The sequence below is a fragment of the Prionailurus bengalensis genome, chromosome D1 (assembly GCF_016509475.1).
Source record: "Prionailurus bengalensis isolate Pbe53 chromosome D1, Fcat_Pben_1.1_paternal_pri, whole genome shotgun sequence".
NCBI classification, from domain to species: Eukaryota; Metazoa; Chordata; class Mammalia; order Carnivora; family Felidae; genus Prionailurus; species Prionailurus bengalensis.
Window position 1 is genome coordinate 102,294,656 of NC_057346.1, and position 72,089 is coordinate 102,366,744.

The 72,089-nt window shown below is 40.0% G+C and overlaps 1 protein-coding gene across 2 annotated transcripts; it reads right to left on the reverse strand.

Moving 5' to 3' along the window:
• Positions 1–15,316: 15,316 nt before the first annotated feature.
• On the reverse strand, positions 15,317–45,056 carry LOC122483765 (fatty acid desaturase 2-like protein FADS2B). Of its 2 annotated transcripts, none has more exons than XM_043581133.1 (12): positions 44,498–45,056; positions 35,815–35,925; positions 34,025–34,222; positions 32,431–32,532; positions 27,871–27,996; positions 25,048–25,108; positions 22,299–22,375; positions 22,006–22,103; positions 20,929–21,025; positions 18,566–18,645; positions 17,114–17,248; positions 15,317–15,920 (listed from the first exon to the last, which is right to left on the reverse strand). In XM_043581133.1, exons 1-12 carry the CDS (start codon positions 44,822–44,824, stop codon positions 15,839–15,841), a joined length of 1,494 nt encoding a protein of 497 aa, XP_043437068.1. In that variant the 5' UTR covers positions 44,825–45,056; the 3' UTR covers positions 15,317–15,838. The 2 variants fall into 2 exon arrangements, with proteins under 2 accessions (XP_043437068.1, XP_043437069.1); XM_043581134.1 differs by having other exon boundaries at positions 17,114–17,239; positions 44,498–45,055.
• Positions 45,057–72,089: the final 27,033 nt, after the last annotated feature.

Below are 72,089 nucleotides of genomic sequence, written 5' to 3' on the forward strand. Positions count from 1 at the left end.
GGCTTTTAAGGTTTGTTTCCCTGTCTCTTTTTCCCTCTCTAATGTTCATCTGTGTGTTTTTTTCTTAAATTCCACACATGAATGAAATTATGTGCTGTATTTCTCTGACTGACTTATTTTGCTGAGTATTACACTCTCTAGCTCCATCCATGTTATTGCAAACTGCAAGATTGCGTCCCTGTTGATGGCCGAGTAATATTCCATTGTATATATATACCCCTTCTTCTTTATCCACTCATTAGTTAATGGATATTTGAGCTCTCTCCATAGTTTGGCTTTAGTTGATAATAAAGCTATAAAATCAGGATGCAGGTGCTGCTTTGAATCTGTATTTTAGTATCCTTTGGATAAATACCTAGTAGTACAATTGCTGGATCATAAGGTAGTTCTATTTTTAATGTTTTGAGGAACCTCTGCCCTGTTTTCTAGAGTGGCTATACCACTTTGCATTCCCATCAACAGTGCAAGAGGGTTCCCCTTTCTCCACGTCTCTGCCAACCCTGGTTGTTTCTTGTGTTGTTCATATTAGCCATTCTGACAGATGTGAGGCGGTATCTCATCATGGATTTGATTTGCAGTTCCATGACGATGGATGATATTGAGCCTATTTTCATGTGTCCTGTAGCCATCTGGATGTCTCCTTTGGAAAATTGTCTATTCACGCCTTCTGCCCCTTTCTTCACTGGATTATTTGTTTCTTGGGTGTTGAATTTGCTAAGTTCTTTATACATTTTGGATATTAACCTTTTATTAAGTACGTCATTTGCAAATATCTTCTCCCATTCCATAGGCCGCCTTTTGGTTTTGTTGATTGTTTCCTTCACCGTGCAGAAGCTTTTTATCTTGCTTAAGTCCCAATAGTTCATTTTTGCCTTTGTTTCCCTTGCCTCCAGTGATATGTCTAGTAGAAGTTGCTCTGGTCAAGGTCAGAGTGGTTGCTACCTCTGTTCTCTAGGATTTTGATGGTCCTATCTTACATCTAGGTCTTTCATCCATTTTGAATTTAGTTTTGTGTATGGTGTAAGAAAGTGCTCAGTTCCATTCTTTTGCATGTCACTATCCAGTTTTCCCAACATCATTTGTTGAAGAGATTGGCTTTTTCCATTCCATTTCTTTCCTGCTTTGTCAAAGATTGGTTGACGATATAGTTATAGGTCCATTTATGGATTTTCTATTCTGTTCCATTGATCTATGTGTCTGTTTTTGTGCCAGTTACCATACTGTCTTCATGACTACAGCTTTGTAATACAGACTGAAGTCCGGAATTGCGAGGCTTCCCGCTTTGCTTTTCTTTTTCAGGATTGCTTTGGCTATTCGGGGTCTTTTGTGGTTCCATAAAAATTTTAGAATTGTTTCTTCTAGCTCTGCAAAAAATGCTGCTGGTATTTTGATAGGGATTGCATTAAATGTGTAGATTACTTTGGGTACCCTAGATATTTTAGCAATGTTTGTTCTTCCAATTTGTGAGCATGGAATTTTTTTCCCATTTCTTCACCTCCTCGTCGGTTTCTTTTATAAGTGTTCTATAGTTGTCAGAGTACATATCTTTTACCTCTTTGGTTAGGTTTATTTTTAAGTATCTTACTGTTTTGGTGCAATTGTAAATTGGGTCAATTCATTGATTTCTTTTTCTGCTTCTTCATTATTGGTGGATAGCAATGGAACCAATTTCTTAATGTTGATTTTATATCCTGCAACTTTGCTTAATTCATGTATTAGTTCTAGCAATTTTTTGGTGGTCTTTTGGGTTTTCTACATAAAGTGTCATGTTGTCTGCAAATAATGAAAGTTTGACTTCTTCTTTGTCAATTTGGATGTGTTTTATTTCTTTTTGTTGTCTGATTGATTAGGCTAAGACTTCCAGTACTGTGTTAAATCGTAACAGTGGGAGTGGACATCCCTGTCTTGTTCCTGACCATAGGGGAAAAGTTTTTCATTTTTTTCCCATTGAGGATGCTATTAGTTGTGGGCCTTTCATATATGGCCTTTATGATGGTGAGGTATGTTTCTTCTGTCCCTAATTTGTTGAGGGTTTTTATCAAGAACAGATGCTGTATTTTGTCAAATGCTTTTTCTGTATCTATTGACAGGATCATATGGCTCTTATTCTTTATTTTATTAATGTGGCACATGACACTGATTGATTTGTAAATATTGAACCAGCCCTATAGCCGAGGAATAACCCCCACTTGATTGTAGTGGCAATTCTTTTAAGAATTTGGAAGTTTTCGGGGCGCCTGGGTGGCACAGTCGGTTAAGCGTCCGACCTCAGCCAGGTCACGATCTCGCGGTCCGTGAGTTCGAGCCCCGCGTCAGGCTCTGGGCTGATGGCTCAGAGCCTGGAGCCTGTTTCCGATTCTGTGTCTCCCTCTCTCTCTGCCCCTCCCCCGTTCATGCTCTGTCTCTCTCTGTCCCAAAAATAAATAAATGTTGAAAAAAAATTTAAAAAAAGAATTTGGAAGTTTTCCTTTAATTTCTTTCTTTTTTTTTTTTTGGAACAATTTGAGAAAATTAGGTATTAACTCTTCTTTAAATGTCTGGTAGCAAATCCTGGGAAGGCGTCTGGCCCTGCCTTGTGTTTTTGACAGATTCTTGATTACTGATTCAATTTCTTTGCTGATTAGAGGTCTGATCAAATTTTATATTTCTTCCTGTTTCAGTTTTGATTGTTTGTATGTTTCTGGGAACTTTTCCATTTCTTCAAGATTGCCCAGTTTGTTGACATACAATTTTTTCATAGTATTCTCTTATAATTGTTTTTCTGCAGTGTTGTTTGTGATCTCTCCTCTTTCATTTGTAATTTTTTTTTAATTTGGGTCCTTTCTTTTTTCTTTTTGGTAAGTATGGATGGGGGGTCTATCAATTGTATTAATTCTTTCAAAGAAACAGATCTTACTTTCACTGATCTCTTCTACAGTTTTTGTTTGTTTGTTTGTATATCCTCTATTTATGCTCTAATCTTTATTATTTCCCTTCTGCTGCCTTCACTGTTCCTATTTTAGCTCTTTTAGGTATAAGTTGTGGTTGTGTATTTGAGACTTTTCTTGATTCTTGATGTAGGCCTGTATTGCAGTACACCTCCCTCTTGGGAGTGGCTTTGTTGCATCCCTAGAAGCTACAAAAAAAATAAAAATAAATAATAAATAATAAAAGAATTTAAAAAAATGAAAATGGAAGCTAGATCCTATTTTCCGTTGAGCTGAAGCTTTTGACACTGGATGATCAGTATATGCGGTGCATGCAAGGGTTCTATGCTGGTCTTCTGGGGGTTTATGCTGCCCTGTTGCGTTGAATCTCAGGCCAACTTGCCCTAGTGGAGATACACCTGCAGGGCGCAGGGGGTTTGGGGCTTGGTGTAAGTAGCTCCTGTCTCCACTTGGTGGCACTCTTCAACTCACTGAGGTTGGTCCGTGCTCATGCTTGTGGGGAGAGGGGAATGGCATTGCCCAACTCTCTCATCCCTGGAGCAGAGAGTTCACACCCTCCACTCTTCAGGAAGCCCTCACAGAAAATAAACAATCACCCTTCCTGTGTCCTCAGATTTCTTCAGATTCGTGTCTTCACCCTGTCTACATCTGAGCTGTCCACCTGCCAGGAAGCATAATATTCCTGTTTGTTTTTGATTTTGTTTTTGTTTTTGTAATCTCAGGCATGAGGCTGGATTTCAAAACCAAAATTTAGGGATTTGCACATCACAGACCCACACTGATCCTCTGTGGCAAGGTTCCCCGCCCTTTTGCCATTTGCTCAGTTGCCCCAGGAAAGTGCATGACCATGCAGCTGTTGTCCCCATTCCTATGCTTTGGAATAGTGTGGCATGTTGATGCCAATTCTGTCCCCAGAGAGGCAATGCCACAACTCCCAAATGCACTCCAAGCAGGGGAAATGTTTCTCCCCATGGGACCCTGGGGATCATCAGACCATAGGACCCACTCCTGTGTCTCTACTCTTCTTCCCCACCAGAGCACTACTAAACTGGCAAGGCATGAACCAAGCAATGGTGCAGACTTCTAAAACCAGATTTTGCACTCTGCTGCTTATAATAATTTGCAGTAGTCTCCATAAGCATGTTCCTTCCCCTCCACAGCACCTGCGTTTCTTATCTCCTCCAAATCAAATCTCCGCAACTACTACTTTCCACAAGGTGGTCGTTTATCCTCTTGTAGATATACAGTTTTGTTCTCTCAGTCCTCAGATGGATTTATTGGGTGTAGAGAATGATTCGATGTTTATCTAGCTGTGTTTGAGGGAGGAGGCAAGCTTTAGGTTCCCCTGTTCCCCTACCATCTTAACTCCCTTTAACATGTTTTTAAATTGTGCCCTCCCATTCAGTATATTGCATGACCATTTTGTGGTTTTGTTTGTTTGGTCGGTTGGTTGGTTTTGTTTGTTTTGTATTTTTGCAAAACGGAAGTTGTCATGCATGCTTTGTAATACAAAAATTGTATAATGTTATAAATCTCATTCTTTTAATTTTATTCGGCATGATCTTTCTAAGATATGACTATTTTTAATTTTTCAACTGCTTTGCATCCCTCCCTGATTCTCTTTGGCCCTTGTGTTTCCATGGCTTATCAAAGTAAAGTGCAGTTGCTCCCTTCTCTGGGAAGACTTACTTCCTTCTACCAATGTTAGTCTCCCTCTTCTGGACTCCCATAGTATTTCAAAACTTCTGTTGCAGTAACTAGGATTTCATTTTGCAATTCAAAGAATCTTCTTATCTGTTTGTGTTGAGATGCTCCACAGAGAAGACCGACATATACATTTGTGCAATTCTAGCAGCTAGCGTAGCTTTTACAACATATATTGTCAACAAATGTCCGTTCGGTGAATGAATGATCAATCTAATGGCTAACGTTTACTGAGTGTGAACTACGTGTTAGACACTGTACCGAGTGTTTCATGTCTATTGAACTAATTCTATCCTCACAACAGCCTATGATTTCGGAACTACTAGGGACTATTATTAACATTATTTTACTATTTATTAACATTATAATAGAGAGAAAAACTGAGACATAGAATGTTCAAGTAACTTTGAAATTCATGTAACTTATTGGAGTGCCTGGGTGGCTCAGTCGGTTAAGCAACCGACTTCGGCCTGGGTCATGATCTTTTGGTTTGTGAGTTCGAGCCCCGTGTCGGGCTTTGTGCTGACAGCTCAGAGCCTGGAGCCTGCTTCTGATTCTGTGTCTCCCTCTCTTTCTGCCCCTCCCCTGTTCATGCTCTGTCTCTTAATAATAAATAAACGTTAAAAAAATTAAACAAAAAAAGAAATTCATGTAACTTGTAAAATTTAAATTTATAATTTGAACTTCTTAACCTTCAGGGTTGAGTCAAAGTGGGGACTCCTCCTAAGGCATGGACCCCCTGCTTTTCAGCAACTGAAGCCACTTACCCAAGATGGTCATGCTGGGGCTTATGGAAGAACATTATGAACTGGTGAAAAGATTGTTTAAAACAGCTAATGACCCCAAATGATCTCTTGAGAGTCCATGAGGTTCATAAGTTTTCACCCACTAGCTGTTTTAGGGTATTTGCATGGAATTTGTTCCTCTTCTCATAGTCCAGGCTGCTTAATATGAATGTATATATATATCTAAACTAAGAGTGCAGTCTCTGGAATTGAAATTAAAACCCCGGTTCCATCACTTAGTTACGTGGCTTGAATAAACCTGTTCAAAACTTCTCTGAGTCACATAACATGAAAATAGATATTACTGGTTTTTCATAATTTGAAAATGGGGATTATTCTGTTAAAGGTCAATGAGATAATGTATTCCAGTTAGAAAGCTGTCCATATTATTATATTTTATCACCATTTATTCATTAATATTTATAGAATACCTACTGTCTAAGGCTCTATAACAGATGTTGAAAGGTCATAGAAATGCACTGTAGTTTAGCTACCTTATAAAAGATAGTGAGCATCTTAGAGGTAAGTAAATAATTTAGATAGGAAGTGGTAAATAGTATAAAATATTTATTGCTACAAATAAAGCCCTGTGGGTATTCAGTGGAAAAAAGGAATTACCTCCAGGGGTAGAAGTTGGCAGTAAACATGTGCTAAACTGGGAAAACTTCAGGGAGAGACTGACTCTTAAAGTAGCAGTGTGATTTGGGCATAAAAAGATACGTTGTTTCATATGGTATATGTAATATGTTATATATACTGATTAACTGTATATGGCTTCTTGGCTTTGAAGAAGTTACTGCCATGTTATGAGAGGAATTGTGGAGAAGGCCACACAGAAAAGACTGTGGGTAGCCTTTAAAAGCTGGAAGCAACCTCTGGCTGATGGCCAAGAGGAAGGCAGGAATCTCAGTCTTAATACTGCAAGGAGATGAGATCTGCCAATAACATTGGGGAGCTTAGATGTGATCCATCCCTAGCTGAGTCTCCAGATGACACAACAGGTTCTGGGCCAGGTAGTAGGGCTGATGGGGATGCCATTCTCCAGCAGGAACTCACCCAAGTACACGTCTGCACTCCGGGTAGAAAGACACGTCCTCAAATGGGAAGGTCGTGAATCGTGAATCGTAGATGCGCAGTAAGAAGGAAGCGGATTCACTGCCGCTGCATCATTTGCCTCCAGCTTTTCCAACTCCTTTTCTCAATTGAGGTGCCTCCCGCGCGAGGCCCATACCCCTGAACCCCTCCTTGTCGGTTCCCCATTGCCCCTCTCCCGCCAACGCCCCACTTTTTCTCCCAAATCTCTCACCCCACCCCCCACTCTGCGACTTCCCCAGCCACTTTCCTCATGCTGCTGTTACCCATCCTCCTTTTCCCCAACTCCCCAACCCCCCCATCATCCCATATGACTCCCCCTCCTGCATCCTGACTGGGGCAGCTCCTGCATAGGGGCCCAGTGGCACCCACCTTGCTCCCACCATTTTTGACAGCCCTGGACCATCTTAATTTTATCTTTTATATTAGTCTCGTCTTCTTTATGAAATTGTCAACTCACTGGGGGCAGAACAATGGCATGCCCATATTCCATGTGACCTCAGCACCTGGTAACTACAGTACCGGCTGTCCACAGTTAGGTGTTGGATTGGATTCAGTTATCTCTGAAGTGGGCATCAGACATCCTTCTCCAAATATTACTCCACTGGATACCGCTGAAGGCTTTGACCTCGGAAATTCCAGCCAGACCCAGACCACGCACCCTCTGCAGGACCACTGTGTGATGTGGTGGGTGGCTTCAAGAGGAAAAAAGCAGTCCTTCAAGAAAAGTATTTATCCAGCACCAGCTCTGGGTGCGAGAGATAGAACAGTGGACAAGTCTGTCAAAAATCTGCTCTCAAGGACCCGGTGTCATTTTCCCATTCTCCTTCCACTTTGTAAATGACAAAGACATACTTAAATGCACTCATTGCTTTGGGAAGCACTCTTCCAGCCTTCTGTATTAAAACTTATTTTCCAGTGAGATGAGATGACCAGTAAATAAGATAATTTCAGATGGTGTAAAGATTATGAAGGAAAGAAAACAGGTTACCGGTTAGGGAATCTAGGCAATGGTGGCGGGGTGGGAGGGTGGGGGGGAAGGCACATGGATTCTGTGCCTAAATTGGAGTGGATAGAAGGTGACCAGAATGATGAATAGGTACCTTTAGTGCAAACATCTGGGAGATTCCCGGTAGGTAGGACATCAAGTTCAAAGGTGCTAATGAGAGAAAAAGAAGAGGAAGCAAGGAGAACAGTCAGGAAGCTAATGCAGTGACTCCTGAGAGCTGACCGGTGCCAGGCCTGGTTCTGATCATTTTAACATGCATTGTATTTTTAAAACCTCAAATACATTCATCCTTTATCAATAAAGGAGATTCTCTCTAGGAAGAGGCAAGCTCATGATCACATGTTGGTTAGTAGCTGTGTAACTTTTAAGAACCCTAGTTTGGGACTCTGGTGACTGCACCCCTCTGGCTAGAAGCCTCCCCGCCCCCCACTGTGGCTTAGGGCGGCCTCCCTCCTTCCCTCCTCAGCTCTGCCTGGTCATGCCCCCATTAAATCATGTGTCGGAACACTAATTCTTTAGTGTAAGCCAATGTTTGCATTTGTCCCCATGAGAAAGGGACCCAAATTGTTCTTGTGCAACTTTTTCCAACTCCTTGAGCAGAGTTCCAAATTACAGGCTTTAATAATTCCAGCTAGTTAAGCATTTTTTGGTCCTCATACTGAACAAAAAGCACGAGTATGACAGTTGGATTCTGAGCAGCAATTATTAAGAATGTTTATAATGCTTGTCATGAGCAACAGTAAGATCATTTACGGTTTTTCATTATTGGGTAGCAACATTTTGTGACTTTGGTCGTTGTGCTTAATTGGGAAATTTTGTTGGTAATGTTGAAATATTCAAGCTCAAATTATCCAAAGGTTGGAGTTTACATTTTATTTTGGATAGGACATTTGTCTTTTGCAAATAAACTACTTACTTAGTACATTGGAGAGACCTTAAAAGGTATGGAAAATTACTACCCACCACCCCACTCACCCACCTCCATTTTGGGCCAAATGAGGGGTGTGTGTCCTGGGAGAAGGGGTGGGGACCAAGGAGAGGGAGTTGGTAGGAGTTAGGTAGAGAGTAGTGGCTATTTACCAACTGACATGGCAGTGTCTCGATCTTTTAATAAATGATACAGCTAAAGGGGCTGTTTCCCATTTCTGTCTGCAAGAATAGCAATGAAATCCAGACTTGTCCCTTGAGGTGGTATAGACCAGGACTTTCCAGCTCATGTGTTCCAGCCCATATGAGGTCATCCTCATATGCCAATATATTGATCCCCTCACCTCTCAGTTCAGCTGCCTGGGGCCCAGAGAACAGAGTCCAGGGTGGGCCCTCTTGGGCAGTGAGCATCCTATCCATTTACCCTGGTGTTTTAGATGAACATTTTAATTTTGTGTCTGTGCCATTGCAGAAAAAACTTTGGGTGGTATGCAAATAGTAAATCCTTATGTCTACTTTTTATAAGTGTTGACAAACTTGGAAACATTAGCAAAATCTTTCTTTTAGAATAAGGGAAACATGTTCAGGGCACATTCTTCAGCTTGGATATATCGTTTCTTCTTGAGATGAGCCAAACTCAACTTTGCAAACTGAACAAAATTCCACAAAATGAAACAGGCTTTCTTCTCTGATGCCTTCTCTCGGTATTGAACTTGTTTCCTAGCTGCTCCCCTAACCTTTCTTCTTTCCCACCTTCTGCCTCTGACATTCCCTTGTATTTCTCACGAGGACCCAGTGTACGTCTTTTTTTTTTTTTTTTTTTTGCAGGGGGGTGGGGTTCTGGCCTGTATTTGTCCCCACAGCTCAGCTGAAAATATCCTTAAGACTCTCTGCCAAATCAAGTCTCTCCCTCTACTCTTTTTTCTCAGAGACTTCTCTGAAGACCATGTCCAAGTTGGCATCTTTTGCCCTTATGTCCCTTCCAAGGTCCAAAGGGTGTTCTCTACAATTACCTGCTAGCCATTCACACTTAGATTTTCCTTCAGTAGCATAAACTCAAGATGTTTAAAGCAGTCCTTCACTTTTGCTTCTCTTCTACTTGTCAGCCCTTGGCTAATGTCACCACCTGCAACGTGAACTTTTGGTTGTCTAGATTCCCTAATGTTTAATTATGTGACATGTCCCATCGATCCAGCCTCTACAATGTGTCCCATTCATTCCTTTCCATTTCATTATTTATCCCACCAGCTGAATACACATTCTATCTCCCACCCAGGTTTTTGAATTAGTCACCTCACTGGTCTCCCTTCCTCCATGCCACTCATCTTCCAATCTTCCCTTTGTGTGGTTCCAGAAGGGTCTTTCCAGCTCATAGTTTCCCTGTGGACCCACGTAGTCTACTAAACCAAGCATATATTTTCCAGCCTGGCATTTTAGATTTTGTTTCAATGTGAACTCAGTTTAATTTCACAGGCATACCTACCATAGCTCTAATTAATTATTCATGAAAAGATTTACTAGCACCCACTCAATGCCAAACAATGGGCGGGTCAGTAATAAAATGATGAGTGTAGTGGGTGTACAGGCAGGAATAAGTTGTATCCATAAGGTGCACAGGGGATCAGAACTTATCAAGAGAGACTTAACCCGGTCAATTAAGTCTGGGAAAATGTCCCAGAGAGAACCATGCCTGTACAAATAACAGGAAATTATTTTTGAATGCTGTAGAAAAGCCAAGACAAACTAGACCCATTAAAAGTGAAGTTGAAGTGTAAGTGAGGGAAAAAGCTGGTGCACTAGTTCAGACTCACACACCTCTTCTCTGTTTTTTAAACAGTAGCTCGCTCCTACCTCAGGGATTTTGCACTTGCTTCTAATGATTTTGCTCATCAGAATCTCATGGCAGGCTTCTTCATGTTCTTCTCAAATTCACCTGCCCCTGACCGCCTTATCTAAACTAGTCCCCTATTTATCGTTCTCTCTTACAACACCCTGTTTATGTACTTTGTGGGTAATCATCTTGCTTTTTCTTCATTTTACTTGTTTATTGACTGTCTTCTCCAGTAGGAATGTAAAATTCAAAAGACCAGTCTACCCACTCTTGATCACATCACCTCTCCAACGCCTGACACATGGTAGGTGCTCAATAAGTATTGCTAAATGAAAGCGAGTGATGAAAATAAATGTATATGAATAAGTGAAAAACAAAGAAAAATAAATGTGTGCATGGTGTTTATTGTTTTGAGTTAATAATTTTGCAGAAAGTTACATGCATTATATTCCCTTATAGGAAAATTCCCTTAAAATCCCTTCAATGGTGAAGCTGTTCCACAATGGTCACCGATTCTTTACTGAAGAAGAGGAATGTACTTTGTGGTTTGCATAATCTGAAGCTTATTTTTCGAAGTAAATTCCTGGAAATTTCCTTTGAAGCACATGCAAAAATCAGATGGACTAATAGACAGATAGGTAGACGATAGGAATGAAATGAGGTGAGTTTTATAAAATGTTAATGTTGATAGATACTCAGATGTTCACTGTAAGATTCTCTCCAACATCTCTATTTGTAAAATTCCATAAACACTGTTGGGAAAGAAAAAGTACCTGAATATATTCCTGCCATCATGAGGTTTTATATTCGATCTTTTATACTTTCTGCATCTTTAAAGTTGATGATTAGCATGGAAATAGTCAAGAGAGTCCTTTATAATGTCCTGATGAAACAACAAATGGTATACTTATATCTGGTATGATTTTCCTTTTTTTAAAGTTTATATATCTATTTATTTATTTATTTATTGTGAGAGAGAGCACACATGTATGGGTGCACACGTGAGTGAGTGAGTGAGTGAGTGAATCCCAGGAGGCACCACACTGTCAGCACAGAGCCCAACACAAGGGTCGATCTCACAACCATAAGATCATGACCTGAGCCAAAATGAAGAGTCAGACGCTTAACTGACTGAGCCACTGAGGCGCCCCTGGTAGGATTTTCAACAGTGAGGCTTGTGCTGTCACCCAGTTAATCAGAGGTTGGCATAAGTAGAACCTCTGGCTCTCTGCTATCCCTCCAGCCTGAGATCTGGCAATTTTGGCTGGTCCCAGGGGATTTAACAGCCAAATGTGGAAAGTGCCTCAAGGGTGTTACTTATCGCAACAGGAGAAATCATTTTCTGTCTTGTGACTCATAAGCTTCTCACTTGGTGAAAGGTGCCACTGTCATTATAAAAATGATTAAGTGTCTGTCCATCTTGTGTTTCTGTGTGACTCTATGGGCCTCTTGCTTCTAGTGGGTCTGGGATTGGAGGAACCTCATTATAACATAATAGCAATAATAAGCATCAGAGTGGGTGTTCTCAGCTTATGAAACTATTCCGTTTGCCTTACTCCTTTGTCCCAGTCACGCTATGATATGGACGGGCCAGCTAATACCAGGCACACCTGTTACACAGATTGAGGTAGGAGGGTATAAATGACCTGGCCAATTTCGCTGTAGGGTGTTAAGGAGCTGAAATTAGGGTCTGGGTTCTGACTTCTATTCCAGTCACCCTTAATGCCCAACTGACAGTGCGTGCAAGTTCTCACTGCCTCATTTTACCAAGAAGAATGGTGCTTTTGAGGAAATAGGGTTTCAGGGAAGACCATATGAAGACAGCCACAGGGAAGACGAATTTTCCTTTGGCTGAATTCATGTTAAATCACCACAGAATCTCAAATCCGTTTCTTCATCCTGTTCCTCTACAGCTGATGCAGTGTCTATCATTTCTGAAAGCTTACATCTCAGCTTGCCCACTCCCAAGTGAAATTTTTTATGAGCAGGATACTCTTTTAGGACTGGTGAGTAGAAGTGAGCCAATAGGAATCTTTCTTCCTTCCTTCCTTCTTCCTTCCTTCCTTCCTTCCTTCCTTCGTTTCTTTTTCTCTCTTTCTGTATATTTTACTTTCTTTCTTCAATGTTTATTTATTTTTGAGAGAGAGAGAGAGAGTGAGAGAGAGAGTGTGAGCAGGGGAGGGGCATAGAGAGAGGGAGACACAGCAGGTTCCAGACTCTGAGCTGTCAGCACAGAGCCCGATGTGGGGCTCAGACTCACAAACTGTGACATCATGACCTGAGCCAAAGTTGGATGCTTAACCGACTGAGCCACCCAGGCACCTTACCAGGAATCCTTTCTGAGTTGGTGCTGTGCCTGTCATATGCTCCTCTGGCCTTCCCTTCCCTGGGGCACCTGTTCCTGCTGAGGTGAAAAGATAACTATCTTAATGCTTATTCCATCACCTCCTGGGAAGTGATTGAAATTATTCCAGAAATGTCCACTGTCGGTATCTACTAATGTCACTTAATTCCCCTTTGCTTTGAATTCCTTGACTTGGAAATTAATGAAGGTTGACTATGGAGTCAGGCATCGCTGGGTCTGAAACTACTCCAGCCACGTCCTATCTATAACATCAGGCAAGTTGTTTGGCCTGCCTAAGCCCCAAGTTTTTCTTCTATAAAGTGAGATTAATTATAGGACTTGCCCCAAGGGGCTATTATGAAGATTAAATGGAATAATGTCTACAAAGGGGGTAGCTCAGTACTTACTGCTTAGTAGATGTTCTTATGTTTTGATGATAATTTTAATAATTCAGAGTTAGAATATAGAAATGCTTTTCATATATATGACATTTTTTTCCTTTCTATCAAATTAGAAAGAATTACATTCACATACTTGTCTTCCTCCTTTGCCTCCCTCTCTTCCTCCCTCCCTCCCTTCCTTCCACACATCTTTCTTATGCGTCTCCAACAGATCAGACACTCCCTACTCTCATGGATATTGCAGGCTGGGGTAGAAGACAAACAAATTAATGAATCACACAAACGAATGTACAATTTTACCTGTAGTAATTGTTACAGAGTGTATAACAATAGGCCTTGACTTACAATAGGCCTTTAGTATGGAGGCTGCCCTGAGATCAGCAGGTGAGTGGCAGGTAACCAGGAGAGAAGAAGTGAGGGCAGGGAGGGTGACAGAGGGGTTCAGACACTGGGCTTAGGGGCAAAGACCCTGTAGCAGAGCAAGTGTCATGACTGGAAGAAGCCACTGGGGCCGAAGCAGAGGGAACAAGGGCCAGTCTGGTACAAGGTAGGGGAGGGCAATGGGGAGGGGCCAATGCAGGCAAAGTCTGTTGGCCATCTGAGGGTTGGCTCTTTATTCCAAGAGCCATGAAAACCCATTGAACAGTTTCAGATAAGGCTGTAACTCAATTCTCAGGAGTCATTTAGTTTAAAGACGCAGAAGTCCGGCCCGGCAAGCCACCTTCATTCAAGCGGCCATAGAGCAGAGAGGACAGAAATGAAATACCCTGAGGACTGACCATCTAGATTCTCCCTCAGTGCTCAGTGTTGTGGGAAGCTGTGAATGTGACAGACCTTCGTTCTCCTCCAAGAGGCTTGTTGAACAGGTAATAAAATGTAGTCACATTCCTCACCAAGTGCAAATACCTGTCAGCACAGGGTGAGGGAGAGAAATCAGTTGAGATAGTTCATGAAAGTGACTACTATGCTGACTTGGGACGCCTTAAGCAGGTTAAAGTTTACCCACCATAAATTTTTATTCTTACCTAGCAACTTGCTTGAACTAATTTCACATGTTTTCCCTACAAAATGTGTCAAAATCCCCCAGATGTGTTCAGTCCCCCAGTAACCAACTCCATTCAGGCAACTGCCAAGTGGTCTGGTCTCAACACAGAGAGGGATGCCTTTGAGTTACTGAGTCTGTCCAGGGAGAAGTTGACTTGCTATTTCTAGTGACCAGGAGGAGAAACAGGACTTGAGCAACTCTGGGGCTTGGACCAGACGAGGCAGAGAAAACAACCACTGTCCCCCACACCCACTTGCAGCCCTGATTTCCAGCAGGAGAAATCACTTACAGATCCACCAGTAGGTGGAATATGGGTTATGGCCATATCCATTAGGATTTATATTACAAAGAATCATGAAACCAATAAAGCCTTTCTTCCTTTCTACCCTCTGCTTAACTTCCCTGTTCAATATTATTACCATTTCAATGCTCCTCCCCACCCCCCCCAACCAGTTCTTGCTTTCCTGGCTTTGACATACATGGTTAACTCCCCTGGACCTGTGAGCCACTTCACATACTGTCATTGCCCCATCTTGTACCTCTCTGGCCCCTGCTCCCTCTGCTTCAGCACCAGTGGCTTCTTTCAAGTCATAACACTCACTTCTGCCACAGGATCTGTGCTCCTGAACCTGGGGATTTAATTAAGAACAAAGAAAAAGAGTATTTTGCAGGGTTTGGAGTAAGGGAATGAAATGCTTCCTGGTAGCATTTCAGACAACAGATAAATCCCTAATGCTGACTTGCCTGGAGCTGCAGATGGAAGTTTATACTGTTTGCTTTCCCTCCTCACAGCTAGGGTGAGCTCCAACATGACCCCATGAACAGATGAGCAAAAGCACCAAAGCCAGACATCAGTATGGTCTTGAGAGTGTCCACTCATCCTTCTAGCATTGAAACTCTCTTATCTTAAGAAATGCATAACTCGGTGCTAAGCTTGGAAAATGCCTTGACACAGCCTGGGGCCTACATTACAGAAAACAAATCTCTTTCCTTCATCAGAGTTGCTCAATAGCAAGGCACAGTATTTCCGCTCTTGTGGGTAGGAATTAGGCAAATCAGTCTTATACTCAGGACCAGTTTACGCTTTAGCAGAAGGCCAGTAATGCTAAAATACGGAAGCTTAACCTCCTGTGTCAGTGGATATTGGGCCTGGATGTAGGGAGCTCCTTAAGAGATTTTATTATAAGTTGGAAGAAAAATACATACACACCATAATTACACATATGCCATTACAATAAGAAAAATCCAAAGTGAAGATTGAAACATTTAAGGAGACTTTAATGTTAATTATGTTTAATTTTTAGAGAAAAAAGAGGCTCACACATTTAAGTAAGGAATAAGCAAAAATTTGTATGGTCAACAGAAATTTCTTAAATACACCATTCTCTTCTAAGGGCAACCGTGCTGTTTTCCCAAGTGTCCATCAGAGGTCTCTCTTTTGTCCCACTTCTTCTTATACCCAGTTTCTCAGTAAGACTTTTGCCTGGTTCCCTTGCATATGCCCCAGTGATGGAGATGATCTGATTAGGTCTATTAGTAGGACTAAGTTCAAGATTCTATAGAAGAAATAAAGAAAATTGGCTCCCATTTCCCTTTTGGTACCCTAACCATCTTGTGTTTCCATTGCTTTGCAATTGCAGAGAAAACCTTCAGGGAAGGGGTTATCATGTGCCCTTGGGGTTCACACTCCTGGCACCGCACGTATGCCTATGGCACCGGCAGCTAAGAAGGAAAGAGCTCTTGCACATTCATTAACCCCCTTCAGAGACACAGCTACATGTGTGTCAAGGTTGATGCTCTGCTTCTTGTTTCATAGTAAGCATCCATCCAGAGGGCTGCAGATTTCTTCAAGTCCCTGTAGGAGAGGTAAACAAAATCATCAGTAGATGAGACTTTAATGTAAATGGAGATGTGCCATGGCCCATGCACTCCTTTACTTGGCTCAGGGAAATGTTGTCATTTTCAGTTATGGCTGAAAGATGTCTTTTCTGTTGCCCAGTGGAGGGAAACAAATACACTGCATGTTAGCAGATGATTTCACATTTCCTTTAGGGAGGGGGTTCAGTTTTTCTTTCATTTTATTCTTTTTTGTACCCCAGACTATCAACAGTCCTTTTCCCTAGCATTAAAAAAGAGCTTCTCTGAATCTCTGTAAGATAAAGCATATACCTCTATACCAACCCATCCTATTACACACTCATCATATTTTACAATGTGAAAGGTGTTTTTCTAGGCTCTGGGAATACAGCAGTGAGTAGGAGCAACATGAGTCCCACCTATGTGGAGTTCGTTGTCTAGCTTGGGAGACATGTATTAAATAATTTATTACCCACGATGTTATTTGTTCATGATTGTGATAAAGCTCACAAGTGAAGAGAAGCTTGTGCTAGAGCACCTGCAAAAGCAGGTGACAGGTTGAGTCCTGGGGTTGAGGAAAGACCAAGATGAGGAAAAGGCATTTATGAGCCTTGGAGAAGGGATGGGAATCGACAGGTTTTTATGAGGGGAGGCCATGGACTGGAAGAACATTCTAGGCAGAAGATAAGGGGACAAAAGAAAGGAGATGGCAAGGGACAGGGAGTTCTGTAGCAACTGAAGAAGGGCCAGATCTCTGGATACTGCTCTTGGTCAGTCACCCCTCCCTGATCCATACAGTTATGTCCTTGGACCCTGTAGGCATTTAGTTTGCAACTCTGGACCATGATTTGAGAGTCCCTCCCAGCACATAAATTCTAAAGCAGGTCAAGGTTCTGTAGGGGATACAGAGTCAAATAACATGCAGCCCTGGTTTTAAGAAGCTTGATACTTAGTAGTAGGGTAGCAAGGCATTTTCACTAAGAAGTGCCCACAAGGCAGTAGGTAAATGGTAAGAATTATTTTTTAACATTGCATTGTTGATGTTCCCTGAAGGGTCTCATGTCCATGCTGGGCATACAGATGTCCCTTAATAAATAGCTTATGGGTAAGTGATTCACAAGCCAGTGAATAGTGTGGAGACAAGCAGTGAGGGGGAAATGAGAGCTACGAGCTGAGAGACTCTGTAATTACCTGGTGATATCTCCAAATGCTTTCAACAGGGGCTTGTTCACATACTGCAATCCATGCTTGGCACACAGCGACCTCACCAAGGGTGCCACCTTGTGATAATTATGGCATGGCATTGTGGGAAACAGACTAGGGAAACAGATATAAGAGATACAAAACTTAGATCAAAGGAGCAACTTGAAGGAGTTTTTGTTCCCCTATTATTGGATAAAACTCTATTAGCAATGCAGACCTTGACGTTGTACAATACTTCTGTTCCAGGAAGCTCAAAATCTGTTACCAGAACACTCCAATCTTATCTCTCAACCCTCTGTAAGCCCTGTGGGTGGCTAATGTTTGGGAATACCTAAGAGAATTACCTCTATCAAATATATTAATTTGACCAAGTCATATGAAAGTATAAGATTTTCTACCATTCTGAATTATCTAGAGAGCTGGAGGGGTGCCTAGCTGACTCAGTCAGTGGAGCATGGAACTCTTGATTTCAGGGTTGTAAGTTCAAGCCCCACACTGAGTGTAGAGATTACTTAGCAATTAATTGCCTAGTGAGCTGGAGATACCCCCCCCCCAATTCTGTCTCTGTCTCTCTCTGTGGATACCTCTAACTCCTGTACAATTAATGAGTATTCAGTAAGTTTTAGTCAAGGTGTATGGGGGAAAGTTCTAAGATAGGAATAAGAAGGGAGGAGAGATGGGTTTTATTCAAGGCTTTTAATTACCAGCCAGGTGAACTTTTTAGGTTTTAAACTTTACTTTGATAACATATGAATAATAAGCTTTCTTGCTTTGCCGAGATTTTAAAGGAATACCATGAGAGAAAGGATGAGAAAATCCCATGAATAGGTATAAGAACTTTTTCCTTCTCTATCACAGATACAGCCTAGATGAAGAGGAAAGATGAATAGGAAAGTCTCTTCCTTGAATATTCTGCCGCGATTGACTTTCAAAGTACTATCGTTTTCTCCTTCTTTGGTACATGTGCACATAACTACCTATTGGTAAAGTAGTTCAAATATCATTTGGAAATTGCAGCAGAAACTGGATTTCAGTTGATTGTTTTGTAACCTTGGCTCTAAAGATATAGATACAGGTTGGTATTAAAAATAAAAATTAATTTCGACATAACTTTGTTACACAAGTATCATGATTTTTCTTGGGTTTTGCCAACAAACCACATGCAAAGAAAACAACCACCAATTCCTAAGTCCTTGGGAATCTACGAACTGAGTCATTGTTATTTTTCCAAGATTTCCCTCCATTTACTCAATTATTACGCCTTATGCTTTTCTTTCTTCACTTTCTTACCTTTGAAGTTAATAGAATTTAGAGAATTCTGATTCATTTTTTCCCTCTGAAATCCCTAGTCTAGGGCTCTGTTCTGGACTGTATGGAGGGTGGGGTACTGTTATAAGTGACAGCCTTTGCCTTTTATCATGGACTGTTTCTATCACTCACTGGTGCTCAATCTGGAAGTTCAGATGCCCAGTGAACCAGTCATTGAAAAAGGACTGTTCAACATTACAGGTGGCCAAGACCTGCAAAGAAAAAGCTTACATTAGATGTAAATAAGCCCATGTGTCAGATTAAACAAATTAAACCTTTATTTATTCTCTTTAAGTCAATTAGTCAACAAGTATCTATTTTCTGTAAGAAACTTTGAAGGGTAAGAAAGATACACAGTGGGGCCCCTGATGGCTCAGCACATTAAGTGTGCAACTCTTGATTTCAGCTCAGGTCATGATCTCGCGGTTCATGAGTTTAAACCCCTGGTCAAGCTCTGCACTGACAGTGAGAAGCCTGCTTGGTATTCACTCTTTGTCCCTCCCCCCAACCCACACTGTTTCTCTCTCTGTCTCAAAAAATAAATAAACGTTAAAAAAAAAAAAAGCACAGTGTCAGGTCTCAAGGAGCTTATGATTTATATAGGCTTTTAATTATAGCTTTATAATTTAAAAAAAGTGATAAGAGGGGCCCCTGGGTGGCTCAGTGGGTTGAGCGTCTGACTTCAGCTCAGGTCATGATCTCGTGTTCGTGAGTTCAAGCCCTGCATTGGGCTCTGTGATGACAGCTCGGGGCCTGGAGCCTGCTTCAGATTCTTTGCCTCGTCTCTGCCCCTCCCCTGCTCATACTCTGTCTCTCTCTGTCTCTCAAAAAATAAAGCGTTAAAATTTTTTTTTCAAAAAATAAAAAGATGATAAGACATATTGCTAAGAAGTTTATGCGATGCAATAGATATGAAGAAGTATGTGGGATTTGAAGGGCTAAGTCACCATCAGCCCTTGGATACAGAAAGCTAAGGTGTCACGAATGATGACTGGCAAATGGGAAGTGGGATTGTAGGATTTGGGTAGAGACTGTAGAGATTAGAATACCATTTCCATACAGTACATTTGAAGGACTTCTAAGTGAGAAGTAAGGCAGTTAATTGTTCAACCATGGGTTCTGAGAATAGAAATACATTTCAGTAAAAGTAGTTTCCTTTGAAATCTAATGTATTTTATTTACACATTTAAAACCATTATCCTGAGAAGGAGTTCATAGGCTTCTCTAGGCTTCCAAGATTAAGAATCTTTATGATTGCCATTTTATTTGCTGCCTTTCTAAGGTTGGTGTTGTCGCTATTTTGAATGTCATTTTTGTGGTTGTTCTATGTCAGCGTTTCTCAGAGTGTACTTCAGAGCACCCCAGGTTCTCTAAGAACCTTTCAGGAGATCTGCAAAGTCAAAACTACTCCCAGAATACGTCTAATACAGCATTTGCACTTTTCATTTCCAATTTCTGATGCTTGTGCAGTAGATTTTTTTTTCCAGAGGACTCTAAACCTAGAATGGCATCATCAGTTTAATGTTTAAAATGTACTGGCTTTATTCTTGTTGTTTTAAAGTTAATTAATAAATAAACTTTTAAAAATTCTCAGTTTTAGTTTCAAATATAGTAAATATCAATGGCTATAACCCACATTAAAAAAAAAAAAGCTCATTGAGGTCATCAAAAACTTGTACGAGTATAACTTTGCAGAGTGTAAGGTGGTCCGTGACCAAAAAGTTTTAGAACCAATACTCTGATTTAATGCAAGGTCCACTGAATTTGGGAATGAGCTTGGAGAAGGAAGTGGTATAATCATGGCTTAACCACTGGAAGGCTTAGGAGTCAAGGGGATTCTATACTGATCATAACTCTGTTAATCATTAACTGCATGCTCAAAGAGCATGCCATGTCTCCTCTCTGGGTCTTTCTACCTATAAAATGACGTGAAGTGACTTCCAGGGACCATCTAGGTGTAAAATTCATTTTGTGATTCTAAGAGCTCAGATTCACTTGAAAGACTGGGTCGGGTGGGAGACAGGTCAGCAAATATTTTCTATAAAGTGCAAGACAGTAAATATTTTACTTCTCTGTCATAGTTACTCTGTTTTTCTTTTATAGAATGAAAGCAGTCATATATAATATGTAAATGTACAAGCAGGCTGTGTTCCAATAAAATTTGATTTACAAAAGCAGGCAATGAGCTCCATTTGGCCCTTGGACCGTAGTTTACTGACCCTTAGTTTAGAGCAAAGCCTCTGAAATCAGACTGCCCAGGTTTAAAACCTGCTTTCTACCACTTATTAGCTGGGCAATATCATACAAGGTACTCAACTTCTTCATGCCTTATTTTTATCACCTGTAAAGTGGTAATAATCATAGCACTTGCAAAGCAGTGGGCAGTGCCGGCCTCTTAGCAAGCATTTCATAAGCATAAATTATTATCATCTGAGGTAACTAGACTCTAAATCAGTATAATCAGAAGGACCTTTCCCCAGAAACTCCACCATTACCTGAGCGCTGAGCCAGTCCCGGTTCTCCTCTTTGCTTATTCTCATAGGTACATGGCTCATCTGGGTAACATATGCTACCCAGGGACTTTCGAGAAACCTTTCAGAGAATAAAAGGAGAAAGTGATGACTTCTTGGGGTGTTTCAGTTCCCAACACTGGGCTGGTACAACTGCTGGGAGATCTGGCTGAGCAATGGAGGAAATGGAAGGGAATCAAAGATTCCGATAAAATGGAGGTCACTTGTTTTCCTCTTTGGAGGCCCTTTATGTGTAGAGATGACACACTGGGTTTTGGGCACAAAACCAGGCTTTCAGCCTGATGTATGAGTGCAGTGACCCCAAAGTTTTCTGTAGCAGTGGTGCAAGGATCAAAGGATACCTAGGGCATATGCAAAGTGATCGGCAGCCTCGGCTTTGCCATCAGGTAGAACTTGGCTCAAGTTCTGGTGTGGCACTGCCACTGGCCCTTACTTGCTCTGTAAGTTTGACAAATGACCTAACTAACTCTCTGAGGTTTCAATCCCTTAGCAGAAAAATGAAGATGATGCTATCTACATTACAGGGAGGTGCAAGGATTACATCAAATAATATAATGCAGGTAAACCTTTATCAAAGTTGTGATGCCTGGTAGTTGTCAATGGCATTATTATGTAAGATTTAGGATAATAATGTGAAAGAATGGGAGAGGAATAAATTGGGAAGTTGAAGAGAGCTGTTTAGTCGGAAGCCATTTTAGTTTTGGGGAAATCTCTAGTCATAAAGACTGCCCTTCCATTATTCTTGGCGAGGTTATGGTGTCCAACTGGATTACAATTCTAAAGAACTTGGGGATCAGATGGAATTCTTCAATTGAGAATTAAGTATGTAGGAAGAAAGGGACAAGATTGGGCAAACTCTTTTTTCAAACGACTCTTCTTATTCAACTATTTCAACTTAAAAAAAACGTTTTTATGGAAATGTCTCAGCTATGGAGCTTGGGCATGGTGTTCCAATCTTCTGCTAATCACAAATATCTCAGATAAGGAATGTAGGAGAATCATATAGGTTATGGGAATAAAAGAATATTCTTGCTTTCTTACTTGACCAAAAATATGAGCAATATGGTTCCGAAGATTCCATAAAAAGGGCCATACATGATAAAATAGTGGATATAAAAGCTGCTGACCCAGGCAAACTCCTGCAGAGAAAAGTAATTGACAGTTAAATGCCCTGGACACAATTTCATTTCCCCTTCCCCAGGTTAGGGCCCCTTCTCATACTGGCTAAATCTTATGCCTTATTGCTCAAAGAAGCTGCATCTAGAAGGAACCAGACATTTTCCACCCCTTTTTTCTACCTGATCTAGCTTCAGAGGATGAGTCAAGTTACTCACCCCCCAAGATTTTTGGAGGTACATCATTTCCATGGACATCAGGTTGGCATACACAGGCATTAGGAGAAAGAGCCCAACTGAAAAAGAACACAAAGAAAAGATGGTGAGTAAAAGATGATGTAAGTAAGCAGAAATCTATCTCCTTAACATGCTACTCCTGGAATGTTGCCCCTGAGAAGGGATGCAAAGTGGAGATCCACAACTACTTTCTGGACTCCATGGAGTTCTTTGAGTCTCTGAGGCTGAACCAGGTTTTGGGTCAAGCTCTCTCAAAGAGACTAAGAAAGAGGAAGCTTTGAAGATTTGAATCATTCTTGATGGAGCAACCCAGAAGAGCTTCTGCTGCAAAATTTCAAGCTTTCTCAAGGTCCATGGAATCCATCATCATCACAATTTTAGGAATGGGCCCTGTCACAATATGTCAAGGTGGCAGAAACACAGAACCTGTACTCACTTTCTGACCGGATGGTTATTTACCTGCTTCTCCAGGACCAGGGGTGCTGTCTAGAGCACAAAGCAGTGTGTTGGAGTCCTGACTTTAGTCGAGCCCTCTTTCTCCACTAGGTCTCAATACTGGGTTTCTGACTCTCAAACTCTACAAACTCTTAGCATGAATGATTTGGTCCAACCTCCACACTGAGATACTTCAACAAACATGAGCATAGTTTTAACAGTTCAAGGCCATGCCTCTGGGATGACCCCAGCCCCCTTACAGTTCTGCCTGAGAAAGTTCAACATTGTCAACTGAATTTACCGTTTGTTCTAGCCAAAGCTGACTGCAGGCCTCAGGCTTAGACTATTTCTGTTAGAAAACTTACAATTGTAAAATACTTTCTCTGACTCTTTGTGATTGATCTTCTACAACCCATAAATGCCTTTATCAAAGACCTGAGAGTCATTCCTTTGAATGTAGTAAAATCAGGATAGGACCCTATCTCCCAGCCTCTGTACCGGGGGCAATAACCTGACATTTTTGTCTATGTCCCAGTAGGACAGTATTTTTTTGGTTGAGAACCACTGATCTAAAGGAAATGTTTGGGGCCTGCCCTAATTTTGTCTCATTTCTCAAATGCGTAAGCATGTTTAGGACGAGCATAGCTTGGGGTTCCACGAAAACTTTCTTTGTGAGTTGGTATGGGTTTGATTTTGGTTAAGAGCAAAGTATTTTTGCTTATGATATTTTATCATAGTCAGAATTATTTAGCTTCCCTATTTTCTTTCAAGCCAGAACACATATTCAGGTTTATATATATTTCTTTCAAGCCTGAACACGCATATATATTTGTACATACATATGATTTTCACTTAAATTGGGTGAAAATATCATAAAAGATTTCCAGTGACTTGTGGTTTTGTTGTTTTTGATTTTTAGAGAGCACCTGAGTAGAGGAGGGGCAGAGAAAGAAGGAGAGAGACTCTTAAGCAGTCGCACACTCAGCACAGAGCTCAACTTGGGGCTCAATCTCATGACCCTGGGATCACGACCTAAGCCCAAATCAAGAGTTGGGTATTTAACCAACTGAGCCAACCAGGTGCTCCATGTGACTTGTGTTTATGAAGCGGGCATTTAAACATTGGCAGGATTACTGAACCTCAAAGATTGGTTAGAAATGCCCTGTAGTTTCCACTGAGAAACTGAACACATGTCTTAACAGTTATTATTGCTCCTCTTGAAAGCTTTTTAATTTTAGGTTTATTTATTTATAATCTCTGTACCCAACATGGGGCTCGAACTCACCACCCCAAGATCAAGAGACACATGGTCTGCCAACTGAGCCAGCCAGGAACCCTGAAAGCTTTTTGATACACAAGATACCAGTTTAGAAATTAAAAATCCTTTATGTTACAAAATATACTTTGAATAATGGAAGGTTTCCTTTGTGTTTTAAAATATCTTTACAGTTGATTGTTCAAATACTGGCTTTCTGTAAAAAAAACTTATCATGATAATTTAGACTGTTTGCATTAGGATATCAATACATTTTGTTGTTTGGGTAGTTTTAATTACTACCTTACACACACACACACACACACACACACACACACACATTCTGCAGCTGTATGTAGACCATGGGAGCAACCCGCTTCCTCTCACACAGTAGCTCTCAGGTGCCGTTTATTCCTGAGCTTCTATATTCTCTGGCTTCATAATGTCAGTGCTTTGGCATTCTTTTCCTATTTTTCCTCCCTATCAAAATACCATTATTCTTTTCTTCTTAACAGGTGTTTAGTTTTCCTATGATAGTCTCAGATGCAAGGCTTGGATTGGCATCCTGACTTCATCCCTCTTGAACTATCTCATTAGACACACATTAGAAGTACCTATTTGCAGGATGCCTGGGTGGTGCAGTCAGTGAAGCTTCCGACTTGGGCTCAAGTCATGATCTCATGGTTTGTGAGTTCAGGCCCTGCATCAGGCTCTGTGCTGACAGCTCAGTCTCAAGCCTGCTTCAGATTCTGTGTCTCCATCTCTCTCTCTGCCCCACTCCACTCACACTCTGTCTCACTCTTTCTCTATGAAAAATAAATAAATATTAAAAAAAATTTTTTTAAATACCTATTTGTTTTTTTTGCTTTCCTTTTCAGACTTTTGCCCCCAGGAAGTCTGAAATAAGACATGCTACTTTTCCAAGTCACAATAAAACATGGCCTGGTCTCTCTGTGAGAGCATTGCTGTTGTGCCATCTGGCTTGACAATGGCTTGCTTCAAGGACATGGTATGATAAGGAAAGTGGCTCCAAGGACTCACCCATGTAGAAACACCGGTGCTGCTTTTCATAGTTGATGTAACTGAATTTCTTCTTGCCATTCTGAAAGGAGAGAGCATAAAACTAAAATAAGAGACAATGCTTGTGGTCGTTAATACTCAAGAACATTGCTCTGTGTGTGTGTGTGTGTGTGTGTGTGTGTGTGTTTAAAATCTCTATGGAAAGAGACATATGGTCAGAATTTGTTGGCTGTCACACTTGAGGCACTAGAAGAACAAGAACTGGAATAAGAGAAAATATTCCAGCATCTTTTTTCTTTAATTAAATGTGGGTAATTCTTGCATTTGACTACGGGGATTGTGATTTTTAAAAAATTCCTATGGTAGCCATTTTGAAATTTTTTTGTCCTTCTATGGAGTGGAGTGGTGATCAAAAGGGAATATTTCTGATGGGTTTTCCTAGCTTCTCTTCACTATGGTGTTTAGAAGTCTGCCTGAAGCTCAGTCTCCATCTCCATTCATTCATTCAACAGATATTTGTCAAATAGTCATGTGTAGAAGATATAGGCATGGCCCCTCTTATCTGTCCCATCTTCTCTCCTTTGTGTTCTCACTGTGGATCTCACACTGTGATGGACTATTTATAAGGTGCAATGATATTACTAAATCTTAATGCTGGTAATTCGATTCACTTTCTAGAGGAGTCTCCTTAGTTAATTTATTGTATGCTTAGTGCACAAGGACAGCAAACACCCTGAGGGGAGGCATAGAGGTAATGGTTAAACTTCCAGTACCTAGTAAACATACAATTAATGTTCAGTTGAAAGAAAGAATGAATGAATCAAAATTTACATCTGCTCTATAGTTTTATGGTATGTTCACTTGGTCACAATACTATAGAAAGTGATTGATTTCTGCTGTCCCCCATTCTGCTGATACCTTCCCTCCTACATATAGATATCTTTTTGTATTTGGATGGCAGGGTTGACCTTTTCTTCTCTTACTATGATAGGTAAAAATAAATAGCATAATGATGATGTAATAAGAACCATTTCCAGTTACTCTCAAACCTGCAGACATTTAAGTAGTGGGAAACATTAAGTAGTGGGATACTGATTTTGAGTATCACTCCAAAGGAGGACTCCAAGTCTTTCAGAACATGAGCACAGAACCTGGAAAGTAGAATGTTTGAAGAAAATGGTAGAAATATGACAGTAAAATGAGAATGAAGAAAAAGTTCAGGGCTCATCAGAACCATTTTTTATGTAAAACAACTGAATTTTAGAGTTTAAATAATTTCAAGCAATGTCTTGGACAGTAGTAGCTCTGCAACTGTATTAAATGGAGCCCTAGGGTCTAGGGAGATGTTGACGAGCAACTGTAAAACTTGGAGAGGTGACCTCCACCATTTGTGAAGAGGCAGCATGCATACTGAACATAGCCTTAAGGAGGTACTTCTGGGAAGGGGCAGCCTGCTTCATAAAATTCAGTAAGACAAACCCTTCTTACTCTGTGGGGATGATTAGAGAAATCAAAGTATCACACTTTTGTTGATGAGCGTAGGAGTCCACAAACATCAGGCAAGTCCAATTTGTTTGTGGAGCCATTGTCAAAAGCAACTGATTTGTGATGGCAGCCAGAGATTTGTTTAAGATTATTTATTTTGAGAGAGACAGAACAAGCAGTGGAGGGGCAGAGAGAGAATAGGAAAGAGGATCCAAAGCAGGGTCCCTGCTGACAGCAGTGAGCCTGATGTGGGGGTTCAAACTCAGGAACCATGAAATCATGACCTGAGAGGAAGTCAGACGCTTAACCGACTGAGCCACCCAGGCACCCTCAGAGACTTTTAAAAATCTAGTCAAGGGATTGTTTCCTAATTCAGTGGAGAAGAAAATTGGGTCTTCCAAAGCTGGGAAAGCTTATTTTCAAAAAGTTGCACAACTTTTGGTTTATGTAGCACAAACCACAGGCAGCAACTGACAGAGCTATTCTTACTTTTAATAAAACTCCTAAGTTGTTTTAGGAAATAGCAGCCTCTTCCTAAGCACCGGAATCTCGGGATCTACCATTTCCCTAGAGGGGGGAGATCTTTCTGTGATTATCCTCATACCCCCTTTGTTGAAGTAAGACTTTCTCCTAAAAAAAATTGGTAATAGTCCTTTACATGATGATTTTAAGTTGAGGCTAAATAAAATCAATAACTGAAAAATTCTGGAGCTGACTTTACCCTCCCTTTTCTATTGTTTAACAAGTCCAAATGAGAGGTGAGATCTCTAAGTGTCTTAGAAAACATTTGGGCTGTGGTTCATGTTTAAATGAACAAAATGAACATGAACTAAAAATACCAGCACAGCCTTTCCTCACTGAGCTAGACTTAGTTGAGATAGCTAGTTATTCAAATATTTGTGATTTAGTGCTTATTGGATGTACTGATATGTTTTTTTCTGAGCGAATGTCTCACCCTCGTCCAACTTTGGAAAGTCATTGCCAACCTCAGTCATGTGGTTTCACTACCTAACATTAACTTTTGTTGCCTTACAAGTAGTGAGGGCCACTGGGCAGGGATCTGTCTATCACCAGGATTGCTCAAGCAGAGTGATACGGGTTATCATATTTCCTGCTGTTGGAGGTTGGCAACATGTCCTTTCAAGTCACAGAGTCCCATGCTTCACATCTTCTTCTATTCATACAACCCCAGAATCAGTTACTTCACATCTCTATACCGGACATAAAAGAAGGAGACGTGTTCTGAGAACATGCTTGAAGTGGGAACCCTCAGCTCGATCTTTCCAGGACAAGACCATAGACATTTCCAGGAACCACTTCCAGGAAAATTTCTCATGTTTGCAGCAGCTCTAAACATACCTGGGCAGGCTTCAAATATCCATTCACATGAAGTGGGCCTGTATTAATATCTGGGTCTTTGGGGTAGATGTTTGTTTTTACATGATGTTGGAAGTGTCGGTGATTCCACCAGCATGTTGACAGGCCCTGAGAAGAAGAGAGGATTCATTAGCTGCAAGATTTCTCTCCTGGGATGTCCTTCGGTCTCAGAGTTTTCTGCATGCATCTCCAAAGTCAAAGTAAGATATCTGAGCTTCTGGAACTTGTTCCCTGACTGCTGGGTCACAGAATGGCTCATTGGACAGAGCCTTTCAAAGCCTACAATCAAATAATCATGGGATCCAGGAACACAAATTCAGGCTAATGCAACTCCTGATCATGAAAATTCACAAAAACCGGTAAAATGAAATGTTTTTCCATCCTTTATTTTGGGTGGGGGTCCTCATTTAAAAAATCCTGAAGGTAGGAAGGGCAGTTAGTATTCTTAATTTACAAATAAAGAAAATTCAACTCTAAAACTTTAATTAGCTCTCGGGAAAAAACGGTCCTAGGAATCCTGCTTTAATCAGTATTTCAAAGAATCATGGATCTGAAATGATTTTGTAGGGGGCTTGGCTCAGATTCTTGCATGTTCAGGCTTCAATGATCTCATATAAATATAAATGAGAATAAAAATATTTTAACTGATGCCGAGTTCAAATCATCTCTGATTAGGTTGCTTATGATTTTCTTTCTCTCAATGACAGTATAAAGGTTTTAATAGAGCAAGGATTTGGTAGCACATCAGTGTGGTTTCATACCCTGGATATATAAATACTGCTGTGTGGCTTGGGTAAATTTCACCCTCTTTGAGGCTCTATTCCATCTGCAGTAATGACATTTACCTCCATGGGTTGTTTGGGGAGACATGAGATGATGTATGTAAAATGTTGGCATACTGAGATATTCAATTTCTTCTCCTTTCCCCTATTACATAAATTATTACATAAGAATAAGCAGTATTTGGTTTTTATTGCATATTTGATATATCTCAATAACTGGCCTATACATGTTTTACATCGTCACTGTCCAATATGGTAGCCATGAGCCACATGCTGGCTTTTGAGCACTTGAAGTGTGACCAGTCAAATTAAGATGGCTGTATGTGTATAATATTGGATTTTGAGGCATGCTATGAAAAAAGGAGTGTAAAATATCATATTAACAACTTTTATATTGATTATATGTAGAAATTATAATATTTTGAATATATATGTGGTAATAAAGTTATCTTTTAAGATGTGGCTATGAGAAAATTTAAAATGATTTATATCATTTTAATGTGGCTTAGAATTATATTTCTGTTGGACTATACTCATCTAGACACTATACATCCATGGTAGAGGGGGAAGGGAATGTTTGAAAATCATGTGAGCATTGCCTTCTAGTCTTATTGCAGAGTCCTCTCTTAGCAAACCCTCGTGTTATCATCCCTCCGGAGTGATAGTCTCTTTTTACCACTAACACTCCCTACCATCCTTATGGTGGAATCTCTCTTCCTGCATCCCACATCTCTTCCCTGAATCTCATGCTTGAAAGGGAAATCACTTTCCAAACATTTCCTTGTGGGTGTTTCATGATATGTCAAACTCAAGGTGTACTCATCAATTTTCATTCCCCCTGTGGGGTCTCCATTGCACTCTGCTCGTCTCCTACCAAACTGCATACCACCCACTCACCCTTACAATTGTGCACTTTCTCTTTGTTTATCCGTTCATTATTTATTTTGAAATACCTCCCATGCTTCCGACACTGAGCCAAGTATTTGCTGTATAAAGTTAGACATGATAAAATGGAGCTCCCACACTTATGAAACATACAACCCAACAGGAGCAATACAGAAACAAGGGCACTGTGATAAACAATGATTCACTTTGTTAGTTTAATCCTTTGTGAGCTAACATTTTGACAGTACCCTTGCAGTCAATGACTATCTGTGGAAACTGGTAATGTCAGAGTAATTATGGGTGTGATAAGGCAGCTGGCTCTACCCTCACCCCTCGGTCTGGAAGCCACAATTACTGGAGGTGAGGGATAGTGATCCAGCTGAAAGTGAAGATAATCAGCTACATGCAAATAGGTTGCCCCTGTACCAAATTCCATATAAGAACCACCCTAAGTCATTCCTCATTTCCATGTTAGGTCCTTTCTTGGTGCATTATAAGGATTCCAAACATTGTTCTAAAGCCATTTTGGGGGCTGAATTCAAATCCCTGCTACTGGGTGTATGTGGCGTTGGGTAATTTCCTCATCTGTGAAATGAATGAGAAAAATGTTACAGGAAATAACATACTTGACACTCCCCCCCCCCAAAATTATTTTAGGATGTAGTCATGGAAACAGGATAGGCCAGATTTTCAAGGCAGATCTTAATATCAAACATTCTATCTCTTTGTCCCTGTAATGACACTTGATTCTTATAGTTTTCAAACTGGGCATGCTGGGTGTTGGGGAGGGGATGTCGAAAAATATGCTACAGGGAGTCCATTTTGATTTGAACATTGCATAGAAGTCCAAAATGTGTGCAGACATTTCAGAGTGTGCTTTCAGAAGGGCTCTTTTGCTGCACAAACACACACAAAAAAGCAAAGACCAGACATACACCATTACTAGCACAGGTAGTGAAAGCATATTCCAACAAAATCTCAATATATATTTATGCTTTTCCATGGGGGAGGGTAAATTGTCATGAAATCAAGTTTTGAAATTTAAAATTGTAATGTATGTAGAAGGTGAAGTTGTTGCTGCTTCTATTATAATTTTCTTTGTTACTTCCCTCCTTCCCAACTTTCCTTCCCCTAGGTAGTTTACTCTGCTGCAGATGATTGAAGCCTGTATTCATTTTGCTCACAAATTGCTGGTTTTGCCTGCAAAAGGCCCAGTGCACTCAATTAGCTTTTAGAGCATTTCCCATTTACTTCCTCTGTTCATGAGTTATCAAGGTTGTGTTCATTTCAACTAGTGCAAAACTTGTTTCTGGCAACACAACTCATAGAGAAAGAGCAGTGTACAAATTTGGACCAATGGAAAAGCAATGATTTTTTTTAAAGCACCAGCAAGGGTAGAGCTTGAAACATTATATATACTGACACCAGATCAACTGTCAATTATCTCCAGGTCACATGAGTCTCCTTTTCCCTCTGACTTCCTCAAAACAGGGGAGGGAGAGTGGGAGGGTCCATTACCTAATTCTTTCTGTGGGATTTCCTTCTTTTATTCTGTGGTAAAGATTTCTGATTGAACACAGAAACAGTGTCAATTTAGCACTAGTGGATGTCAATTTAGCACTAGGGCAGAACAGTGCACCTACAGGAATTTCCCAGTTAAATAAAACATCAAATAAAATGACAATATGTTATTCATTCTAACAATTTTGAGTAACAGACATAATTCTAATAGGAACCCAGATCCCACTCAGTGTTACTGAATCTACTTAAACTTTGTTTGCTCGACTGGAAAGAGGATAGATAAGACGGTGATTTTAAGTATCTTCCAGTTCAATATAAAACAACAGTGCTAAGACAAAACAAAAGTGTCTATGAGTTTTTTCTAAAATGAGCTGGCTTGAATGCAGTATTTGGCTTAGTGGAAGGCTCAGAGGCATTTCCCCCCTGTCTGGGCCAGTGTACATAGTCACTAAATCCTAGAATGTCCTAGAAAAGCAGACATCCAGTTTAACTCCTAATATTAGAGATAAGGACATGGAGAGTCAGATATCAGACAAGATCACACAAGGGGCCTTTTCAGAGTCAGATCTAGCACCCACTCTTAGCAGTCCTGTACTGTTACCTTGGTTCACCCATCCATCCATCCATCCATCCACTCAACAAATGCTATTGAAGGCTTACTATGTGCCAAGCACTCTGCAGCATAGTGGCACATAAGACAAAGTATATGCTCTCCTGGAGTTTGGGCAGGGATACAAGGCCAACTGCCATCATCATCACTGCTGTTTCCAGCCTTCTGGGATTTGCAGCCCTTGACTCTTGAACAGTGCCATCTGACCTGTCTTGTCCACTTTTTCTCTTTCTCTTCACTATTATCTCTTCTGCATCCTTTCCTATTTCTTCATAGACCTGTCCTTCTAAGACAAATCGGGCTTTGCTAGATCCCTGTAGCTTCCCAGCAGTAAATATTCAGACTCCTTCTAGAAACATTCCCATTCATGATTTTACAGAGTGCCTCTTCATTTATTAAGGTACAATTGTTCTCCTCCAAGGTGGTTTCTTAATTGGGTACCAGGGACTGGGCCAAAGACTTTATTAGTGTAAGAAAAAAAAACTGTTGGAATTTCCTAAATAAAAATAAACCTTCCCTCATAAAAATTCCAAATTCTAATTTTAACATATATATTATAATGTCATATGTATATATATGTATATATATATATATGGTATCTACATTTGTATTGTATTTATACTTATTTGCAAATATATTTATGCACAAACACTTTTTTTACTCCTATCAGCACACAAATTTGGTAACCATAGTCTTAGGAAATGAGTTTTGAGAATTCCATCATGCTCGATTAACATCCTGTACCTTGAGATGACTCATCATAAATTTTTGCATCAAGCGGCTCCACTTGGACTTTGGAAATATAGAAATGTGTCCCAAGTCATGTTGCAGAAGAAAACACTGAACCTAGAAGAGATTAAGTTGTTGTTAGAGAGGTTGAGGAGTTAAGAAGAAATTAATCAATGAGCCTGCCCATAGATTCAGGAGCCCATTGGAGAAGAATGGTGGGGGATCTCATCTGGCCCCAAGCCAAGTTCACTTTCTATTTCCCACACATTGCATTCTTTCCCACTTGTGTGCCTTTGTGAACTGAGTTCTTTCAGCCTAGAACATTTTCCTTACCACTGTCAAATCTTCCAGTGAGGAGGACAAAGAGTATGGCCTTTGGAGTCAGGCAGATTTGGGTTCTCAACTGTTCTTTACCATGTATGTGTTGCACAGATCTTGGCAGGTTACTCAGTAGCTCTGAACCTCAGCTCTTCCTCTGATAGGTAGGGATAATAATACCTTACTCATGGACTGTTGGCAAACTTAAATACCTCCAAAGTGCTTGGCTTATGTTAAGCACCAAACAAATGTTTGCTTCCTTTCCAGTTTCCAAAAGAATTGTTTTTCAAGGAATAAAGCAAGTTGACTTTACAATAAATAAATAAATAACATATCATAAATTCTGGAATTAACTTTGACATTAATTTTCCATAAAACCTTCCCCAGTTATCCCCATGAGAATTAAATGCCTCTTTCTGCTTTAACAGCATATGCTGGTTCCTCTCTTTGGCACCGATGTCATTCTGTCACATAGAATGTTTACCAGTGTGAACATCGGTCTCCCCAGTGGAAGACTCTTTTCCCCAGGGAAGGAACCAGGTGCATTTCCTTTCGTGTCCCCCCCACAGTGTTGTGCTCACAGAAAGCCGTGTTCAGAGATTCACACTTCATTCAACAAAGATTTATCCAATGCTCTGCTGGTGCCAGTTGTTGATTACAATTTATGGTGGAATCCATAAGTTCAGGTTTTTAAGTTTTTATATAAATTCCAGTTAGTTAATATACAGTGTAATGCTGGTTTCAGATATACAATACAGTGATTCGACACCTCCGTACAACCCCCAGTGCTCATCGTGACAAGTTCACTCCTCAATCCCCATCACCTATTTCATACATCCCCCACCCCCTCTCCTTTGGTAACCATCAGTTCATTCTCCATAGTTAAGATTCTGTTTCTTGATTTGTCTTTCTCTCTTTTTATTGGTTGGAAGATGAATAAAAAAGGTGAGTGTTACATGGCTGAGAAACGACTTCAGTTACTGAACTGGTATGGATACAATTGGGCAAAGACGATCATCTGTCATAAATTAAATATTTCCTATGCTAGTCATTGTGCTAAGTGTTTTACACGTTAACTTGTTTAGTAGAGAATATTTACATAAAAATTGTTATCCCGATTTACAGACAAAAGACTGGGGCCTGGCAAGATGTGGTAACTTGCTGGTGTCAGATGTGGATTAGTAGCTTGCCAGGAAGTGTCAGGAAGCACCTGGTGCAGGTCTAAAGGGAGAAGGAAGCAATTCTGAATTGTCCCCTAAAGCCACTGCTTGATTTTAGGGTATGTGCTTACCTGGGAAATTGTGAGAAGGAAGGAGATGAATATTGTCACAGGCCAGCCACTGCCAAAATGCCACACTATTAGCCAAGCCAGAGTTTCTAAAATGAAGATCTGGGCGATCTGAAGGAAGAAGAACACTGGGTTGACCTTGAACATGTTCATGGCCTCTAATGTTCTCCGCAATTCTCGGAAATCTTCCACCAGCTGGGACTGAGAAATAAATGTTCAAGGAAGGAATTAGTTCCCTCAGGGAACACAAATGAACACAATTAAAAATCCCTTTTATTACTTTATTAATACCTTACTTTTATGACTAGAAATTTAAGGATATTAACAAATTTAATTGAGCAAAATTAAAAACATAAAACTATGAGCAAACAAAACCTTTTAAAAAGGTTATGATAATATTTTTTTTCAGGAGAAGAGAAAAAATGGGTAGTGATTTGTAAACTGTCCTCAAACTGTTTTGGAACTCAGAAAGAGTAGGGTTTGGGGGGGCGGGGAATCTAGGGAGTTATTGTCTAACAGTTGTCTTTTAACCATCAGTATTGTTTCAGGTATTGATTGATCACCGATTATGCTTCAGGGAACTGTGTGGTCTATATGGACTTGTGTTACCATACTTAGTGGTACACTTTACACAGAATTTTCTACCTCATCATCAGATCAGTTTGTGCAAAGAGCCCTTTCATTAAAGATGATGAACATAGAAAAATGCAGTTCATGTAAATTAGTTCAAAGGAAGACTTTCCTATGAGCTGCTTGATGGGTCCCTAGGCACAAGGCAGGATCTCTTGTGGCATTAGTGTGTGTGTGCTGATGTGTATGTGTGTCTGTGTGTGTGGGGGAGGGTAAGTTTCCTTGTCCTGTGTGTGTGTAACATGCATATGTGCATGTGTGTGCATGGTCAAGGCTAGTATTGGTTTACAAGCTTGCCAATCAAACTGGAGAGTCAGTGCAAGAGATGGGAAGACATATCTCTTAGCTTAATGACTAATGGGTTTGAAAACAGGACAGTTGACACAGTGACCAGGGTATAAGAAAGAAAACAAGACTGTTCAAGGAGATACACAAAAGGAGAGAAATTTGTAGCATAAAATGTAAAAGCTATGAACATAATTCTAGAAGCAAATTTTCATTTGGATTGGGGCCAGAAATAAGTGACTTGGAATCCCAGTTTTCTGATATACCAACTATGGGACTTTCAGATAGCAATTTATTTTCCTTGGACTATAGTTTCACCAAATGTAGAAAGGGCTTCTGTTATGATATATTCACATCTTTCATTCAATAGCTATTTATGGAGTCCGTACTATATGTCTGATCCTGTGCAGGTGGGTTCTTGAGTACACAGAGATAAGCAATATAGATAGATATATAGATAGATATATACATACATACATACATACATACATAGATATTCCCTGCTCTCATGGAACTTACTTTAAAAGGGAACATAGACACAGACATCAAACATTTTTATAATCAGTCACTGGACAAAAATTGTATCTAGATATATCTGGGCAAAAAAAGAGGTACTTGGAGACATGGAAATTCTGTTTGGTACAGGCCCAAACATTTCTTTCCTTTTTACACAGAGGTTTAAGAATTCTGAGTGTCTAAGGAGGATGATGTTATATTGTAATGTGTAGAAGCTACTCATTTATTGTATAGCAGGTTCACCCAGCCATGATGTCAGGCATCTCACAGAAAATGATCAATTCTTGGATATGTCAGGAAACGATCAGCTGGCCTTTGTCCTCATCCCTCCACATGTTTCTGAGTCCTGAGACCCCACTCACACTTTTGTGTCTCTCCTGGCTAGGCTCTTCTGGGGCAAGCTCTCCAATGAGCAGTGGCTTAAGGTACAATTTTACAATGTCAAGGTCCAGGTGCATGGCTCTGAAGACATCCTGTAAATCACAGAGAATTGATAGAGGCTTAGCATACACATGCTTATCTACAGAATAGTCCCCTTCCTTACCTTATCCTGTGCCCATCTTGGGAATCAGCAGACTCTATTACAGAGGATTTCTTCTAACCCCAGGTTGATGTCTCCAGTTGAACAATCAAAATTACCCTTGGAGATATTTTGTGAAAGCTTCATGCTGGAGGTCCCCCAGCTTGATGCACTGCTTCATTAGGCAAGCCCAACACAGCCAGGATATTCCTGATAATTGGAAGGGATTGCTGTTTACTTTATTGAGCACCAGAAGAATTAATTTGCTGGAGTTAATAAGCCATGATGAATCCTTAAAGTCCAACATCAGGCTTGGTGGAAGTTGCCCACACAGAAACATGCAGCAACCATGACTAGCTGTGAAAAGTACATCTCCCATCAAATCTCCCTCTTGGTTCCTGGCCAAAGCCAAGAGGAATGAAACATTTGAATTAAGTTATTTTTAAAAAACTGGTTAAAGTTGACATTGATAGTGTAGGATTAATGCACAGGAGAGAAAGGGAGCACAGCCCTTGAGGTCTGAACTGTCTAAAGTACACGCTTTTCACAAAGTTTTTCACTGGAGGGGTCTCATCACTCTTTCTAAACAGTGCTAGGGCAGTCTCTGCAAGTGTTGTGACAGCCAGGCACATAGAGGTGACCAACTGCTTTTCCCCATCTCAGGTCCATGTTAAGCAGCACCTTGTGGGTAGAGGCTATGTGAAGTGTGGTGGTTCCTATATCCTGCTTATATTTGGAACTAAAAGATACTCTCTTTCCTTCCAGGTGTTTAAACCATTTTGGGGGAAGGAAAATTCTCCAAGAGGTGGACTTTCTAGGCTTTCTGCTAATATGACTTTGGGCACAGGAGTTATTAAAAGTGAGGGAATATAATCAACATCATAAGTTGAAAACATGGAAGCCACACCCACGACTCTAAAGTGCTGGTATCCCATAGTACTGACTAGGAAAATGGACTCTGGAGTGGCCTTTCTTCATTTAAATTCTGGTTTCTACTTACTAGCTGTGGAGCTATGAAGCTGTGGACAAATCTCTTGACCTTGTCTGTGCTTCTGTTTTCTCTAACAGAAGGGTGATGACAATAGCCAACCAATTCATAAAGTTACTTTAGGGATTAAGCGAGTCAACATATTAGCCATCTTTCTTGTATGTATACTTCTAGTGCTAAGAACTTACTACCTACATTCCCTTCAATACAGCACCTCAGAGATTTTCTTCCTATACTCCAATGCTTAATGTGTAATGAACTCTGAATTATTTTAGTGAATATAATGAAACTTCCAAGTTCAAAGTGCAAAGCAATTTTAGATACATCTAAGAACTATGTAGAAGCCTACTTTCTAAGAAGGTGTTTATGTAATGAATAACATTAATTAGAAGGGTGCATGATCAGCTTTTTAGACTTACTTCTCCTTATAGTCTCTAGGTTCAATGATATAAAAAGGGCTTTGTATTTGCTAGAACCAGTCCAGTCCCTACTTTCCATTCTGCTTCTGCGTACTTTACTCTGACCCCCTTTGGAAATGCTATACTATATAATTTCACATTCTACAACTTTAAAACTTAGTTTCCTGAGCCAGGAAGACAGCTATCCAGTGATTAAGAAGGCTATTAAGTATTTCAGAATGATCCATATTGGCAAAATATTCTACCTGTTCTTTAAGAACAGATAGGATGGAAAACATTCTGGTGGATCAAGATAAGAAGGTATAAGAAAGGTAAGCCATTGAAATTTCATCTTACTATAAGCAGTCATTCAGAACCCTGGAGCAGTGTGCTGACAAAAACATTCTTCTGGGTTCATCGTTTTTGTTTGTTTGTTTGTTTGTTTGTTTTGTTGGTTGGTTTTGGTGGGGGTTTATTTGTTTGTCTTTTGATTCACAGAAAAATCCATAGGCAACACTGCAATAACATATCCTAAAGACCAATAGAGTTTTTCCAGAATAGTAAGCCTTGCCCTGCCATGTGGACCTCTTTTCATTATACTGATGAGCAGTACAACAAAGGAGTTTACGTAGTCTTAGAATATTCAATGTAAAAGAATTTCCTAATAGAGTCTGGATATTGTGGAAGTTGTGAAATTCTCTTTTTGAAACACCTGTAAAAACAGGTTATGTTATCAACACACTTGGGCAAGTATATTCGTGCTGAAGGAAGGAGAGGGGGTAAAATGAAGGGGAGAGGGGATAGTGCTGACTTCTGTTGAGCGTATCTTGTGTACCAGACAATCTATGGGCCAACTCATAATCATCACCTTAGATCTGTGAGGCTCCATCATTTGTGCTATAAAGATAAAAATACCAAGTCTTTGAGGAGAGAAAGTCTTGTCCAAAATGTCACAGCAAATAGGTAAATAGTAGAGCCAACATTTGAACTAAAGTCTATGTGACTTTAAAGCCATGAAGCTGTAACAATTTATTCTATCCTTAACATGTATAATTCTTTTTCTGAAAGGCCTCTCAAGAGAGAAGTGATGCCAGATTGTTTGGGGTGGTGCAAAAATCTGTATGTATCTGCTGGGCATATAGTAATGATACCTCTCCATATTAGGTTTTAATCCCCTGAATTCCTTTGCCTCTGGCTTCAACCTGCCTCTTCAGGCTTACCTTTCACTATCACCCTTCATGAGCCATTTGTCCACCAGACATCTTCCCATTCAATGAACATTCCATGCCTGTCTATTTTTCTGAAGCTTGTCACATACTGTTTCCTTTGTCTTAACTACCTTCCTCCATTTTATCTCTATAAATACTCTTCCTCACCCCTCAAGATTGAGATTAAATAATGCCTCCAGCTAACTTAGGAAAGTTATTTACCATCTCCTGTGGCTCCTGTAGCCCCTAGAGCTTTTCAAATTATATTATAATGAAACTGTGTACCTGCCCCCTTCTCTAGTGGTCTTTGTGTTTTTCTTTTTTAAAAATTAGTATAATATCCATATAGCCTTATATTGGCTTCAGGTGTACAAAAGAACGATTTGATATTTGCATGCATTGCAAAATAATCACCACAATAAGTCTGGTTAACATCTGCCCCCTTACATAGTTACCAAATTCTTTTTCTGGTGATGATAACTTGTATCATTTAATGATACAAGAGATTTAATCTCTCAACACTTTTCAAATATGCAATACAGTATTATTAACTATAGTCACCATGCAAAACATTACAACCCCCATGATTTATTTATTGTAGCTGGAAGTTTGCACTTTTGAACTCCTTCACCCTTTTATCCCACCCCATACCTCCTGCCTCTGGTAACCACCAATTGGTTTTCTGTATCTATGAGCTTGATATTTTGTTTTCTTTCTTAGATTCCACATATAAGTGAAATCATATGCTATTTTTCTTCCTCTGTCTGACATATTTCAATTAGCATAATGCCTTCTGGGTCCATCCAGGTTGTTGCAAATGGCAGGATTTCGTTCTTTTTTATGGCTGAATAGTATTCTATCGGGTGTGTGTGTGTGTGTGTGTGTGTGTACGCGTGCACGCATGCATGTGCATCACATTTTCTTTATACATTCATCTGTAGCTTTGTAGTGTGTACTGATATCAGGGAATCCAGGTGGGTTATTTCTCAAGGTTGCTTTGACTATTTGGGGTCATTTATGGTTCCAATACAAATTTTAGGATTATTTAATCTATTTTCATGAAAAATGCCATTGGAATTCTGATAGAGAATGCATGGAACCTGTGGATTGTTTTAGGTAGAATGTACATTTTAACAGATTAAATCTTCCAACCCATGAGCACAGAATACCTTTCCATTTGTTTGTATCTTCCTCAATTTCTTTCATTAATGTCTTAGTTTCTAGTGTGCAGGTCTTTCACCTTCTTGGATAAATTTGTTCCAATGTACGTTAGAGTTATTGAAGATGAAAGCCATGTACTATTGATTAAATTATTCCTACTGTCTCATTTTGCCTGGAATATGGCATGTGGCTCAATGGATGCCTGATGAATAAGGGAAAGGAGGAATGAAGAGATGAATATAAGCTTTCTCTAACAAAGAAAAAGTTGGGAGCATTCAAGAGTGTTGAGCTCAGAAGATACAGGTCTTAAGAACCAGTGTCTCTTCCCTACCCAGCATCTCCCATTTTCGCTTTTTGACTCCCTTCTTAACCATAATCTCTACTCCTTAATCTATTCATAAATTTGTACCCACATTCATTTCAAAACGGGTTATTTCGACACAGGCCTGAGACAAACCCCTGCATTTACAAACTTAAGTACTATCAAGAGGTTGTCCCCTGCACGAAGGCACCCATCCAGGAGGCTAGGTATGGGCTGAAATCCAGCAAACATTCTGTTTGCCAAATCTTGTGCTGCAACCACCCAAGGAGTGTGCCTTCCTAATTCACACTAAGGCACAGTACAGGGTAGCAAAGGACTAAGCTGCCTTATATTGGGGAAATTGCTTAATTTCTCAAGCCTAAGGGTTTTTTCTAAATGAGGATAATAATGTCACCTACTCTGCCTAATGGGTTTACTAATTCTTCCATTCATTTATTCAGTCATTCTATAAAACCTGATTGAGGATCTTATCTTAGCCTAGTAGCTAAGGGATTTGGTTTTGAAAGCCAGACCAAATAAATAAATTAATAAGTGATTGCACTTTTTGTATTATATTTAGTTTGTCTGGGGGAATAAATTCTGGAAATAAAACACCAGTGAGAAATATATATACACACAGTCACAAAACAAGGTAACTAGAACATGGATTTTGATTTACTCACCTCACAAAAGCTCACCAGACTAGTCAACATCCAACTACATATGCATTCCCACATCTCTGAGTAATTTCTCTTATGCTTAGTCTTCTCTGGTCTCATGTGCTCCAAGGCAAAGGCTAAAGCCCCCTCATATTTTGGGTAGTACATGAGTTGTGAATAGGTCAGTTTGTAAGGAGAATGCCGTCTTTGCCCTTTATCTGGGAGAAAGCCTTTTTGGAATGGAGAATGTTCACTTAAAGTCACCCAGATTCCCCTTCACCCACAGGAATAAGCAGAGGGTTATTTTTCCACTGCAACTCATTTCATTGTTTGAGAACTTTCATTATTTGAAAGCTCTTCCCTATACCAAAGTTTTTTCTGCGATACTTTCTGCTGAGCTCCAGCCCCAGTTCTCTCTCTCTCTGCTCTCCCTCCCAAACCTGCTCATCCTCCTGGCTTCCCTATTCTGTCATGGATATAGTCACCTAGTTCACTATGTCACATATGCACAAGTCAGACAGACTGTTTCTCCATGATTACTCAACCAGTCACTCATCACATTTTATAAATTATGTCTCATAGACATCCTTTGCAGCTACCCCGTCTTTTCCATTCCTGTGGTCAGTGCCTTGTTAGGACTTTCAACATGTTCCCTGGGCTCCCTCCTTCATTTTGGCTGACTGTTCTTCAGTACAGCCATCACTTAGCTGCCAGACTGGCCTTTCTGAAAGAAAGCATGTCCTCATGGCCCATCTTCACCTTTAGTGCCTCAGCACCCCCTCTCTCTACTTCTCCACCTATTTTCTACTTGAATCATTGTTCTGATGAGAACCAGATAATTTAAGAAATGTTGACAACCGAGAGAAGATGCAACTACTTGTACTGATTACTACTTTCACTTTCACTAATGCTTAGAAATCTGGGTTGGTTTTGTCGTGGTGATTGCCGATGGGGATGGATGCTGTGCTAGGGAAGTGTTATTATGTGTAGTGGAAGAGGAGAAAGAGGAGGAAGGCATGGCTCAGCTCTCAAGAACCTTCCTCTCCCTCTCCTTTCTCTTTTCTCTTTCTCTACCTCTCCTTTCTCACATTCTGTCCTCCTTATGCCATGATAGTCAATGACGCTAATTGAGCAAATACCATGGGCCAATATTGTGCTAAGTAAAAGAAGTGGTTAAGCTGGGATGCCCATTCTGGCTGGGTGTTTACTCCTGACGTGAATCCTGCTTTCACTCCACCTCTGCGAAAAATCCTCTCTTCCTCCAGCCCTAACCTCACCTCCACTGACTGCATGCCACTCTTCTGAACTGCATACAGCTCCCCTGTCTTCCACATGGTAGTCCTCCAAATAGCTGGATGAACTTTTTCTATATTTCCTCTAAGTTTTGGTTATCCTTTCCCTGTCATATTGGCCTTTGACCATCATGAGAAAGAACTTGAGCTTCCCAGTGTCTTTCTTAGAGTGGGGACTTCAGAGATAATAAGTGGGTTGAACAGCACTAGGATACGAACTTGTTTTCTTTGTTCTAGATATTTCGTTCATGTACATGTATCACAAGGTTGCATTTATGCCTTTCATGGAACCCAGAACATACTGTTGTCTTACATGAAGACTGCGCCCAACTATTGTTTCATAAGCATGTCTCATCCTCAAATGCCTTGTAATCCTATTTTAATAATTGCAAAATAGCCCATCATATGGATATATTGATAACTATATAATCAGTTCTTCTTGGACTTACAGGTTGTTTCTGACTTTTCCCCAGTGAACTCTTCTCAGGTAAAAATACTGGGCCTAGACTCTAATTATTATCACCATGCTGTTAGCTTTAAATCATATAGTTTGAAAACAATCAGACAACTCATATGGGAAATAACAGGAACTTATGTACCCATTTTGTTTTGTGGATTTATCTGTCTTGCCTTTTGTTTGGAGAAAATTACAACCCATCTCAGAACTAAGTAATAATAAAACAAAAGCACTGCTATTTTTTTTTTAGTTTTTAATCTCTGCCAAGCGAGATGAAGGTATTATGATCCCTAATTTCTAGATGAGGAAGCCAAGGCTTCAAGAGTTTCATCAACCTCCTCAAGACATTCTTAGTAAGTAGTTGAGCTCAGATACAAGCCAACCCTTTTCCATTCCCAAACCTGTACTCTTAATCATTACGCTGGACCCTTAACAAGGGTTTTAGAATAGCTGACTACATGAATGAGTGAATTAATTATCTATCACTATTCAGCATTTATGAGGAAAGTAGAAGCTTCAAGGAGAGTTTCCATGTAAATAAAGGAATGGTGCTCTTCACTGGGCAGGTGCAGTCATGGGTTGAGGGCCAGCTAACAGAGACTATGCTTTCTTTGGTCCACAGTTGCCTTTCAGGGCACAACCTGCAAACACGTCTTAGGTTGTAGAGTAAGTCTCTGATTGTAGGTCCTTTATGTCCTGCCCTCCTTCACTAGAGAGAATGATGCTTCTCCACCATGGGCTCCTCTGTTCCCAATCAGATGACACCAAATATAATCAAGATTTCTAAGCTGGTGGTAAACAGGAAATAATAATCACACCTCTGAGGCTATGGATGACAGTGAGATAAATCATAATAGTTAAAATTTAATGAAACTTTATTAAGTGTTTGGCATTGTGCTAAACACTTTACAAGCATTAGTCCCATTTACCATAAACCAGTTAGATTGGTAAGGTCATTTCCATTTTACAAATGATGAAGCAGAGGCTGCGAGCATTTTAACAACTTTCCCACGTTCATATATCCAGTTGCCAAGCTCAGGCTCCCTGAATTCTGAGTAGCTATGGGGTATTATATTTGTCAGAACTCCTCTGGAGCCTCCCATTCTTCTTGAACCATCTTCCTTTGCAAGAATCTTTTCTCCAAACATTTTTGGATTTACTTACATAAAGTCTAGGGTACATGGCTGGCCACGCTCAGGATTTTCATTCTTAAGATATGAATCCCAAGGTGGCATGGGTATTTTATCCTAAAGTCTTGATGGTTTTATTTTATTAATTAATTTCACCTTGTTGGCTAGAATTGGATGTGGAATCATGTTTTTTCCCTAACTTCTTAGAGATAAACATCATCAGAAAATTAAAGATTCATCAGCTCAGCTGTCTCAAGCTGAGTGAGTTTATCAGTTATTTCCAAGGTGGTTGAAGGCCTGCATCTTTGCCAGCACATCATCTGAACTGATCCTGTGACTTGGGTTAGAAAAGCACTATCCATAATTGTAGGTTTGTGTTATTGTTGTTAACATTTTGATGCCTATCATGTGAATTGCTGTCTTCCTTTTACACACCCCATTTATAAGAGTCTGAGAAATTTCTAGATGGGCACAGACGTGATTTTTCCCAAATTTTACTCATGCATTTGTAACTTTCTTCTTAAAAGACAGTGACAGATGGTAGCCACACTTGTGGTGAGCATAGCCTAGTGTATAGAGTTGTTGAATCACTATATTGTACACTTGAACTAATGAAATGTTGTGTGTCAACTATACTAAACCAGGAAGCAAACAGTGACTCCAATTCAAAACACAACGCCAAGAGAAAACAAGATCCAAAATACACAAACAGTATCCACTGTCAGCATCTGAGCCCATCCCAAAATAGGAGCTAGTCCTTGAGGCTTATTTGGTTTCAGGTTCTTGCAGGATAGGAATCCTGAAAAATTGGTTTGGGAGGAGATGAGCAATTGTGGAGTTTGAGCACGTACTCAAAATGCTTTGGGAAAGAGAGCCAAGTCCCAGCCACCCACCAGTCAGAAGAGAGAAGCCAGAGCTTTGAGTTCCTTACCGTGGCATCTTCCCCAGCATAGTGGTTGAGGATTCGGCTCCCCCCTGGATGCTTGTTGGCCCAGCCAGTAACATCGTAGACCTTGCGATTGATCACCAGCCACTGATCCGCCTTCTGATTGTGTTTCTGGATCTCCTGCCAGCTGTACATGTTGAGACTTTTTCTGGGCACGCCACACGTTCCATTTGCCTCCTGCTTTACAGAGATCTCTCCTCTCCCATTTGCTACTGGTTTCCCATTCTCTTGATACTTCTCACCCAGGTATGGCTGACCCTCTCCTACAAGGTCCCCATTACCTGTATGGTTGTCTTCAAGCTTCATCGTCATTGTACCCTTCTGATTTCTAGGTTGGCTCCTGAAATTTCTAATATTTGCCTCTGATTAGACCATAAAATGACACTTTTCCTTCCTTCTTATTCTACTGCAGTAGAAGACTGCAGTAGAATACTACTGATGCCTGCACAGAAAACTTTTTAACCTAGTTATCTCTTCACATCCTGAGAATGAGCTCATCCCCAGCCTCACACTTCTCTGTATGTCCTGATTTTCTCTGCCCAGATAAAGGCTTGGTCACTTCCTTCTCTCTGCTGGCTGATGTCTTCGCAGCATCCTCTTTCATCATTAAATGTCCCCTGGTAAAGAGCTTGGACCAATCACAGTTGGTCTGAAAGTTGTGGCCTGCCCCAGGGTTGTGGGGCAAGGCTCAGATCACAGGGCTGTCCTACACTGCCACTCCATGGAGTTGGGTTCCCCAGCTCTCTGGCGTGCCTGTGGATAGAGACATTTAGGTTTGTTAATTCCACGTGTGGTTGAAATGTATTGAATTGTATTTCCATCATCTCTGTGTAATGGAATTGCCCCAACCTATGTCTGAATGATATAGTTGACCCTTGAACAACACACAGTCAAAAAATCCACGTATAAAACTTGGACTCTCCCAAAACGTAACCACTAATAGCCTAGTATGGAAGAAGCCTGATTGATAGTATAAAAGGTCCATTAACACAGATTGTGTATGTTACATGTATCATACACTTTACTCTTACAATAAAGTAAGCTAAAGAAAACAAATAATTAAGATAATCATAAGGAAGATAAAGTGTATTTACAGTACTGTACTGCATTTGTTAGAAAAACATGGATATAAGTGGACCCACAGAGTTCAAAACTGTGTTGTTCAAGGATATACTGTATTTCCATTGGAACAACCACATCCCTCTCCTCCAGGCCACAGAGGCTGATCCAGGAGAGCTACCCAACCTAACCTGAACCAAGATCTCCTTCTGGAATTGTCTAATATCTTGAATCGAGGAGATGTAAATTTAGGATATTAACAAGGGTTACTTTCTATCATTTGGACTGGGAAGCCAAAACGTTTGTCCGTACCAAGTGCAAAAAGTAAGGAGATACCAGGAAAAAAATTTCAAGGTTATAAATTTCGGAAGTTTTCCTGGATAGAATTCTCATAATACTACAAAGACTGATACCACATGCTCCATGAGAAAATGGAGATTTGTATCGTGCTTACTATTGTATCTGTAGGTCTAGCACAGTATGCATTTAATAATTATTTGTTCAATGGTTGAACAAGTAGGGCACCAAGCAGAGGAAATAGCTGGATGAAGGAACTGGACATCTGGTCCCAATTACCTTGATCCTGGAAGGTCTTATATCTCATGGAGGATTATTTGACTACCATAGCTTATTTCATCAAAGTTCCCCAAAGAATTTTGCTGAACAGCAGGTACTTATGAACCTTGCCCTGTGTTTCCATGTATCCCCCTACCCAGTAGTTCACTCACCTCCCAGTTCTAATTAGATTATATATTTTATTAAATGGGTGTTTGAGGTAACATCGATTTGCCATTCATTCAGTGACCACTTATGAAGTTCAAATATGTGTAAAGCACAGCAAAAATTGATTGTTTCCTCTGCTTTAAAAGTGTCCTAATAGGAAAGCAGTTACTACCTGCTTCAACAAACAAAATAGCAATACCTACTTTAGGATCAGCAGTTTCATGGTATCATCTCATCAGAACATAAGAAATCTCCCACGTATATATGTGAAGTCATGAATTCCATCATATGAGAGACTCAGAGAGTGAGGATTAAAAAAAAAAAACAATTTTAATTATCCCAAGCTTGAGTAATTTATCTTGACTTTTTCTGCTTGCTTCTCAGAGAGGTGGGGCACAGACCTCGTCTGAGATAAACTAGAAGATGATTCTCTGGCCATAAAGGTAAATTGCATTGCTGTGAATTATGAAGTTGGATGTGTAATTAGAGACCCTACAGGTCATGGGACTTGTGGGTGCCTGTTCAGAGGGGTGGTGGCCAGCCTGTGTTAAAACAAATGCTGAACCAGTCATCTGGGCTTCTAGTCCCCATTACTGATTAACTGGATGCATTTCAAAGCCATTTTCCCTTTCTGGGTCTCCAAATCCTCACCTCACATTGAGATATTGCATCAGATAAAGTTGTTCTCAAACTTGAGAACTTGGAGATCCCAAAGAATAAGAAGCCAAGAACTATCACTTTGGCCGATCATCATCAGATAAAGTTGTTCTCAAACTTGAGAACTTGGAGATCCCAAAGAATAAGAAGCCAAAAACTATCACTTTGGCTGATCATTTGGTATCAAAATATTCAGGACCACAAACACAAAACACTTGAACACCAAAATTGCATAGCAGAATTTGCTAGAAGTTGGTCATCCTAATACACATATTATTTTTTATAACTCAAATGAAACCAGAATCCTTCACAGAGTACTTGAGGATGCCAAGAAATACTATATTGGATAGTATCTGAGTTTCCTTCCAGCTCTCAGATAAAAAGAAACCATGTCTGAAAAACTTCTTTTTTCTTTTTCAGTAGTAGAACGTAGTGATTCATCATTTATACATAACATCCAGTGCTCACCCCAATAAGTGCCCTCCTTAATACCCATCACTGATCTAGCCCATCCCCTGACGAATCTCCCCTCCAGCAACCCTCAGTTTGTCCTCTGTATTTAAAAGTCTTACCGATGGATGTTGAAACTATTGTGGTAACCATTTCACAATATATGTAAATCACATCATCATGCTATTTGCCTTAAACTTATATAGTGATGTATGTCAATTAATTTTTAATAAAACTATAAAATATTTTTTTAAAAAAGAAACCATATATGATTTCTCTGGTGTGATAATTTCTTCAATGCTCTTCTGTGATGATAGTTGAAGCACACTTCTGATTCTGTTCTATCATATGTGGAGATTAAGCCTACAGATAACATGAGATTTCGTAATAAACACTCCTCTCCTGAGAACATATGTGGCAAACATTTAACTAGGCATTTTTGGAGGATCCACAAGAAAGGGTGAACGTGTGACCTCTGCCCACCGCTGGTTTACCATCTGCTACACTTTTGTATTTTCTGTGCTCCTACACTAGACTATGTGTGGACTCACAAAGGGGACTCCGTGCATGCTGGTGCGTGCCACCCTGCCTACCCGGGGACTCCTGTTAATGCTTCAAAACTCGGGTTAAGCAGCACTTTTAGTTTTTCCTGATCCACCTTGCTAGAGCTGGATCCCCTCTGTGCTCTCCCCGTCCCTCCAGCACAGTGTGATTGTAGCTCTTGTTGCGTCTTGACTGAACTGTGGTCTATTTCCTCCATGAGTTTGTGAGTTATTTGAGGGACAAGCCACTTTCATTCCTGCATTTTTCAAACCTGGCACAGCCTAATCCTCAGTACTTGAGGACAGAGTGAATGAGTGGCTCAGTGGATAACAAAGACTCAGAAATGTTCACATTCTCCTCTGTCATATATTCTCTGTGATGGACGGGGCAAGTCTCAGTTAACGCCTGGCTCCCTTCCCATATTGACAGTGCCAGGCCTTGGGACTCATTTCAGTGCTGTCCCTGACTATTCTCTCCCACTCTCATTAGAAGTGTCCTTAGGTCTTTCATTCCAGGTGTGTTCATTTTGTTTTGTTTTGTTTTGTTTTTTTGTTTCTGTTGTGGTTTTTTTTTTTTGGATGTGCTGTTCACAGTCTTGTGTCATCTGCATCATCTTTAGATCTGATGATAAATGGGAAGCCTGCAAAAAAGGAGGAAAGGTGATTTCTGAAGGCTTAAAAAACCCTTCAGATGACAAGACAAAGACCCAAACTTTGGGTTTCTAACAGGTGTTTGCTGCTGCAAATGGCTATTTCATGCCTGCGGGGAATGATTTCAGCAATAAATACTCAGCTCTCCAGTTGATTTTCTGATTCTTGTCGTTTTGTTACTTTTTATGGCAGAAGTATTAGGTTCCAAAGTGTTAATTACCATTTCTCAGGCAGTTTGCACAGCTGACCCTTAGCCTGGTTTTGCAGGAAAGATTCAGAATAGTTAGGAACCTGCTCAAAGTCACAGAGCTAGAAAGTGACTTGACCAGGATTTGGACATGGCTCCAAATGGCTTCAGCTGAAGCTCTTTCTATTTTGTCACAATGTCATCTGTCTATAACTAACTTTATTGGATGTCTGTTTGTTGTCAGGCTGCATCCTGGTAACCCTCTGTGTTTCACCCTCTGTTCGGGCAGAGCCTTTGAATATTTCATAAAGGAATTTCTCTTCAATTTCTGACCTAGTGTCTGTGCGTCAATCCCAAACTGGAGGAATGGAATACTGAGGATCTCCCAGTCCTGTCCTTTCACCAAATCAGGTGCCAAACACTCACTGTGCCCCTGGCACTGTGTGAGGCCCTATAGGAGATGCCAAGATCAATAGATTAGTTCTTCCCTTACAATATATAAGGGGAACAAAATAATTTTGCAAATAACGATAACACAGCATCTTACAACTGCCATAAAAGTGGTATAAAACCCACTGTGGGGAGTCAAAGTTGGAAGAATTCTTATTTATTTGCCATGAAAAAGGAAACCTTCATAATGGAGATATCATAGAATTAGACCATGAAAGACTGAGAAGCTCTCCAATGGCAGTTCTCAGGGACAACACATGGGCCACAGGTGATAAGCAAATATTTACGTTTGCGAAAATAAAGAGCAGAGTGTGGGAATGAAGAACACTCAAACTTTCTGGGTCACAGCATGAAAAAAAAAGCAGGTTTGGAGAACAAATAAGAATTATTGCAAAGGTTTGGATCACAAAAGGCTTTGAATACCGAGCTTGAGTAATTGAATCCACACATTCTTGGAGATTCTGGGATTTCTACAATTTTATTTGTAGGAGAACCTCAGATTGTGTGTGAAGAGGCATGTTTTTGTAAGAGCTTTATTTTAAAGATGATGAATTGGGAAAGACTGAAGAAAGCAGACTGGAATGGGGAAAGACCAGAGGCTGAGAAAACACTGATGGTTTGCACCATGGATTAAGGTGAAATGTAATAAGGATTTGAAAACGACTCAGAGTGGTGAGAGTAGAGGGGGAAGGAGGTTGGCATCTCCTAGCGTTTTCATCACAACCACATGCACCATGCCTTGACTCTTGTAGAGATATCAAGAAATGATATTGCTTGTAGCAGCTCCAGTTGGTAGAATTGACAGCTGCAAAGATTCACTTTTTCCTTTCTTAACTTAACACTGTGTCAAATGCAGCATTTATTACCCTGAGCAGGTGGTCCAGATTTCTGCTTTGTCTCATTAGCTGGGTACAAAATATTAGTTGGTGAAAACCCAGCGACACTGCATTTAAAAAGAACATCAAATATCTGAAGAAAAAAAATAAACTTACTGAAGATTAGAGATGGGTGACTTATGGACTACTGGAATGAGCCCCAGAATGGAAACCAGGAGGTTGGAATTCTTGCAATGGTCTGTCCCTATCTAACTGTGGCTTGGGGACAGCCATATACTCTTTCTGAGCTTCAGTGTCCTTCCGATCAAAGGGTGAGGTTGGGGCTCTGTAGGCTTTCAACTCTTCCCAGTGATAGAGCCCTTGGTTCAAGTAAGTCCTTGTGAGGAATCCAAGACATAAAACAGATATATGAGGGGTGCCCCAGTGGCTCAGTCAGTTAAGCATCTGACTTTGGCTCAGGTCATGATCTCACAGCTCATGGGTTCATGCCCCACGTTGGGCTCTGTGCTGACAACTCAGACCCTGGAGCCTGCTTCGAATTCTGTGTCTCCCTCTCCCTATTCCCCACACCCTCTGTCAAAAATAAATAAACATTAAAGCTTTTTTTAAACAGATATATGAAACATGCCGTGGTAAGGCTGGGGTGAGAAGCTTGAATCTTGCTTGGCCTCTGTATAAGCTTCCCTGCCTCCAATCTCTGGGGCTCTACGAGGCATATCAGAATTCTAGTGACATTGCAGATTATTAGATCGTCTCACATATTTCTTTAAGCTCATCATAGTGACTCATGAGTTTCCAGGCAGAAGTTCCACATTGACTTACTTATTGCTTTCATGATCCTGAGTTTTCCAGAAAGATAAAGTTACATTCTATACATGGTGGCTTTCTCTCAATGCCTTAGACATTTCAGATTTCTTCTTGCTTTGAGATTTTGCTTTAGTTGAGTCAGGGCAATCTTTTCCCAAGTTTCTCCATATTTTCACATGATTTGCTTCTTTCTCATCATTTAAACCTCTACCTAAATAGGTTCCCAAGGAGTCCTTCCATTAGAGGCCAATTTGCCAGGAAGCTCTTCCTGCAAGGGACCTGTAAGGGACCCCAGGAATGTGCTCATACAATGATATGTTTGCAAAAGTTACTTGGTTATAATGACTGTGTCCTCCTTCTCTCATTTTCCCCACTGTCACACTTTTCCTTGTGGATATCTTTTGAAACATCATGCCTCAATTTCCTCCTCCACAAAATGAGAATAATAACAGTGTCTAACTCCCAGTGTGGTTGTAAAGATTACACATGCTCATACATGAAGAGTGCTTAGAATAGTTAGCGACTGGTATGCAATAAATGCTCATTATTTTATTGTTGTCACCGTCCCGAGAAATCAACGCAACAGTAGACATCCTGCTGGGCTCAAGTTCAGGCCAGGCCACCGTACACTGTAAGTAACTTACTAATACTAAAGTCTCCCCACCCCCTTATCTGAAACTTCATGTTCTGTACTTCCAGTTACCCACAGTCAATATAGTCAGGAGTCAGACGATCCCCTTTCTGATGTATTTTCAGAGGGTCAGTAGTAGCTTAACACCACATCACAATGCCTACATCATTCACCTCCCTTCATCTTATCAGGTATACATTTTACAATCTCACATCATCACAAGAAGAAGGTAAGTAGAGTACAATTAGATATGTTGAGAGAGAGACAGAAAGCAAGACACCACAGCACATAACTTTTGTTACAGTCTATTGCTATCATTGTTCTTATTTTTAGTTATTGGTAACCTCTTACTGTACCTAATTTATGGATTAAGCTTTATTACTGGTACTTAGGTATAGGAAAAAACAGAGTATATACAGCATTTGGCACTATCTTGGTTTCAGGCATTCTCTGGGGGTCTTGGAATGTACCCCTGTGGGCAAATGGAGATGATTGTATTAAGAATATCAAAGCACAAATGGCTGAAACTCCTTCTCCTAGAGTTGTAACTTTCAGAGAGAAGGAGCTTAATTATCTCCCTCTGCAATATCTCTAGAGAGAAAATTCAGTGTATGTTTTTCTTATTTTTTCCTCCTTAAGAAAAGTACTATCTTTGAGCTTGATATAACCTTGGGATGGAAGCAGGAGAGGGAAAAATCCCATATATATATATATATATATATATATATATATATATATATATATATATAAAACATCTGAGTTGTGTGTGTGTGTGCGCAAATATTAAAAAAATGGTTTTCTGCTTTTGTAGATAGGTATTTAGAGTGACAGGGAGTTATACCCTTAAACACAAGATGTGTGCAGTGGTATAAGTTGAATTCTAATTCACATATTTTTTCCTTTGGACTCACCTACCCCACACCCAAGCATGGTGGGGCTTATGGGAGGCTTATCCTCATGCTTCATTTACGGTGAATATAATAATTAAAAATTAATATTAATTAAATATCATTAAAATAAATTAATACAAAATTAATATGAAATTAAAATACAATAATTACATCATGTATGACAAAAGCTTCAAAAGTGAAGTAAGCATCACTAGGAGCATCATTCAGAATAGGGTGGGGAGGATATTGAGGAAGCAGGACGGATCCACTTCGCCTGCTTCCATTTTTGAAAAACCACGGGCTTCTGAATTTTGTCATTTGCTGCTTGTCAACTGCACCTCGACCACCTCCTGGAACACATCCTTCCAATTTGGACTGAAACAGAGATAATACAACATCTGTTCACTAAATGGCCAGTCGTGTCTTAGAGAGTCATTTTAACCCTGTCAGCACCAATCTTAGTTCCTTCAAACCAACTTATGTAACCTCGTGGTTTCTGCCTTTCTAAGCCTGCACTCACCGCTTGCGATTCAGAGCACACTTTCAATTTCTGGCCTCTCTGCATCTCCCAGATTGCAAGCCCTAAACTCCAAATAAACACTTTTGGTTGTTTTACAGCCTCTTCTTGCTCAGCATATGTTAATATACCATTATATAAGCATCTGTGTGTGTGTGTGTGTGTGTGTGTGTGTGTGGTTTTAGCAAAGTAAGATGGAAAAAGTTATTTTCCAGCCACTTTGCCCAGTGTCACCAGCTTCTCTGGATAATTCCGAGCCCCACAATAGCAAATTTTCAGGTGTGCATTATTTGGCCGGTTACTTCAATTTCTCACTACATGGATACAGACTGAATTAATTAGGTAAAAAAAAAACCTCTGGGAGATGTGTATACAATATTACCAACATTATGCAAGGGACTCTGTAAAGATTTTCCTTTGCACTTGAGACAATTGTAGAGATGTCCAAGGTGAGAATTTGGAGAGACAGAGCCATTTTGGTCCCTCTGTGCTTGTGTGTGCGTATCTGTGTCATATCTCAGGGATCAGGGAATTGTATGCAGTCAAGTAACTCATTCCAGGGTAAGAAATTGGAACCAAGCCACAGTCTAAACTGCCTTTCTCAGCATGAATCAATGGATTTCTAACAAGCCAGAGCAAGACACAGAAGGTAAGCCAGATGAACCTAAGGCATGTGTCTTGTTCAACTTTGCACCATGCAGTAGTATAAGTGGGAAACCAAGTGATGGTATTTTAGTATTCCTAATAATGTCCTACATTTGAAATGTGCCAATCTCTTTCATATTTGAAATGTGCCAATCTCTTTCATATTTGAAATGTGCCAATCTCTTTCATATTTGAAATGCGCCAACCTCTTTCATATTTACTTTGGAATTTAATTCAAATGCCAGTAGTTAAAAGCTGGGTATATTATCTTTATTTTACAGATGAGGAAACAGACTCAGAGAAGTTAAGGTACTGCCCAAGTCACAGAGCAGGTAACACTTAATGGCTCTGAGGCCTGGCACCAGCTCTTTTCTCTGTAAATTGACTCTTCTTATGTCTCAGATGCCTTCATTTATTGGAGTAATTTAAAGAAAATGAACAAACGAATGAATGAATGCATGTGTGCATGATGGCCTAGGTAGGCCCGCCTCAGGATTGGAGATACTAGCCTGGGAGAGAGGACCCAGACAGAAGACCCATCAGGATCCCTTTGAGAAATCTAGACTGTGGTGTTGGAAGTAAATGACAAATGTAGCAAGGAAGAAACAATTTATAGTGTACTCATATGTACAAATAATCTGTATTTTGACATTTTTTTTCTGTAGCTGACTTCATCTTAAGTAGCACTCAACATGCCGCTGAGCAGCAGTGACCACTACACTTGAGATCAATCCGTTAAACACAACTGAACTGATCTTTTAAGGTCCTGTCTTCCAGATGCCTCATCTCCTTGCTTCGTTCCAAGTTGACCTCTAGAGGTATAGGGAAGGGGTCTCAGCAGACTGTACGGTGATTGAAATAGGAGGGGTCTCTTGGAGTCACCTATGGGAACTTGTCCTCTTAGCATCCTGGTGTCGACAGTACCTTTCCTGCCAACCTACTTGTTTCTCATCATCTAGTGGCTGCTGGCTTCTTCATTAGCTGGTGATCACCAGTTGTCTTATCTCTTGCATGGGAAGGGTACTGTGGACTTGTCTTCATGGTCTCACTCTCGTTTTGTTGGCGATGATGGCGTCAGTTATAAGAAGAGGTGCAGAGAGTCTGGGAAGGTTCTGGTATACCTATTGATTGAGTCCATTTATGGGGCCAATATCCCTCAGTGTCAAAGCAAACTAGATCTCCAACTACTCCTGCCTATGAGACCACCCGCTACCCACCGTCCTACCATTTCACATCTCTCTTGAAACCTTAGTGCCCATCACCCAACTTCCCAGCATGTGCCTATATGCATGAGGTGGTCTCTGTATATAGTTGAGTTAGCCAGCCATGAGGGCCTTTGGATCCTGGATGGATAATGCCTGGATATTGGCTAGTAAGGAACATCTAGTTTTGACCCAGACTTATGAACCTCAGAGTCTCTTGACCTACCCCAGGGAAACTTATTGCAAATTCAGAGATGGGGTGAATGTAGTATGAGAACTTAGAACAATTAAAATACGAATGAGTATTTATTGAGTATCTACTATATACCAGACACTATTCTAGGTACCAGAGAAAAAGCAAGGGAGTGGGAGTTGGAGGTTAGGAGAAGAAAAAAGACACAAAAAATGCACACCTTCACGTAGCTTATATTCAAGAATGAGTGTCAGATAATAAGTAAAATAACTAAGTAAAATATATAGTGCCTTAACTGGTGATGATTGTTGCAGACAAAGCAATGAAGGAGGAGAGAGGGAGTATGGGGAGTGGAGTTGAAGTTAATCTGGTCAAGAAACATCTCAGGAATGAATGAAATTTGAACGAAAAATTGAAGGAGGTGAAGTGAGCCATGGGAATATCTGGAAGTAGAGTTCCAGGTGGAAGGTAATGCTGTATCTAGTATATGTTGAAGGAACAGGAAAGAGGTCAGTGGGCGGGAAAGTCATGAGTCAGGAGAAAAGGAATTGTAAACAGGTAAGAAAAATAAATGACCATAATCAGTGAAAGGGCTTTTGGTTCTATTCTAGATGATATGGGAGCCTCTGAGGTCTTGAGCAGGGGAATGACCTGATCTGACTTCTTTTCTTAAAGAATCATTTGGTTGCTGTGCTGAGATTTGACTCCATTACTGAGGGGGAAAGGTGAAAGCAGAAAAAACAGTTAGGAGACTGTACCAATCATTCCAGTGAAAGAGCTATTAATAATTTAGACCAGAGTGTTAGCAAGGAAGAGAGTATGAAAAATTGCATATGGATATATTTTGTAGTACAGCAAATAGCATTGATGAATGGATTGGATGTGGGGCAGAAGAGGAGGAGGAAAATCAAGATAACTTCCACATTTTTTGGCTTGAGTAACTAGAAAAATGGAAATACCATTAGGATGTGGAAGGCAGTTCTGCATCGGGCTCTGTGCTGACAGCTCAGAGCCTGGAGCCTTCTTCGGATTCTGTGTCTCCCTCTCTCTCTGCCCCTTCCCCACTCACACTCTGTCTCTCTCTGTCTCAAAAATAATGTATTTTTAAATACATTCTAAAAATTTTTTTAAAGATGTGGAAGGCTGTGGGTGTATCAGGTTAAGGGAGGAAAATCTGAAGTTTATTTTTGAATGTATCAATTTTGAAATGCCAAAAAAATCCAAGAGTATTTGTTGAGTAGATGTTTGGAGTCTGTGTTTGGGGAGAGGTCTCAACTGGACATATAAATTTTGGAGTTATAGGTATATATCAATGAGTCCATCAAAGGAGTGAGTGAGCCAGAAACAAAAACTTAATAACATAGCAGAGCACAAAAATTCCAGCTGAACAACCAAACCTCCATAATTGTCCCAGAGAAGATGAATTAGTTGGTCTTTACCCACTTTAAACCCAGAAGCTCATTTTTCCTTGGGTATCTTTGTGTGCCAAAGCATTTTCATCTCATATAGATATTTGGTCTGTGTTGAACATTTATCCTGGTCCATAACCTCCATAATGAGACTCTTTGGCTTTTTAATCTAGGACAAAAAAAATAATAAACTTAAAAACAATTGATAGGTAAGGAAGTCAGTTGATACTCTTTCTTCTATTCAATTTACATTAAACAAGCAAAACTGCTTCTTAAAATATTCCCAGGAACCATTGCTTAGTGGTAAACATTGGGAATGTTCCCAGTAGCCTCACCATTTACAATTTAAGGGCATGTACTTGCGAGTTCCTGACTTTTTTACCTGAAGTACTTTTCTACCCAGAGGCATTTATTTCCTGTGTTTATCCTTGTGTGACAAGTAAACCACATTTTCAGCTTTCACAAATTTGTCTCTCACTTGGTGAGTAATTTTTTTTCACTGAGACAGTTGAGTTCTCCTGCTTTTGTGTAGAAGGTATATGAAGATATAAGCTATCACTAAATTTGATATTCCACTTTTACACTCAAGCAGACCTATTACTTGAGAACCATTACTTTCTCAGCCTCTCCATTCCCATCTCCAAAAGTAGAAGCAGGCAGTCTTTCTTTTTTTTTTTTAATGTTTTGTTTTATTTTTGAGAGACAGAGACAGAGGGTGAGCAGGGGAGTGGGGGAGAGAGAGAGGGAGACACAGAATCTGAAACAGGCTCCAGGCTCTGAGCTGTCAGTACAGAGCCCGACGCAGGGCTCGAACTCACAAGCCGTGAGATCACGACCTGAGCTGAAGTCGGATGCTCAACCGACTGAGCCACCCAGGCACCCCAAAGCAGGCTTTCATGATAGAACCATTTTAAAAAGTCACACCCATCTCCATCCTAAAAGAGGTTCATCCCCGTAAGTGAGTTACCATGTTCCCAATGAAGATAAAACAAAGCTTCATAAATATGGGCAGATGTCTAGTCTTCCTCACTAGCTAAGTGATTCTGCTTAGGCAGAAAGAGTCTAATAAAAATTCATGATATAAGAAAATTAAAGGTGGTTGTGTATCCTAAGGTGGGCTAGACTGCCTGATGATCTCAATCCCTATTGGAGAATATGTGTTCCACAGGCCATAAAACTTATGTTAGGTCTTTATAGTCTCAGACCCCCCAAATGACAATGGGTTTTTTTTTATTTCTAGAAATGTCCATTATTCTCATACTGATGTAAAGATGAGTTTCATATCAGTCCTTTAGGGTGTGTACTGGCACCAGGAGCCAGCCTCCCTGTTAGAACATTTCTATTTGTTTTAACAAAATTTTGTTTTAACACCCTTTTTGTGTGTTAATAGGCATTCATTCAGCTTTTCTGAACGATCTCACTTTTCTTCTTTCCTTTTTTTTTATTTTTATTTTTCAGCTCTTCAAAGGTAAGAACGGTGCTTTTAACATTTACTGAAAGCCTATCAAGTTCAAATTTAAAGTGAATATTCTTCCCCTGTCTTGCCCTGTCATTTTCCAGCACTTACAGCTTTCAGGAGCCATTTAGTTTTTACTTTAGAATTTTCCTTCTCATTTCTGCCATCCCATGTCTGATCTCTCCTCTCCTTCTGTAGTCTCCTGTCCAAATACTGCCTTTTGTGTGATGAGCTGTTCACTTAACATCTAGATTCCCTGGTCCCAGCTCCTTGGAAAGGGGAGTTGGTTCTCTGCTCTGCCTCCTCTTCTTGCAAGTGTCTGTTCAAACCACTTCTGAGCTTTCTTTCCTCTTAGTGAGTTAGAATAAAGGGCACAGTACTAAGTAGGCTGTGGCTAAATGCTGTGGATGGGTTGAGAAGCTGAGGAGAGAAGGTTGTAAATCTAAATAAGAGGATGTTCTCACTATGATCAACTCTGTGCATCCCTGTGGAGTGGTATCAAATATCTAGCTTGCTCTTCTAGATGTTTCCTGAAATATAAATGTATCCTTGATTCTGGAATTACTGTTGAGTGGAACCTCTCCAAAGGCATCTCAGTCCCTCCCACATAAATCTTCAGGCTGGGGAATAGTCTTGTTCAGGAGCAAATTCATTAGAATTAGAATTTAGTCTTCCTGTCCATGACCAGGCTCTTTGCCATGAATAGGAAAGGTAACAAGGTTGAACAAAGCAACCAGTAGATATCCATCTCTAACCCAGCAGTATTGGGATTTGGTCCATGACCTCTGGGGTTCCCAGTTAGTCAGAGGGTGGGTGTAAATCACTAGGTGATCTGACCATCCCTTTTATGGCTGCCTATGTTGCACTGGAAGGGAACCAGGGACATAAGTCTCTAGCCTGCACTCAGGCTTCTGTGGGGTGCAGATGACATTTATTCATCTCCACCTTCCAGGGACCTCCTTGAATTTCATTCCTCAGTTCTACATCCTATTGTGCATGAGATTTCCTTCCCTGTGTTCCCCAGTTAAGTTGAGATTCAATTAACAGTTTGTTCTGAACAGCATGGTGCCTGTAGCTAACATTGCTATACAATGTATAGAACAGTCATTAGGAGAGTAAATTCTAAGCGTCTCATCACAAGGAGAATAGGTCTTTTCTTCTTTCTATCTTCCTTCTTTTCTCTATATTTATCTAAGTGAGAAGGTGGATGTTAGCTGAACTTATTGTGCTAATCATTTTACAATATACATAAATGAAACCATTATACTGCACACCTTAAACTTGTATACCAATGTCTGTCAACTATTTCTCAATAAAACAGAAAAAAAAATGAGTTGGCTCTTGGCATAGAGATAATTCCCAGCATTGTTTAATAAGTCCTGACTATATTGCTCGGTCAGAAACTCAGCTGCTTACTTATGAGTTTCCAAGCATTTATTCTATTTGTGGCTGGACAATGGCATATTATAGTGGTTTTTTAGTTAGGACTTGAATTGCTAATTCATCCTCTGAATCTTAGTTGCTGTCCACCTTAATAAACACTGTTTCTAGGACATTGACTCAGTCTTTCGGAGAAGCATCAATTTTAGTGGATTAGAGTCCATCAACAGCCCTTTGGAGAGGGCCTCACAAACAAAACTTCACAGACAGAGACATCTCTGGACTCGTGAATGTTTGCACTGTCAGCTTTATGTTCTAACCTTGACTCAAAGTCCTTTCCACTTCAATCACTGGCAAGTTAACCATGTGACAGTGGAAAGCAATTTACACCAGTGGCTCCAAAGTTTATGTGTAGCCAACCTCACATCAGCAGCCAAGGTCCAGAATATCCAGCCTTAACTTGATTAGCTTTTGTCATAGAAGATCAAATGGTTTTATGTGTGGCAGGGAGAAAGCAGTGATTCGCCCTCTTGTGCTTGAGAGCAGCATAGTTTCTGAGGTTGGAGACAGGACCCACTTCCTCCAGCAATAGAGCCAGGAGTGGTCAGCCATGAGTTGGATGTACTAATTGGATGTACTTAGTGGAAACTAAGTCTGGCCCCAGGAGGGAGAGCAGGTGCCAGTCGCAATTGCAGCCAGTGGCCAAGAAGACTTCAGGCATCATCTGGGCCCCAACAAGTGCTGAAGGGCAATATCTGGATAGGGAGAATGGAGGGATGAGGGGTAGAAATGCAGGCAAAAGATGTTTTTCCTATCATTGTATTAGCACTTTACCCTTAATTGTCCTCTTCTGGTTTGAGGAAGTGTAGATTATATGTGTAAATACATACAGCAGCTGACCTATTGAATCTTACACTTACTTCCAGGGATGACTGGAGCTTAGGTACAGATTCTTGGCCAAATCAGAATGAAAGCAACTAAATATTCCCATGCTAACGTCTAAGAGAGACACAGTAAGCAATCTGTACTGGTTTGTCGGCTTTGTTCGTTAAAAAAAAAATCAAGTAGGTGGTTAGCAATTAGAATCTATTATATTATTTGGTTTCTTCTATTGCTCTTGGTCATGAAGCCCAACTTTGGCTACATAACCAGAGGAGTTGAAACCCACTCATTGGAGAAGACCATGGCTATCCTGAGCCCAAGGTATCCTGCACATATCTTAGTAGTTCATGATTCAGATATAAAAGTGCATCCTATGTGATTGATTGAGGAAGCACCCTGTGATCTGTGTCTGGAAGTCTGGACCTCTCTGATATTTGCCTGTGCTTTCTTGTTCCTGCTATATTGGAGCCTCATGAGTCATTCCAACCATTCAACCCTGCATAATTAATGCTTTGTGTTAGTTTTGTATTCACTCAGGAATGTGAATCAGTAAAAAGTCTATATATATATATATATATATATATATATATATATATATATATATATTTTTTTTTTCAGCTCACGTCTAGAGCAAATGCTAGGTTAAGCTGCACAAAGGCACATGGGCAATTGATAAAGTCAGCCTTTGAGTAACCCACAGACTTGATTTTCTCCTCTCCTCTTCCCTTCACACTGTTTTTCCCCATCCCCTTTTGACCCTAAATGCACTCATATTTTTCTCTAACATTCCCCATCAAGACCTTCTGTGGATTGCTCTAAGAAAACCTTCCTAATTCTCCACTACCTGATCCCCTTTAAATAAAATTATTTCTCTGTCCTCTGCGGTAGCAGGAGTATGTTTTCACAAAACTGCTGTGACATGTCACATCCTATTAGATCCCTTTTTCCCTGATGGACTGCAAAATCTGTGAAGACAACAATCCTGTCTATTCATTTCCATGAAATCCACGAGCTCCTACCACAGTGTCTTATAGCAGTAGATACTCATTAAATGTATGATCAAAGACACCAATGAATTAACAAATATAGAGAGAAAGGAGTTATTTCTCTTTGAAGAGTTACTGAGAGCTGAGTGAGTGGTGATGTTTGTCCCAGGTACATTTGCATTGCAAATGCAATAGGTGAAAATGCAAATGTAATAGCTGGATAAAAGCTTAAGCTACAGTAATGCAATTCTAATCATGGCTTGTCAGACATTGCCAGACTGTAGGGGTCAAGCGATCAGGTATTTGCAAATGTTCTTAAATAGGGCCCCAAAGACTTCATGGAAACTTAAAATGATATGTAGATTACTGCGACCATTAGTGCACTCTGGAACCTGAAAAGGTCAGTGAACACTCACTTGTTTGAGTTGGGATCAATCTTACCCTGGATAAAACCTCAATATTATTTTTATTGAGAGAATTTCTAGCATGGCACCAGTGTCCTCTATAGTGAGCCTGGAACTCTCACCGGGTAGTTGCGTGACCATGGGTCATGTTGCATGTGCAAGACCTTCATTTCATTCTTTGTAAAATAAGAAGTTGGAGTCTATGATCTCTAGAGCGCCTGTCAGCTAAATGAGCACGAATAAATAAATCACCCAAGATTCCTTGACCAGGAAGGGCAGAACTTTGTGTGAAATTAGGGAGATCAATCACCTTTCACCTCTGTGGCAAATGGAAGAGATGAGCTATGGCCTGGAGGATTCAGAAGTCACCTTTGAATTAGAAAACAGATGTGCGATTGCTACAGATTTCCATTTGTCAATTTATTTGGCTTAAAACAACATTACAGCAAATCCACTCCTTTTTGAAATATACTTCACCAGTGGACTTTAGCATGTTTTCTGATATCATCCAACTGTCCAGCTGCCCACACGGCTGGGGCATAGGATACATGGCACAGCAAGAGCCATCACTAAGTCTATAAAAGAGCGAGGTGACCACTTATTTCCATCTCCCCAGAGAATAAAAACAGGACTATATATGTAAGTAAGCTGAATATTCACTGAAGACGATTTGTTGATGTTTGCAAGTTAAATCCATGGACTTGAAATGTCATGAGAGGAAGCTAAGAGGTTGCCCATAGACTTCAAACACGTCTTTGAGTCCAGGATTAGTTAGGTTTTCAAATACAGAATCTTGGTCTCGAGGATAATTGGGTTGAGTTCTGAATTGAGCCAAAGAACATCACAGGCGAGTGATACCTAAAAGCCCCCAAAGCTCACAAGAGAATGACAGATAAAAGTAGAATATAAGTTTATGATTTCACCATTAACTATTTGGTTTCCATAAACAGTGAAACTCACATGGTCCTCATTTATTCAGGCTCCCCAGAGAATATCTACACATGGGTGTGTGGGGTGCCACATACTAGTTTGAAACTAACTTGATGGATATGGAAATGGGTAAAGAATTTGTGACTAAAATTGAAATATTCAGTGGCATCTGGCTAAGCTACCGTAAGAATGATACTCTAGAGTTCCTTACACTCCATGTAATACATTTGAATAGGAACTTCCCCATTTAGCTTATGTTTTTAGAGCTTGCCTTCCTTCCTTCCTTCCTTCCTTCCTTCCTTCCTTCCTTCCTTCCTTCTTTCCTTCCTTCCTGTCATGCTTTCTTGTCTTCATGCTTTCTTTTATGCTTTCTATTTTTCTTGTGGTTGCATTACTGGCAAACTTCTCTCCTAATGGATGCACTCCATCTTTAGATAAGGAAGTAATTGAATCTTATTTCTGTCCAGTCTCAGGACAGATCTTTCAAAAGTAACTTTGTACATTTTTATTCTCAATTATTTTCCACTCACTTATAGTTTTACTCTCAGAATCGGCAAACCTAATATTTCAAATGTTGTATTTTTTAGAGGGGAGGGGCTGTGGAGGTAGCAGTGAAGCATCTTTATGTTACCTCCTTGAAATGCCTGTAAAACGTAAGGTGATATTTTCTACTTGGTAAACACTAGAATGATTTAATGAGTAAACCTTAGATGCAGTGATGCTCCTTAAGTTCTTAAAAAGCCTGTTATTGACTCAACACATCAATTGATTAACAATAAGGATTTCAGGAGCAAACTGCTGTGGGAAATTCTGTTCTGAATCAGTAAGCAGAGTTCATAATTAGAGATATCTGAAGCTTACACAAGCAAAGGAAACATTGTGGGTGGGCACAGGACATTAATAGTCAAGTCTAGATTTTCTCCTGTGATTTTGAGCATTGAGAGGAAAAGCATTGGAAGAGATTGATAATCAATACAACCAACCTCTTTGTACATGAATATACTGCCACTTTTTGGTCTTTTCTTGTCATTGGTCAGGATTAGAAGGCTGCTCCCATGAATTCTTAATATGGTCGGAGGATATACACTCATTCTACTTATGACTTCCTATTTTGAGATCTTAAGAGACTTTTTAGTGTGTGTGTGTGTGTGTGTGTGTGTGTGTGTGTGTTTCCCACTGGGGTGGGATTCAGGAAAATTGGATTCTAGTGCCAACAATGACACTAACTTGCTCTGTGACCTTAACAAGTCCCAACTGCTTTGGATGATGGTTTTCTCATTTGCAAAACAACCAAACAATTGATCATAATAACCCAAATGTGTAGTGAGCTTACAAAATGATATTTATTAAATACTTTATATGTATTATGTTACTGAGGCCAAATAATTATATACACTTACAAATGAAGAAACTGACAAAGAGCCAACAACCAAACTTTTTGATAAGTGATGGAGATGGGAGTTGATCTTAGGAAGTTCTGATTTAAGAACACATAGCCTTGAACATGGTGCTAAATATTTTTTAAAAGATTGCTTCCAGTTCTGGTTTTTCTGCATCTTCTTTTCTTAATGAATTAGTTATAATGATAGCTAACGTTTATTGACAACTTTCTACTTGACAGAAATGTGGTGAGTTTTTATGAGTTCTCTCATTATACCATTGTTGTAATCCTATACAGAAGATACTGTTATTATTACCATTTCATAGGCTAGGACACTAATGTTTACATTACTTGATTCCCGACTTCCTGAAGTGTTTACAATGGCCCACCCTTCGTTTTTCTTCCTGGTTCTGCAGACACAAATATGCCATAAGGCATTTAAGGTAGCACCTGAGAATATATATATTAATGAGGGTTTTTTTGTACAAAAAATTACACTAGGTAGCATAAGGAAGAGGAATACAGAGCCTATTCCAATACAGACCCAGCCCTGAAGGGGACTTCTATCTAGTACAGAACGGTACCTTGTCATATGGTTTATTACATATCATTGTGATGTCTGCAGTAAGAAGGGTCAAGCTAGAATATCAAAGAGTCAAGTACCCAGGAGATGACAGCAAACTGGACACAGGGGAAACTTCGTGGCAGAGATGGCAGTAAACTGACCTTCTAAGGATTGGCACTCTGAATAACTAGGAGCCCAGCTTTGTGCAGCTTGGACATAAGTCCCACTGAGCCTTTTGTAAGCCACCTGAGACACATCTATTGCACCCAAGTATCTATTCACTTTAAAAATTAGTTTTTAAATATTTATTTATTTTTGAGAGAGAGAGAGAGAGAGAGAGAGCAAGTGGAGGAGGGGCAGAGAGAGGGGCAGAGAGAGCAATTGCATTTCTGGGTATTCATCCAAAAAGAATGAAAATACCAACTTGAAAAGATATCTATACTCCTGTGTCTATTGCAGCACTATTTATAATAGCAGTGCTATGGAGGCAAACTAAAGTGTCTAAGAATAGACGAATGGATACATAAAATGTGGCATATATACACCATGGAATATTACTCAGCCATAAAAAAAAACAATAAAGTCTGGCCATTTACAATAACGTGAATGGACCTTGAGGGAATTATGCTAAAAGGAATAAGGAAGACACGGGAAGCCAAATACCATATGGTTTCACTTATATGTGGAATCTAAAACGAATGGAACAAAGTAAAAACAGACTCATGGGCATGGAAAACAAATTGTTGATTGCCAGAGAGAGAAGAAGGGTGGGTAAAATAGGTCAAGAGGATTAAGAGGTACAACTTCCAGAAATAAAATAAATAAGCCATGGGTATTAATGTACAATGTAGGGAATATAGCCAATACTATTGTAATACCAATATTGTAATATCGTATGGTGACACATTGCAGCTAGATTCATTGTGAGAATTATTGTGTAATGTATACAAATACAGAATCACAATAACATACGCCTGAAACTAATAGGATATTGTATGCCAAGTATTCATTTAAAACAAGCAAAATGACCCAAAATATAATGTCAACTTAAAAGGCAGCTATAAAAAGCTTAAAAAGACACAGACACGTACACACGCAAGCACATGTACAGACCAAAGCTTAGTTGTAGCCTAAATGTCAAGGAAAAGATGTTCGCCTGCCTCTTGGTTGTGAAAAGAGATGTAAGAAATACCCTAGCAAAGAAAAAAATACAGATGTTTTGTTTCTTCGTAACCATCTGTATTTTATTATTTTTATCTTCTTGTTTCTCAGGCCAGGTTGGTTTCCCAGTGTGTGCTTCTTAGAAGCAGAACCTGAAACAGGGATTTGAGTTTGAGTAATTTATCTGGGAGGTGAAGGAAGCACCAGTATAGGAGTGAGGAACTGAGACAGAAAAAGGAGGTTGTCCAAAAAGAGGCTACTACTGTGGGCATCTGGAGCTTGCAGTAGTTGAAGACACACTGGAAGCCTGTTCAGAACACAAACAAACCTCAGAGGTGGTCCCTCGGAGTGACCAGGGGCTGGGGTACTTCTATACCAACTCCTATCAGCCACAGGCTGGAGGCAGCTCTTGGGGTTGTTAATTCCCCCATTGCTTTGGACCTGCCAGGCAGGTAGCAGTGAATGGCCTCAAGCAAAGAAATGCAAGGTCCATCAGTCTAAAATATGAAGTAGTAGGAAACATAAACTCCCCAAGTGGGTCTTTGTGTTTAAGATAGGGGCTACTTCTTTCGTCTTTTGGATTCCACTATCAATGTTGGTATTCTAGCTCTCAGGGACACTGCACACCATGTAATGACTGTTGGTTCGGAGTATACAGACCATTGGGAAAAAGTGTCCTAACCATGCTAGGTTATCATTTCTAAACTGTTTTCTGAGGCCATCCCAATGTTCTGTCAGTCAGTAACTTCTGGATGATGTGACATAAGGGAGGTCACGTTGGCTTCATGGTCACTTGCTTTTTCTCCCCAATCACCATAAATGTGTCCCTTACACTGGGATGCCGTTACCAGCATCCCATGACAATAAGGTAGACATTCTGTGACCTGTCAGCTAATAATAGTGAAAGTATCCTTGGAGAGCAAATTTTTATTTCAAATTTGTGTTAATCCCAGTAAGATCAAAACATTTATTGCTTATTACAATGTAGAAGGGGTCTGATATAATTTAGTTCCAGGTGGCTGGTTAGTTTCCTCAAGGGATGGGACCATATCAATGCCCCAGAATCAGTCTTTCGGTAACGATGAACATTCAGCAGTAGCTGCCTCAGTACCAGCAAGGCTATTCCATCAGCCATGCTGAGGGAGGGCTTGTGCTGCTGGGTTTGTGCATAGCCTCCTTCACTCCACCACGGCTGCTCTGTTCATGGGTCCATTGCTGGCAGTGAAGTGACTGAGGACACAGACTGGCTGACATCCTGTCTACCTGGTCAGTGATATCTCCAACAGGTGATATTGTGGCATTGATATAAGACACAAAGATCTGCATCCACTGGACACACACTTATAGCTCTATCCGTGTGCTTCGCCCCCAGAGCTCTTTGTCTCTGTTCTTCCAGTCTTGCATCTTCTGGGTTCCTTAACAACAGCCAGGCCATTTGCAACATCTCAGGAGTCTGAGCGTACTTTTAATGCAGGCCACTTTCACCTGTGGTAGAAACTAGGTACTGTCACCTCTGTAATTACTGTTGCTGGTAATTTGCTTCTTTTCTTTTTTTAATGTTTATTTATTTATTTTGAGAGCAGGGGAGAGAGTGTGTGTACATGCACAGATGAGTGGGAAAGAGGCAGAGAGAGAGAGAGAGAGAGAGAGAGAAATAATCTCAGGCAGGCTCTGTGCTCACAGCCCTGACTCAGGGCTGGAACTCACAACTGTGAGATCACAACCTGAGCCTAAATGCACTGCCAGTGCAGAGCCAGACTCGGGGCTTGAACTCATGACTGTCAGATCATGACCTGAATCTAAATAAACAGTCAGACGCTTAACCCACTGAGCCACCCGGTGCCCCAACTTGTTTGTTTTTTTTTCCTGATCAATTTGACAAGGTTATAAATTTTATTTGTCTCTCAAAGAACGTGGTTTTGATTCCATTGCTTTTACAAAAGTGTTTTTTGCTTTTGCTTAATTGATTTCCACTCTGATTTTTACTGTTTCTTTTCTTTTGTGTACTAGTTTACTGTGGTTACACTAATACATTACCACCAGTGGGCACAGATCAAGATGGCAGCAGGGCCATACTTTCCCCAGAGGCTCTAGGTGAGAATTCATTTTTTGCTTCTTTCAGCTTTGCCAGAATTTCTTGGCCCAGAGAACACACCTCTCTATAATCTCTGCCTCTGTCTTCTCATTGCCTTCCTTCTATTTCTCTCTCTGACCTCTTCGACATCTCTCTCTTATAAAAGCACTTTCTTGCATTTAGGTCCTACTTTATCTCAGATCTTCACTTTAATTATATCATGAAACCTCCTTAACCAAATCAAGAAACATTTACAGGTTCCAGGGATCAGGACCTGAAAGCTTTGAGGAGGAGCCATTATTCTAATTATCACATTGTGCTTCCTGAGCTACTTACTCAGGTAGAAGCTCAAATCATTGATTGAAGACATTTTATCTTGTTCTCTGTTGGTGGTGAGTGCTAGAAATTTCCTGTAAGTGCAGCTTTATCTTATCCTATTACTTTGGATGTTTCATGTTTTCATTCCGCTAAACATAATTTCTATATTTATTTTTAAAATGTTTACTCCTAGGTTATTTTTTTGGAGAATAAAGATGTAAAAGACATTTATTTTTATTTTTACATTTTTTAAATTTTCTTTTCTATTTTTTTTTAAAATTTCATCCAAATTAGTTAGTATATAGTGAAACAATGATTTCAGGAGTAGATTCCTTAGTGTCCCTTACCCATTTAGCCCATCCCCCCTCCCACAAGCCCTCCAGGAACCCTCAGTTTGTTCTGCATATTTATGAGTCTCTTCTGTTTTGCCCCCCTTCCTGTTTTTTTTTTTTCAATTTTTTTTTTCAACGTTTTATTTTATTTTTGGGACAGAGAGAGACAGAGCATGAACGGGGGAGGGGCACAGAGAGAGGGAGACACAGAATCAGAAACAGGCTCCAGGCTCTGAGCCATCAGCCCAGAGCCCGACGCGGGGCTCGAACTCACGGACCGCGAGATCGTGACCTGGCTGAAGTCGGACGCTTAACCGACTGCGCCACCCAGGCGCCCCCCCCCCTTCCTGTTTTTATATTATTTTTGTTTCCCTTCCTTTATGTTCATCTGTTTTGTCTCTTAAAGTCCTCATATGAGTGAAGTCCTATGATTTTTGTCTTTCTCTGACTGACTAATTTCACTTAGCGTAATACCTTCCAGTTCCATCCACGTAGTTGCAAATGGCAAGATTTCATTCTGTTTGATTGTTGAGTAATACTCCTATATATATATAGGAGTATATATATATATATATATATATATATATATATATACATATATATATATATACACACACACATATATATATATATATATATATACCATATTTTCTTTATCCATGCATCCACCGATGGACATTTGGGCTCTTTCCATACTTTGGCTATTGTGGATAGTGCTGCTATAAACATGGGGTGCATGTGTACCTTCAAAACAGTACACCTGTATCCCTTGGATAAATTCCTAGTAGTGCAATTGCTGGGTCATAGAGTAGTTCTATTTTTAGTTTTTTGAGGAACCTCCATACTGTTTTCCAGAGTGGCTTATTCTCTTGTATTGCCACCAACAATGCAAAAGAAATCCTCTTTCTCTGCATCCTCGCCAACATCCGTTGTTGACTGAGTTGTTAATGTTAGCTATTCTGACAGGTATAAGGTGGTATCTCATTGTGGTTTTGATTTGTATTTCCCTGATGATGAGTGATGTTGATCATTTATCATGTGTCAGTTTGCCATCTGGATGTCTTCCTCGGAGAAGTGTCTATTCATGTCTTTTGCCCATTTCTTCACTAGATTCTTTGTTTTCTGGGTGTTGAGTTTGATAAGTTCTTTATAGATTTTTGGATACTAACCCTTTATCTGATATGTCGTTTGCAAATATCTTCTCCCATTCTGTCGGTTGCCCTTTAGTTTTGCTGATTGTTTCCTTCTCTGTGCAGAAGCTTTTTATTTTGATGAGGTCTCAATAGTTCATTTTTGCTTTTGTTTCCCTTGCCTCCAGAGACGTGTTGAGTAAGAAGTTGCTACGGGCAAGATCAAAGAGGTTTTTGCCTGCTTTCTCCTCGAGGATTTTGATGGTTTCCTGTATCACATTGAGGTCTTTCATCCATTTTGAGTTTATTTTTGTGGATGGTGTAAGAAAGTGGTCCAGGTTCATTCTTCTGCATGTCGCTGTCCAGTTTTCCCAGCACCACTTGCTGAAGAGACTGTCTTTATTCCATTGGATATTCTTTCCAGCTTTGTCAAAGATTAGTTGCCCATACATTTGTGGGTCCATTTCTGGGTTTTCCATTCTGTTCCATTGATGTGAGTGTCTGTTCTTGTGCCAGTACCATACTGTCTTGATGATTATAGCTTTGTGGTATAGCTTGAAGTCTGGGATTATGATGCCTCCTGCTTTGGTTTACTATTTCAAGATCGCTTTGGCTATTCGGGGTCTTTTCTGGTTCCATGCAAATTTTAGGATTATTGGTTCTAGCTCTGTGAAGAATGCTGGTGTTACATTGATAGGGGTTTCATTGAACATGTAGATTGCTTTGGGTAGTATCAACATTTTAACGATATTTGTTCTTCCTATCCAGGAGCATGGAAACTTTTTCCGTTTTTTTGTGTCTTCAATTTCTTTCATAAGCTTTCTATAGTTTTCAGTGTATAGATTTTTCATCTCTTTGGTTTGTTTGTTTGTTTGTTTGTTCGTTTGTTTATTTTTTATTCCTAGGTATTTTATGGTTTTTGGTGCAACTGTAAATGGGATCAATTCCTTGATTTCTCCTTCTGTCACTTCATTGTTGGTGTATAGGAATGCAACCAATTTCTGTGTGTTGATTTTATATCCTGAAACCTTGCTGAATTCATGAATCAATTTTAGCAGTTTTTTGGTGGAATCTTTTGGGTTTTAGATAGAGTATCATGTCATCTGTGAAGAGTGAAAGTTTGACCTCCTCCTGGCCAATTTGGATGCCTTTTATTTCTTTTTGTTGTCTGATTGCAGAGGCTATTCAACAATACTATGTTGAATAACAGTGGCAAGAGTGGACATCCCTGTCTCGTTCCTGACCTCAGGGGAAAAGCTCTCAGTTTTTCCCCATTGAGGATATTAGCATTGGATCGTTCATATATGGCTTTTATGATCTCGAGGTATGCTCCTTCTATCCCTACTTTCTTGAGGGTTATTATCAAGAAAGGATGCTGTATTTTGTCAAATGCTTTCTCTGCATCTATTGAGAGGATCACATGATTCGTGTCCTTTCTTTTATTGATGTGATGAATCACGTTAATTGTTTTGCAGACATTGCACCAGCCCTGCATCCCAGGTATAAATCCCACTTGGTCGTGGTGAATAATTTTTTAATGTATTGTTGGAGCCGATTGGCTAATATCTTGTTGAGGATTTTTGCATCCATGTTCATCAGGGAAATTGGTCTATAGTTCTCTTTTTTCGTGGGGTCTCTGTCTGGTTTTGGAATCAAGGTAATGCTGGCTTCATAGAAAGAGTTTGGAAGTTTTCCTTCCATTTCTATTTTTTGGAACAGTTTCAAGAGAATAGGTGTTAACTCTTTCTTAAATGTTTGGTAGAATTCCCCTAGAAATCCATCTGGCCCTGGACTCTATTTTTGGCAGATTTTGAAACTAATTCAATTTCCTTGCTGGTTATGGGTCTGCTCAAATTTTCTATTTCTTCCTGTTTCAGTTTTGGTAGTGTATATGTTTCTAGGAATTTGTCCATTTCTTCCAGATTGCCCATTTTATTGGCATATAATTTCTCATAATATTCTCTTATTATTGTTTTTATTTCTGTTGTGTTGGTTGTGATCTCTCCTCTTTCACTCTTTGCTTTATTTATTTGAGTCCTTTCCTTGTTCTTTTTCATCAAACTGGCTAGTAGTTTATCAATTTTGTTAATTCTTTCAAAGAACAAGCTTCTGGTTTCATTGATCAGTTCTACTGTTTTTTGGGTTTTGATAGCATTAATTTTTGCTCTCATCTTTGTAATTTCCAGTCTTCTGCTGGTTTTGGGTTTTATTTGCTGTTCTTTTTCCCAGCTCCTTAAGGGGTAAGGTTAGGTTGTGTATCTGAGATCTTTCTTCCTTCTTTAGGAAGGCCTGGATTGCTATATACTTTCCTCTTATGACCACCTTTGCTGTGTCCCAGAGTTTTTGGGTTGTGGTCTTATCATTTTCATTGACTTCCATATACTTCTTAATTTCCTCTTTAACTGCTTTGTTAGCCCATTCATTTTTGGTAGAATATTCTTCAGTCTCCAAGTATTTGTTACCTTTCCAAATTTTTTCTTGTGGTTGATTCGAGTTTTATAGTGTTGTGGTCTGAAAATATGCACAGTATGATCTCGATCTTTTTGTACTTACTTAGGGCTGGCTTGTGTCCCAGTATATGGTTTATTCTGGAGAACGTTCCATGTGCGCTGGAGAAGAATGTATATTCTGCTGCTTTAGGATGAAATGTTCTGAATATATGTGTTAAGTCCATCTGGTCCAGTGTGTCATTCAAAGCCATTGTTTCCTTGTGGATTTTTTGATTAGAT

Excerpts from the sequence above, each read along its gene's own strand:
- LOC122483765 (XM_043581133.1), bottom strand. The coding sequence starts at position 44,824 with ATGACGATGAAGCTTGAAGACAACCATACAGGTAATGGGGACCTTGTA. Across the intron at positions 35,926-44,497 it reads ATGCTGGGGAAGATGCCACG|GATGTCTTCAGAGCCATGCA; the intron begins GTAAGGAACTCA and ends TGTGATTTACAG. Across the intron at positions 34,223-35,814 it reads GCCAGGAGAGACACAAAAGT|TCCCAGCTGGTGGAAGATTT; the intron begins GTGAGTGGGGTC and ends TTTATTTCTCAG.